Source organism: Sceloporus undulatus, chromosome 6 (assembly GCF_019175285.1).
Source record: "Sceloporus undulatus isolate JIND9_A2432 ecotype Alabama chromosome 6, SceUnd_v1.1, whole genome shotgun sequence".
Taxonomy (NCBI): Eukaryota; Metazoa; Chordata; class Lepidosauria; order Squamata; family Phrynosomatidae; genus Sceloporus; species Sceloporus undulatus.
In genome coordinates, this window is record NC_056527.1 from 112,523,761 (window position 1) to 112,593,237 (window position 69,477).

Genomic DNA, 69,477 nt, shown 5'->3' on the forward strand with positions numbered 1-69,477 from the left:
ATTATATATATAATTAGTTTTATATATCTCATATATAATATTAATTGTATTATAATACAACATTAATATTGTGTCATATTAATATTGTAATAGTTTAATTCTGTTTTAATGATCACTTTTGTATGTTTTTAATTATACTGTGCTTTTAAATTGTAATTTGATGTCCCAAATAATAATATTATAATATATTATTATATCTAATTTATTATCATATATATATATATAATATTACTATATATATATTATAATATTATTTGGGACTCAAAGCATCAATTTACAATTTAAAAGCACAGTACAATATATATAGACATATTATTATATCTAATTTATTATTATATCATATATTATATATATGATATATGATATTATTATATGATAATATTATATAATATATAATATATATATTATTTGGGACTCGGAGTGTCAATTTACAATTTAAAAGCACAGTATACAGTAATTAAAAACGCATACAAAAAGTGACCTTTAAAATAGAATTAAACTAATACAGTATTAACCCAATATCAATACTGTATTCTATGACTGTATTACGTAATTAATATAATACAATATTATATTAATATATTGCATCATATAATTGTGATATACAATTGTATTACGTAATTAATATAATACAATATTAATACTGTATTACTGTAACGCTGTAATACGTTATTAAACTATTACACTATTAAAAGTGATGACTTATGGGCTCACCCTAAGTCAGAAAAGAAGGCACAACAACAACAACAACAACAAAAGAGTTGGAATAAGGACTTAAATTGCTTTTTAAAGATCCAGTTAGGCTAAAACAAACAATATACCATATTAACCTCTGCTATATATGAACAAGACAGCCTGGCATAGTGGTTTTAGTGTTGGATTAAGAATACTGGTTGCATCTGCACTGCACAATTATTACAGTTTGATACCACTTTAACTGCCATGGCTCCATGCGATGAAATAGTGTACTAGGATTTGTAATCTCATGACCTGTTTAGCCTTCTAGTCTCAAAACTCTGGTGCCACAACAGACTACAAATCCCAGGATTCCATACAATGGAGCCATGGCAGTTAAAGCGGTGTCAAACTGTATTTATTCTGCAGTGAGGCAGCAGCCTCAGACACTGGAGACCAGGGTTTGAATCCATGTTTGGACATGGAAACCCACTGCCTGCGCTTGGGGTAGTCACACTGTCTCAGCCGCAACGACAAATCCCCTTTGAGTGAATCGTGCCAAGATAACCTCACAACTTTAGGGCTGCCATAGTTCGGAAACAAAAGCACACAACGCCACACACCAACTCTCAAGGCAAGATCCTGTGAAATCCTGGGATAGGCAGTTTAGTGGGGATCATTTAGAATACACAGCCAGAGAGATATAGTGCATCACCAAACTGCAAATCCTAGGACTCCATAGGATATTGCCATGGCAGTTAAAGGAGAATCATAGTGCTATACAGTATTATTCTGTGGTGTGAAGGGGCTGTTTGTGAGAAGAGATGGGAACCGAAGTAGTTCAAAAACTGAGTTGAGTTTGATTCTCCCCCCCCCAAAAAAAATAATATGATTGTTGTGTGCCTTCAAGTCATTTATGATTTATAGTGACCATAATGCAACCCTATCACAGGGTTTTCTTAGCAAGATTTATTCAGAGGAGGTTGCCTTCCTCTGAGGCTGAGAGAGTGTGACTTTTCTAAGTTCAACTGGCAGGATCCATGGCCAAGCGGGGATTCGAACCCTGCTCTAGATATAACCAATGTTCAAAGTGCTACACCATGTTGCCTTTACAGAGGTACAGTAGTATAATTATCTGTTCTTATTTCAGATGGGAAGCACTGAGTTTGCTATTGCCTCAAGTGACCAGCCCTTCAAACCTCCTCAGGAACGTATCTCTCTGGTGGGCTGAAATCAGAGATCTGAGATGGCACCCATGTACTTTCTTAAATGGGGCAGCAAGTTGTAACTTGTCCTCAATTACATGCACTTATGTGCTATTTTCTCGGTGGTAATTGGAACAAAAATAATCTTAACAACTCCCTTGCTGCGCCATTTACCAGTCCGTCCTGAGGATGAGTGTACACCTAACACCGGGAAGTGTGTTGCTTATTTGGTTAATGAGGCCAAATGGCACCGAGGGCAGGAATTGGTATAATAGCAAGTACCAAATGGGAATAAGTCTATAAACAGGGACAGTCAAGATGGAGCTGGCAAAGTTTCATGACCTGAAGTTTATCTTCAAAGAAGAAGGGCATTAAGAATTGGTGCTCAGTTTTCTGGCTGTGATAACTGTGACTTAAAGTTATGAGCAAAGGGTGAAGCTTTCCGTTTGCTCTGTTGACAGCAAAAAGTTGCAGCCATTTCATTTTGGATCAAAACTTTGCCCATGAAAATGTTAACAACTGAGCGGAAATGCATATCCCTCGTAATGAAATCTGGCATGTCTGTGCATGTCCTTATTTATCTTAAGTGAGGACTTACATTAATCTGTTAACATTTTTTGCTAGGACTTTTCTACATGTGTTCTGTAGAAATGAAGGAACATTACACATGGGCTCCAAGAATTCATAGCATCATATATGTGTCCTAGTTTTCCTCCTCCACTCACATGAGATCTAGAGACATGTTGGAAATAAAGCAAAATATATTGAATTCTACACAAGAATTCAGAGTAAGTTTATGATTTTAAAGAGGTGCAAAATATTTACGTAGTTATATCACTGAGAAATTTACCTGGAGAATTTGGATGCTTCCATGCATCCTACTGGGATGAGAAAATTAAGGTGTCATGTAGCATCTCTTTAGTCTGCTGCATAAAAACAATAATTGTTGAGTGCCCTAACTTTGTTAGATCATCTGTAAGGGTTTCATTTTTGAAAAATTATCTACTCTTCCCACCCAACACACACATATATGCCTCAAGCACAACTCAGAAAATATATGTACAGGATGTGTCTCCTTTATCCAGAATGCTTGGAACAGAAATGTTTTGGATTTTGTAGTTTTTCAGATGTTGGAGTACCTGTATTTCCAAGTCTAAACACAGAATTCATTTGTGCTTAATATACACCTTATACACATAATCTGAAGGTAATTTTATACAATAGCTTTAATAATTCTGTGCATGCAACAAGGTTTGTGTACATTGGACCATCTGAAAGCAAAGGTGTCACTATCTCAGCCATCCATGAAAAACCTTTTGGTTTTTGGAATATACTGTATTGCATTTTGGAATTCCAGACGAGGGAAACTCAACCAGTACTTCTTAGTGAGTAAGAAAGTTTGAGGGACTAGAGTAGGAGAAGTAATTTTGTACTCTTAGCTGCAAATGCAGAAACCAGAATCATCCTTGCAAATTGGACCATTTGTTGTCCTGTCCCTAGGGCCTCTTTGCAATTTGGCATTTCCTTTTGTGGTACATTACTATCATTTCATCTATCTCTACTTCTCTCACCTCCATTTTCCACTTGGTGGAAATACTCCAGGGAACTAGAGAGCTCTCTCTGTGTAAGCCTATTAAAAAGAGTGTCGGGGCATTCTGCATTGGTTTGTCCTCTAGATTTTTGCCAAGGGAGCTGTTCCTTCTGATTTCTCTCCTTTCCTTTATCTTTCTGGATCCACCAGTTGAGAAGCATTGCTTACTAAACCTTTGAGAGCCATTTCTTATAGCTTACATTTTGCATTTCCTTTGTCATCAGCCAAGAAGTGGAAAGGTAGATCTTCCATTCTTTCTTTGAGCCTGAGTGTCTTTGTGGCATGATCTGGGTTTAGATCTCCTTCTCTGAAACTATAAAACAATATAACCCAGACCAAGGTTAACCCAGAAAGCTCTTGAAAAGAAACTTCCTGGGCTAGATCTTGATATTCAGAGCAAACCTCTTTGTGGATCTATGAAGCCTTTCTTCCTCGGAGTCTTGTTTTTCATCCCGGTGCACATCATCAGTGGGCATCAATGCCAGCTGCCCACCCTCCAGATGAAAGCTTTTGAGAGAGAAGGAGACATCCTCATTGGAGGGATCTTCCCACTACACTCGCATATATTAAGCAATCCCACAAAAGTCACCTTCACTAAGTCCCCAAGTCCTGTTTACTGTCACCAGTTGCCTCACCAGAAGCAGCCCCTCCAGACCAGTCTGTCCTATTCTTCTAGGACTTACAATGGAAGTCTTCCCAGCTACCCATCAAGGTAAATATAGGTTATTTTTTAAAATAAATATATATTTATTGAACATTTATGTATGAATTACATACAAACATAAAGACATGAACAGAACAGAACATAATATACAACAGCCTCAAACATACACCTAAGCATATTTTTAAAAAAACATAGACATATTTACATAAGTAAACTAATATTCTCTCTTTATCCTCATTTCTTTCCCCCTTGTACCATTGTCGCTTCTCTATTTAAGGTAAATATAGGTCATGACTTATAAAGTCCTATATAGTTTGGGTCTAAATTATCTGAAAGACCCTATCTTCTTATACAAGCCTGCTTGAGTTTTGTAATCTTCAGAGAAAGGTTTTCTCTTGGTTCAACACCTTCACATTGGGTGAGAATGTGTGAAGGCTTTCTTGGTGGCTACTTCAAGGTTTTGGAACTCACTCCCATAGAAGGCCAGGCTCTTCTCCTTTCTGTGCTTCTGTCAACAGGCAAAGACCTTTCCGTTTAGACAAAATTTTAGGTATTAACTGGTTTAAAATTAGGTATTAACTAGCTGAAGAAGGGTCTTTTAATGGCTGAGAGTGCTGTACTATTACATGTTTTAAAACACATCCTATTATCCCTTGTTATGTTGCAATTGTCATGTAACCTAGTTATGCTTTAGTTGTTGCAAAATGAATTAATTATAAGTAACTTATTTTGTAATGAATTGCTTGGAAGCTCAGTTTCTCACCCACATAGGACTTATCACACTAGATGAACCCCTGGCAGAAATGGGATTTAAAAGTAGAAAAAAGCCGCAAATGTGGGATGTTTTTCAGACACGTTTGTGCCAAAGAGCAATAATGCGAAAATAAAGCTAATGGAAAGACAACAAAAACAACGCCTTTTTACTTTTGGAAACTTCCCAAAAGTAAAAAGGTGTTGTTTTTGTCTACTTTCCATTCGCTTTATTTTCATGTTATTGCTCTTTGGAAGAAACATCATCTGAAAAACATCCTACATTTGTGGGGGTTTTCTACTTTTAAATCCTGTTTCTGCCCGGGATTCATCTAGTGTGATAAGGTCCGGTCCATCCAGACTTTTCACTGTAACCGGTAGCTGCTTCGGTAGTTATTAGCCACTAGCCATCAAAGCCATAGAAGAAACATCTTCTCACCATTCCTGTACTCTGTGTACACTGAGAAAATACAATTAGCTCTTGACTAAATGGAACAAGCGTACTATCATGGTTGGAGTGTTAAGACTAGGACTCCAGAAGACCAGGCTTCAGATCCCTGCTTAAACATGGAAACCCACTCACGGTTCTTTACCAAGTCAAGCTGTCAGGCTGAGAGGAAGCCAATGGTAAACTTCTTCTGAACAAACCTAGGGTACAGTTCTCATAAGTTGAAATCAGCTTGAAAGCTTAATGACAAACTAAAGTCTTGAGATAAATCCATTCCATCTCATTTGATGGCCAGTATAATACCTATTAAATCCAGCCATTTATTTTACCATTCTGATCTTAATCCCTAAATTCTCTTCTGGTTTCCCCCAGTTTATCGTTTTGGTTTTACAAGTACATTCAAACAATGGTCTTTGCCATTGAAGAGATTAATCAGGCATCAAGCCTTTTGCCCAACATCACTCTTGGCTTCCGGATCTTTGATTCCTGCCAAATGGTTTCACGAGCCCTTTTGGGTACCATGCAGTTTCTTACAGGCCATCAAAAAGTCGTCCCCAACTTTCATTGCCATCATATTTCTCCAGAAGCCGGTCTTATTGCAGAGGCAGGAATAACCGAGTCCAGAGCAATTGCCAGTTTGCTGGGTCTCTACAGATACCCCCAGGTAGGAGCTGTGTTGTCTTGTATATAAATAATACCACTATACTACTATATTCTGTGCTGGTCAGACCTCATATGGAGGATTGTGTCTAGACCTGGGTGCCTCACTGTAAGAAGGATATAAAGAAGTTGGAACAGGTACAGAGAAGGGCAACAAGGATGGTAAGAGGTATGGAGAACAAAACATACAAGGAAAGGTTGAAGGAGCTGGGTTTGTTTTGCTTTGGTGAAGCAAAAACATGATTGAACTCTTTATATACCTCCAGGACTGTCACACAGAGAAGGAGACAGGACTGTTCTCAGCTGCTCCAGAGGGTAGGACCAGATCTAATGGTTTGAAGGTACAGGAGGATAGATTTCAATTGAACATTAAAAGGAACTTCTTGACAGTAAGAGCCATTCGGCAATGGAAACAATTGTCTAGAGCAGGGGTAGGCAACCTTTTTGAGTAGGGGGCCGGATTGCTGTCCCTCAGACAACTGGGGGGGGCGAAGCCAAAAAATAAATAATTAAATAAATCAAATAAATAAATAAACCGGGACAAATGTAGGACAAAATTTTCAAATGGTGGACACTTTTTTTAAAAAAGTGGAGGATACGTGAAAAAAATTGCTGATTTTTTAAAAAATGTTAATATAAATGCATGTTTCTGAGGCTTCTATAGACAATTGCCCCCCTTGCCCCTGTGCGCGAGAGGCCAAAGGCCCCGGCGGCAATTGGCGGCAGGACCGGGCTGGGGCCGGTCCCAAGGCCTTGCCGGGCCGCATCCAGCCCGCGGGCCGCAGGTTGCCTACCCCTGGTCTAGAGAGATAATGGGATCTCCTTCTTTAGATGTATTCAAAAAGAGGCTGGATAGTTATCTGCTAGAGATGCTTAAACTGGAGGTTCTGCACTGAGTAACGGGTTGGACTCAATGGCCCATAAGACCCCTTTTCAACTCTTTTATTCATATTTCTTCATATTCATAATGCTATGACATTTGTAAAAACAGAATCATCGCATCCCTACCATGAAACTGCATGTTTGACTCAGTGGTGGTGATGTATCTGTGTGAATGGAGACTATGCTATGATTGTTGTTTTGTCTCGGCATCCTTCAGGCAGCCTGAAACCTGTAAGGATCTTACAGAGGCTAATCCAATTAAGCCTGCAAAACACCACTGGGACTTTAACACAGATAGCTGCAGTTGCAGACTTTCTGGCTTTCTCAGCTTTTACTTACTCTCTCTTTCTCATTCTCTCTCCTGACATCCTTGATCAGGTTTGGGCTTGAAGAATAAAAGTCCTGAAGAACTCAAAGCTTGCTCACTATTTTGTGACGTTTGGTTCTGCCATAAGAGTATTCGACCACCCCATCTGTGTTTTCTGAAGATTTTAAAACCCTTTCAATGTTTGTCAGGCTGCTGCAATTGCAGCTAAGAAGCAATAGGAGGCAATGAAGTTCCATTAAATCAGGGGTAGGCAACCTTTTTGACCCGGGGGCCGGGTTGCTGTCCCTCAGACAACTGGGGGGCTGAAGCCAAAAAATAAATAATAAAATATTTTTTTAAAAAAATTATATAAATAAATAAACCGGGACAAATGTAGGACAACATTTTCAAATGGAAGACACTTTTTTAAAAAAAAATGATAGACACACGAAAAAATTTGCTAATTTTTAAAAAAATGTTAATATAAATGCATGTTTCTGAGGCTTCTATAGACAATTGCTCTCCCTTGCCCCTGCTTGCCCCCCCTTGCCTGCCTCCTCCTGATAGGCCAAAGGCCCCTTGCCCTCGTGCAAAAGGCCAAAGGCCCCGGCGGCAATCAGCAGCAGGACCAGGCTGGGGCCAGTCCCAAGGCCTCGCTGGGCCGCATCCGGCCTGCAGGCCGTAGGTTGCCTACCCCTGCATTAAATAGTGTGGTGTAGTTGTTGTATAGTACCCCACATGAAAACCAACCGATGTCCGTGGACAAATCACAACAATGCCAAACCTCCATTAATAAGTTTTGCCCCCCCACCAAAAAAAACCCATGGGGTAGTGTCACCATAGGTCAAAGTCTTATATCTCCCAACTGTGCAAGTTTGGCCAGGACAGTACCAAATGATACCCTGTTGTCCCACATTTTCGGCTGCTTTTGAAATGTCCCAGTTTCTCTCTCCTTCTTCCACTTTCCTCTTCCGTCCTCAGCTTACTTCAGCTGCTGGAAACTGAGTTCATGGTGCAAATGTAGCTTGCACTTACTTAGCAGGGAGGAAATGAATGCAGGAGGCAGAATCTTGCTCTTACTTTTTGCCATCTTGACCATACTCTGATGTTGCTTGGCCATATGCATCCCTGTTTTCATCTGTGAAAAGTTAAAAGGTATGCAACTGAATGATTTTTCCCCCTCTTTTGGTGCTCAGATCAGTTACTTTGCCACTGGCCCAGTGACCAACGAGAGGTCCCAGTTCCCCTCTTTCTTCCGCACCATCCCCAGTAACAAATTCCAGGCTCTCGGTCTTGCTCGCTTGGTGATTCATTTTGGCTGGACGTGGGTCGGCCTGCTTGCAACAGACTCTGAATACGGGGAGCAAGGCATTCAGATTGTGCAAGAGGAAATCATCAAGAAGAAGGTGTGTGTCGCCTTCTTGAGCTTGCTGCCCCTTTTGCTTGACATGCTCCGTGTCAGGAACATTGCCAACACAATAACAGCTTCCCAGGCCCGTGTCATTGTCACCTTCTGTGGGTTAGAGGTTCAGCCTTTGTTTATTCAGCTGTACCAGCAGAGAGTGGAAGGAAGAGTGTGGCTGTGTTCTGAGGCTATGAGCCAAATCAGTGTCTTTAGGAACCCAAAGGACATGTTGATGCTCAATGGTTCACTCTCCATCTCTTCTCACAAAGAACCTGTTCCAGGCCTGAGGGACTTCATACTCCAGCTCCATCCCACCACTTCTTCAGAAGACATCTTCATCCAGGAGTTCTGGAGCAAGGTTTTCAACTGCAGGTGGAACCAGAGCTCTGTAGAGGAGGTACATGGTAGCCGCTACTGCACAGGGAAGGAGAATTTGAATGACATAAACTCTTTTGTCAACATGCCTGGTTTTGGTTTGGCCTTCAACGTCCACAATGCAGTCTATGCCATTGCACATGCCCTGCATGATATGATGGCTCAAGAGGACCCAAGAAGACCCAAGGCACAAATGGGACCTCGTGGCTTCAGCCCTTGGAAGGTACGAGCTTACTTAAACATTATTATGCTGGTGAGGTGTGTGAGAACGTCCACAAGCATACCTACTCCACTAGGCAATGGCAACCCTTCCTTCCCTCTGGGTACAACAGCACCTGGGCTGTTCCTGGGAGCAACTCCATCCCATAGCCACTGATTAGGACTAGGAATCTTAGAGTGATGTCTGGGAGATAATTGTTTAAAGGCTTCCAATGAATGAGGGTCCACTATCTTCTAAAGCACTCCATTCTACTGTTGAACAGCTTTTACTGTCAGGAAGTTCTTTTTAATGTTTGGGTGGAATCTCTTTTCTTGTATAATATGAATTCCTTTGTTCATGTTCTAGTTGGAGAAGCAGCAGAAAACAAGTTTGCTCCATTTTCTACATGACCTTCCCACATGTGCCTTCCTTCCAAGTTCTACTGTTCAGTGGGGAAGGACATACTGATGAAGCTTTCCAGCTTAAGACTGCTCCCTATTCTCCAGCATGAAATAGTACCAGCTCAGGGCCCAGGCACACTCACCATCAGTGGCTTTGGGTGGGCTAGGCCAGAGAGCCACCTACCATTGTGCATCCAAGGCAAATGAATTGAACAAGGGAGTTTATCACACAAAGGAGATCAGGAGTTTATCCCAAGAATATCCCAGTAAAAAAATTCACATAATTACGCAAAACGATTTCACACGACGTCACACAAAACCCACCATTAAAGTGGTCACAAAGAACCACTGATGCACATCTTTTTTACTTTCAGGATTTCAGCGACAATGCATTTCCACTATCACTTTATTTGTGCGATCTCGTGTGATAATTATTCACACAATTACTTGCCATTTTTTATTTATTTGCGGGATGCTTTAAATGCGCTTTAATCTCTCTTTAATACCAGAATTAGCCCCAGTGTGATAAACTCCAAGGACGTTTAAGGTTGCTCCTTTTATAATGCTTTGAAAAAAACACTTACACTGGCCGTATTTGCGCCACAGTTTCTAGAAGAGCTTATTCCATCAGCCCGATTCCCTCCAAATGTGTTGAATGTAGCCAACATCACCCATCATATCTTACCCACCTAAACATTGGGTGATGAGAGGCTGGTGGTCATCCAGTTGGAAGAGATCTTTTATTCTAAAAGATCCACATTGTTGCTGGTTCAGAGGACACCAAAACATTATTTTAGTGACAACAAAACTTTTGCCATTAGGTTATCCATGGGGAAAGTGCCATGCCAAGCAGAAAATCTAATTCTCTGCCCTCAATTGTCCATGAACATTTAGTCACTGCACAGATCTGATGCCCCTTTATTCTCCCAACCCCAGGTGTTTCAGTACCTGAGGAAGGTCCGTTTCAAGAACAAGGTGGGTGAGGAAGTCTCTTTTGATGAACATGGAGACCCTCCTGCCCTCTTTGACATCCACAACACTCACCTCAGTTCTTCAAATGGCTTCAGGCTTGTGCAAGTAGGACAGCTCAGTCCCTCTCAAACCAAAAAGCTGGCTATTAGTGACAGCATCATCATGTGGACTGGAGGAAGGACGGAGGTAAGGAGGACAGACTTTTATTCTCAAAGGGTTTTTCTGCACTAGAGCTGTCAAATGGATTTAATCCTGATTCATCTACCGTGAGAGTTCTTGTGTGAAGAAGCTTAAATGGAGCAAAAGGCATGTTGTGTATTATGGGTGCTATGTATGTTTTTGGACTTCATCCCTAAGGGACCATGACTGCCTGGATCTTTGGTATAATTATTCTGCAGAGTATAATATCTACTCCTTATTAAAACAGAGATCAGGAACTGCAGTAAGTCCAGGGTACTGTTGCCAATTCAGGATCATCACAGGCCTTGATATTTCTGGCCCCAAACCTGAAACCTAGCATGCATCTACATCTTAGAAATAATGCAGTTTGATACCACTTTAACTGCCATGGCTACATCCTACAGAATCCTGGGATTTGTAGTTTTGTGAGGTACCAGCACTCTTTGGCAAAGTAGGATCAAGACCTTTTAAAACAACAAATCCTATGATTTCATAGGAATCTTACAGCATTTCAATTGTTGTCAAACTGCATTATTTCTACAATGTAGATGCACCTCATGGGATAGTCCCTGGTGATATTGGTAAACATTACACATTAAATAACAATCACAGTTGTTCACAGCTTGTCATTCGAACACACACATAAACCCAGACAGAGAGATAAAACGTATTTTCTTGTTTGGAAATTAAGACAGAACTCTTAGCTACAGGGGCTGTTCCAAAATCAAGGTTAAATTGAGGGAGATATCCCCTCTCACCTATTTAGATAGACATGATAAGGAACCTTTAATCTGGCCTATTGGTGTCTAGCCAGAAGGCACACATGGAATGGTGAGCCAGTGCAGTAACTGAGAGGGAAAGAGAAAACTATCTAATAGTAAATACAGATTCCCTCTGGAGAGTCCTTTGCAAGTTACAGCAAGAAATCAATTAATCCTTGCAAATTGTATCAAGCTCCTGTTTTAATAACTGAAGATCTGCAGCCATCCCTTTCCCATTGCCCAGAAATAAGCCTCCAAAGCTGGAGAATTTGGACCCTCGTCTCCATCTGGAGATGACCTATGAAAACTAGAGATTCAGGGGCAGGCCCTGATATCTGGCCATCCTAGAACAGAAACACCATATATATTTACATTTATTAAAAACATCAAAATTGTAGCAAGAAATACCTCTGACTCTTCTGCTTCTACCTTAGATCCCCATCTCTGTATGTACACCGAGTTGCCCCATGGGCTACCACAAGTCCCATTGCTCAGATAGACCTACTTGCTGTTTTGACTGTGTGCCATGTGCACGTGGGGAGATCGCAAACCAGACTGGTGAGTGGGCACTGCAGCATGTGGTGTTCTGGACTTCTGTAAATACATTATTGAATTATTAAATATGTTCAGCTATATTCTACATTGCCTGCTTAGTTATGATGAATATGCAACTAAGTAATGTCTTCTGGCCTGACCACCTTAACAGCAAGCAACTGCATCAAACAATGGAGGTCTATTCAGCTGGCAATCATGGTGCAGGAGAAGGATGTTTCCAGTCTCCTGGCACCAGCAAGCAAGGCTATAACAAGGAATTGTAATAATGGTTCTGCTTCTGGTTGTTGCTACCTTACTTACTGAAAGGGGGCTGGAAATGTCATCCTCCCATGCCCTGCTTCCAGCTGGACAGACTGCCATTGCCCAGTGCAGCTTCTGACTTATACATAAGGCTTGAGGAGGCTTTTATGATTGTAGCCATAGTGCCACCATTGGAACCATCACAAGCAAATATAGTGTATACAGGAGTAATTTTCTCTTGTCTATGCTTAGTCTCCTGCCAGTTCATTTTATGTGGTGAGCCCCCAAACTAAATACCCTCAAGGCACCTGATCCCATCCGATCTTGGAAGCTAAGCATGGTCAGCCCTGGTTAGTACTTGGATGGGAGACTGCCCAGAAATACCAGGTGCTATGGCTGTATTTGCACTGCAGAAATAATCTGATTTGACACCACTTTAAGTTCCGTGGTGCTATGGAATTCTGGGATTTGTAGTTTGTTGTGGCACCAGAGCTTTCTGATAGCGAGGGCTAAATGTCCCACAAAACCACAGTTCCCAGAAATCTATAGCATTGAGCCATGGCAGTTAAAGCAGTGTCAAAGTAAATTATTTCTGCAGTCTGGATGCAGCCATTATTTCAGTGGCAGCAACTGACATAATCACATCTGAGTTTTTTTGTGGGTTTTTCGGGCAATGTGGCCATGTTCTAGAAGATTTTCTTCCTGATGTTTCGCCAGCATCTGTGGCTGGCATCTTCAGAGAATGCTTGCCTGGAAAATTGGGTGTATATATACTGTGTGAGCCTGGGAATGCAGGAGTGATTTGCATGTGTATTACTCTGTGCTGACGACAGGCCTCAGGCTGGGAGGCTAATGCAAAAGAGGATTAGTGTCTGCTAATTGGTGATCATTATCTGCTGGGAAAGCCCATGATTCTGAATGGTTTTCCATTTGCATTTGCTGAGTCCTCATTTTGCTATTCCTCAGAAGTGGTAGCCAAATTTTGTTCACTTTAAGGGTTTCCAGTTGAAATTATTCAGATGTTTGTGGATTTCAATGGCTTCCCTGTGCATCCTGACATGGTAGTGGTTGGCATGGTCCAGAATTTCGGTGTTTTCAAACAGTATTTTATGCCCAGGATGGTTTGTGGCATGTTCTGCTACTGGTGATTTTTCTGGCTGGCCCAGTCTGCAGTGTCTCTCATGTTCCTTGATTCTTGTTTGCACACTGCGTTTGGTGGTCCCTATGTAGACTTGTCTGCAGCTGCATGGTATGCGGTAAACTCCTGCAGCTGTGAGAGGGTCTCTCTGGTCCTTGGCTGAGCAAAGCATTTGCTGGATTCTCTTTGTCGGTTTGCTGGCGAAACGTCAGGAAGAAAATCTTCTGGAACATGGCCACATAGCCCGAAAAACCCACAAAAAACCATGGATGCCAGCCAAGAATGCCTTCCACTTCACATCACATCTGAGTATTCCTTACCTAAGGAAACCCTATGAAAGTCATGGGGTCTCCATACATTGACAGATGACTTGAAGATACATGCATATATACACACACAGTGAGCCCCAGATTCCAGTATTCTAGGAGAGGATGAAAAAAACCCAGTTATTCATTTACTCTGCAACATGATGGTAAGCTTGAGCTGGCTCTACTTAAACTTGGGAATCTTGATAAACATATTTGAATTATCATTTGGGTTGTGTACCAATTACATGACAGCCAACGTGGTGTGGCGGTTTGTGTGCTGGACTACAATTCTGGAGACCAGGATTCGATTCTCTGCTCAGCCATGAAAGCACCTTGGACAAGTCACATACTCTCAGCCTCAGGGGAGGATAATAGCAAACCTCATCTGAACAAATCTTGCCAATAAAACCCCATGATAGGTTCACTTAAGGATTATTATAAATCAAAAATGACTTGGAGGCACACAACAACACATCTTACATGACATATTCCCATGGCATTTCAAACAGGTTGCATGACAGAATCCTACAAGCACTGATTCCAGGTAGACCCCTGCGTTTGTTGAGGAGCAAAGAAGTGGTGGTGGTGGTGAGATAATAGGTTGGCAATGAGACAGCTCACTGAATCTGTCTCTCTTTCTAGATTCTGCCATCTGCTCAAGCTGCCCAGAAGGTCAATGGCCGGATAAAGGGCAGACAAAGTGTCTGCCCAAAAAGGAATTATTTCTGCCTTTCCATGAGCCTCTGGGGGTCATCTTGGCCAGTACTTCTGTCTGTGGCTCTCTTCTGCCTGTCGTGATCCTCACCCTCTTCATTGCACATCGAGAAACCCCACTGGTTCGGGCCAACAGCTGTGAGCTGAGCTACCTGCTTCTGTTTGGGTTGGCACTTAGTTCACTTTGCTGCCTGCTGTTCCTTGGACAACCCACCCACAGAGCCTGCTTGTTGCGCCAAGTGGCCTTTGGCATGACTTTTGCCCTCTGTCTCTCTTGCATCCTGGCCAAGACCCTACTGGTGGTGGCAGCGTTCAGGGCAATTCGGCCTGGTGGCCTCTCAAGGGTTTGGCTCAATTCCCGGATGTCCTATGCTGTTATTCTGCTGGGTTGCCTTATCCAGTTGCTGTTATGCACAACATGGTTTGTGGTCTCCCCTCCCTCCCTCAAGAGAGACCCACACACTCTATCCAATGCCATCACCCTGTCATGCGATGAAGGTTCACCCACTGCTTTCTGGGGCATGCTGGCTTACCTGGGCTTGCTGGCTGGGCTCAGCTTAACAGGAGCTTTCTTGGCACGAAATCTCCCTGAGGCCTTCAATGAAGCATCTCTGATCTGTTTCAGTTTATTGGGTTGCTTCGGGGTTTGGCTGGCATTTGTTCCTGCTTACCTTACATCCCGAGGACGTTATGCAGCGGCTACAGAAGCTTTTGCTATCCTTGCCTCCAGTTTAGCCTTGCTTAGTGGGATGTTTCTCCCTAAGTGTTATATCTTATTGTTTTGCCCCCAGCTGAACAACAGAAGGTTCCTTATGAGATCAGAGAAACACTTGACATTTAAGTCGTTGTAAAGCAGAAATACATTGGGCCATTTGTATCTGCTGGGGTTTGGTTCCAGGACCCCCCTGGATGTTTCTTTTTAAAAGAGTGATATATATTTATTAAAACAATTTCAGAAAGCAAACAGGTACATTTTGAAACTTTCTTTCCAAGGAGGAACCCCTCTGTACCTACATCTCATGGCAGCTTTCCATGTAATTTTCAGGACAATCACTTACTCTGTCCACAGAAACATTCCAAAAATTAATCCAGTTACTCAGAAGAGGCACACAGTATAGTCTTCTCAAGATCATACCAGTTTAGACTACAAACAAGATTTACATTTTGAAGGTTGCTTCATGTTAAAAATAATCCACAATCTGAAAATGTTTTCTTTATTGTTCTGCCATCAAAAGCTCACTGCTCTATAGAGCTGACTATTAGCAGAAAGAAACCTGTCAGATAGTGATCTGCTCCGGAATAATTTCCACTACTGGAATCATCATCGTCAAGCAAAGCCACAACTCCGCTTTATAGATACAGAAGGATTATTCCATCAATGCTAGATATATTCTCAATCCAGTAGGTATTTACAGACATATTTATGTGGAGAGCTTTGTTTGGACGCCGTCCAGGATGTTTTACCTGGGGAGGAAAAAAAGACTTTTAAAAATAAGAACAAAGAAACCTGGCAGGCAAAGTGTCTCTCTGTCTTTTTTATCAATTCACATTCTCTATTTCTTATTATTGCTTGTGGATATTTGGCCAGCCATAATATTTGTCTGGCTCGGAGATTGTGGGAGCTATACCCCCCCCCCAAAAAAAAAGAATAATTGTTCTACATCTAGACAGCTAAAATGTTGTGATCATGGCTTCTTTATTTTGATCTGACAGATTATGGAATTTGGTTTTTGTTGAAAAATTCTTCTCAACTAAACATTCTCTTTACATCCCCTACTGGCAAAAGGACTTAAGAAGGTTTTTATGCATGACTCTATGCATACTGTCTTTCTGGAACTTTCCCTATTTGCTCAATCACCTTTTGTAATGGATGGTGATCAATGTATCTGTGTATCTAAGCAACCACACCAGGTGACCAGACAAGCTTTCAGGTACATCTGCAACCATTTAAAACCCTTTTGCTTTTGTTGGAGGCAGAAAACCTCAAAGAGTTAAGCCTCCTACCCCCCCCCCTCGCCTCTAAATTTCAAGATACAGTGGGCCCGATACCCTTCATTGTTACTCCAGTCTCATTAAACACAATTGTGTAGCAAAATGAACAAATTATGCTCAAAAATTTACAGCATAGACTCCAATCACATATGGAAAGAGAGTTGCCAGAAGTCCAACTAGGCACTAGGGACCACATTACAAACATATGATGGATAATGGAGCAAGCCAAAGAATTCCAGGGCGAAAAAATGAGCATTTGATTTATAGTTTATAGCAAGGCCTTGACTGCATAGATCATGAAAAGCTATGGAATGCTCTTGAAGAAATGGGAGTCCCACTACAATATTTTATAGTCCTGATGAGGTATCTGTACTTAGGACAAGAGGGTACTGTAAGAAAAGAATATGGAGAAACAGAATGGTTCCCAACTGGCAAAAGGGTCAGGCAAGCCTATATTTAATCGCCCTATCTGTTCAACTTGTATGCAGAAAATATACATAGCACAGGTTTAGACATGGAAGAGGAGGAATGAAGACAGGAGGAAGAAACATCAACAACCTAAGATATGCAGAATCACAGACTTGCAACAATCACTAAAGAAATTAAGAAGAAAATGCAGTCTAACTTTAAACATAAAGAAAACAAAAATAATGATCTCCAGGCCCAGTCCTCCACCTAATGTTTCCCTATGCTATCCCATCTTCTGTAAATGCTTTCTTTTACATGAAACAAACAAACAAACAAAAAAACTAGTGACAGGAATACAACATCAGGTATTCTTTTTCACAGCTATACACAGAGGTTGTTTGAACAAGTGAGGCTTAAATTGTTCTGTATTTACTAAGTAGATTTGCAGTATAAATGAGGACACACATGAACCCGTTGAAAAGCCCACTCCATGCTCTCTTACTGTTCTGACTTGACAGGGACAGTCTCTTGTCATTCCACATTAAAATATCCTAGTTTCTCTCTCTTTCCCCCACTTTCCCCCTTCATCCTGGTTTACTTAAATTGCTGCAAACTGAGTTCAAAATGCAAAAACAGTTTGCAGTTAATTAACTTAGTAGGGGGAAAAGGAGAGGAGGGATGGAGTCTTGCCTTTTCCATTAGGCGCAGACAAAAGCAAACTGCTGCAGCCTCTGTCTCGCGTGTTCTTCCTCATTCATACGTTTTGCCATTTTGCCCACACTGATGTTGCACAGCCTCATCTGTCCCAGTTTTCATCTATGAGGTGTTGAAGGGTATACCACCCTTTGAAGGTACACCTTTCTGTCTCTGCCCCAATTTTCCATTGTTTCCCAAAACTGAACTGCACTGGAAGCTGAATGGTCACAAGAAGCTGAATATGTTCAAATAAAAAGAGAGAAAAGAGTTTGTTCCCGCTCCCTCCAATCTGACCTCCATCACCTGCTCTGACTGTCAAACGGTCATATTGCTGGGCTGCCACCTGGTTTGGCAATTTATCAGGGTAATCCATAGCAGAATTATCAATCCATTTCCAGGGTGCTGCTGTGTCCTAAAAATTCAGAAATTAAAAATAAAATAACAAAAACAAGTTAGTTTTTGAAAACCAGAAGAGGCCCTTGATTGAACAATTAAGGTAAAAATCCTGTACCCTTGGGCTGGTTAATGTATGGCTCACCAAATGTTATTGCGCTGTAACTGCCATCATTCCCAATTTTTGCTTATGCCGCTAAGATATGCCACATGATGCCCACCCATCATTTTGGAAGTAAGCCCCATTGATTGCGCAGCCATATGGCTGAGTGGATACATAAAGGATAGCACTAGAGAGCTAACACAGGGCTTTCCGGACTATCCAGAGGGAGCAAACATGCTGGGAAAGGCTAGTCACATACAGAGCTTGGTAAGGTTACTTTTTATGCACTACAGCTCCCAAAATCCCTCAGACACCATGGCCAATGGCAAGTGAAAAGCCCCACAATGGCTGTGCCAGCTGGAAGATTCTAAGAATTCTAGTCCAATAGAAGTAAAATTTCCTGGTTGTGGTACAACAGGAGTTTCCTAGGTTGGAAACTCTAATGCAAATAATCACAGCTGCAGTGATGGTAGTACGAACCAGTTTAGGAAGCTTATTGTTGTTGTTATGTGCCTTTGTTTCCAACTTATGGCAACCCTAAGGTGAACCATGGAAGTGACCATGTTCTCCTGGAGTTTGTTATACAGTGGAAAGGAGAAGCCAGGCATAGTCAGACACGCATTCTAAACTTTAGGAAAGCTGATTTTAGTAAACTTAAAGAAATACTGAGTGTGATCCCATGGTCAACAATACTAAAAGAGAAGCGAGTTCAGGACGGATGGGAGTTTCTCAAAAGTGAGATACTGAAGGCACAATTTCAAACAGTTCCAGTGAGAAAGAAAAATGGGAGGTGTCTCAAGAAACCAGGATGGATGACTAAGGAACTTTCAACTGAGCTAAGTTTTAAACGGAATATGTACAATAAATGGAAAAAGGGGGAAATCACAAAAAAGGAATTCAAAGAAATAGCAGGCATGTGTAGGGGTAAAGTCAGAAAAGCTAAAGCACAGAATGAACTCAGGCTTGCTAGAGAGGCTAAAAATAAAAGGGTCTTTTTTGGATATGTCCGCAGCAAAAGGAAGAAGGAAATTGTAGGGCCACTACGTGGAGAAGATGGCAAAATGCTAACAGAAGACAGAGAAAAGGCAGAATTACTCAACACTTTCTTTGCCTCAGTCTTCTCAGAAAAGGAAAAGGGTGCTCAACCTGAGGATAATGGAGCAGAGGACAGATTAGGGGAATTTCAGTACAAAATAAGTAAAGAGATAGTAGAGGAATACCTTGTTAATCTAAATGAATTTAAGTCTCCAGGACCAGATGAACTACATCCAAAGGTATTAAAAGAACTGGCAAATGTAATATCAGAGCCATTGGCAATAATCTTTGAAAACTCCTGGAGAACAGGAGAGATCCCAGCAGACTGGAGGAGGGCAAACGTTGTCCCCATCTTCAAAAAGGAGAAGAAAGAGGATCCCAACAATTATCGTCCAGTTAGTCTGACATCAATACCAGGAAAGATTCTAGAGCAGATCATTAAATAGAGAGTCTGTGAACATCTAGAAGGCAATTCCATAATCACAAAAAGTCAACATGGGTTTCAGAGAAACAAGTCATGCCAGACAAATCTAATCTCTTTCTTTGATAAAATTACCAGCTTGGTAGATGAAGGGAATGCTGTGGATATAGTATATCTTGATTTCAGTAAGGCCTTTGACAAAGTTTCCCATGATATTCTTACAAATAAGTTAGTAAAATGTGAAACTGGAGCATGTCCAAAGGAGGGTGCCTAAAATGGTGAAGGGTCTGGAAACCATGCCCTATGAGGAACAACTTAGGGAACTGGAGGAGTTTAGCCTGGAGAAAAGAAGGTTAAGAGGTGATATGATAGCCCTGTTTAAATATTTGAAGGGATGTCATATCGAGGAGAGAGCAAGCTTGTTTTCTGCTGCTCCAGAGAACAAGACCGAGAACAATGGATGCAAGCTACAGGAAAAGAGATTCCACCTCAACATTAGGAAGAATTTCCTGACAGTAAGGGCTGTTCAACAGTGGAACACACTCCCTCAGAATGTGGTGGAGTCTCCTTCTTTGGAGATCTTTAAGCAGAGGCTGGATGGCCATCTGTCAGGGATACTTTGACTGAGATTTCCTGCATGACAGGGGGTTGGACTGGATGGCCCTTGTGGTCTCTTCCAACTCTACGATTCTATGATTCTACGACTTATATATGGCAATTCCAAGGCAAACCCATTACAAGGTTTTCTTGGCAAGATCTGTTCAAGAAGAGGAGTTGCCTGTGCCATCCTCTGAGGCTGAGAGAGAGTGACTTGCTTAAGGTCACCCAGTGGGCTTCCATGGATTTAAACCCCGGTCTCCAGAGTCATAGGCCAACACTCAAATCACTACACTATGCAGGCTTATACATCTCAAAACCCTTTCTGAAAGAGCTGGTGATCTAAACGATCCAGGCTGTTCATTTGATCTGGGACACTGTTGAATACCAGAAGTGATGTGATACATGAACTCTTTCATTGTATAATGAAAAGAACCATAGCTCCACATCCTCACCCCATACTTACATCAGTTTTTTCTGCTCCAAGCCAGTAATCTGTTCTTTTCCACATCAGATAAAAGATGAAGCTGTCTTCGTTTTCACTGTGAACAGAGGCTAGATGAGCATTGAGGTCTTCACAGTTCTGCTGCAGGTAGATAAGGAGAGGAAATGTGGGCCCCTTTGCAACACCGTACACAGCAATGAGCCAAGATTTTTACCAGAAATTGGAGGATTCAGAACAATGTAGAAAGATCCCCCAAAACAGATCTAATCTATCCTAGCAAGGTGTCAAAATGTTCACAGGCAAATCACATGAAGTCTCAAGACTTTCCAGTTCTTTTGTTTTGGATTGTACCTGGATATTCATGAATGCACAGTGGTTTGAGTGTTGGACTGTGACTCTGGAGACTAGCGTTTGATTCCCTGTTTGGCCGTGAAACCCATGGGTAACCTTGGGCAAGTCACATGCTCTCAGTCTCAGGGGAAGGCTGAACAAATCTTGCTAAGAAAACTCCATAATAGGGTCACCTTAGGGGCACCATAAATGAGAAGTGACTTGAATGCACACAACAACAACAAATTGACCTAGAAACCTCTGCATGTATTCTACCATTGCATTTCATAGCTTCCCACACAAAGATGGCTGAACCTGGGGAAACATCCCAGGGAAATAAGTATCTTGATCAAAACTGCTGAGATGAGGAGTAGCTTTAACCTTGCTCTCTACTCTATGATCCTGCTCACAATTGGTGGTACAGAGTTAATATTACTATGTCAGTGATTCTGCTCAGCATTACTGTTCAATATCTTCATAAGGTGATATAGATATGTGCACCAAAAGTGTGTGCCAAAAGTCATGCCCCATAGGCAATTTATTAAGTAAATTATATAAATTTGAATTGGAGGCCGCTTTCTTCTAAACACTTTTTTTATCAGATGACACATAACCTCTGAACACTCCTAAATAAAGTTTTCTCTGATGTTCGCCTCCTTTGGGTCATGTAAATTGTCTATGGGCTATGACTTTTGGTTTGTTGTTGTATGCCTTCAAGTCATTTCCAACTTATGGTCACCTTAAGGCAAACCTATTATGGGGTTTTCTTGGTCAGAGAATGTGTAACTCACCCAAGGTCAGCCAATGGGTTTCCATGGCTGAGTGGGGAATCAAACCCTGATCTCCAGAGTCCAACACTCAAACCATTATATCAATGATTCCCAAACTTTGGTCCTCCAAGTTTTTGGACTTCAACTCCCAGAAGCCCCAGCCAGCTTAACCAACTGTTGGGAATTCTGGGAGCTGAAGTCCAAAATATCTGGAGGACTAACGTTTGGGAATCATACACACTACACCAGGGGTAGGCAACCTTTTTGAGCCGGGGGCCGGGTTGCTGTCCCTCAGACAACTGGGGGGGCCGAAGCCAAAAAATAAATAATTAAATAATTTTTTAAAAATTTAAATAAATAAATAAACCGGGACAAATGTAGGACAACATCTTCAAATGGTGGACACTTTTTTAAAAAAAGTGGAGGACATGCAAAAATATTTGCTGATTTTTAACAAAATGTTGATATAAATGCATGTTTCGGAGGTGTCTATAGACAATTTCCCCCCTTGCCCCTGTGCACGAGAGGCCAAAGGCCCCGGCGGCAGGACCGGGCTGGGGCCGGTCCCAAGGCCTCGCCGGGCCGCATCCGGCCCGCGGGCCGCAGGTTGCCTACCCCTGCACTACACCAAGCTGGTACACTTTTGGTACATCCTGTATATTAGGCATTTGCTCATCCCCTAGAATATGAAGATTTGAACAAACAAAATAATATGCCCCAATGTACCTTAGCCTGTTGCCAGGATTTTGATACATGCACAGGAAAGTAACAAGCATCTTTGTACTGGTACCAATTTTCATCACAGCATCCTTGAGAGCAAGGGCATAAGAGTACTAAGAACAAAGGAAACAGATCTCCATGAGAGGAAAGCAGCAGCAACACAACTTTATGAAAAGCACCCTGACTTTAGTGGAATTACATGAGCTTTGCATGCATGTTCAGTCCCTGGCATTTCTGTTTAAAGTAGCTAAAGATGAAGAGTCTTTGAGATTCTGCAGAGATACTCATCATCTGCCTAGGCCAAGGGGAGGGAACTTGTTTCCGTATGTCAACAATGGACAATGGACAAAAAGCAGGCCTAGCCAGAACAAATAATCTGCTCCCCTTTCTCTTTCCTTCTCGTGTCACTCTCATTCACTTACTCCAATTTCTCTCTGTGCATTGAGATAAAAAAGAAACCCTTTCTGATGGCGGCTGGTGGCTTCCATGGCAATGGGATGGTGAATCTGCTCCAGATTTTAACTTGAAGGATTATCAAAGGTGCTGAACCCATTCTCAACCTCTGGTCCTGTGTGTTTGAGATAAGATGTGTCCATATCTGAAGAGAAATTTAAGCTTTCCCCTGCCTGGTACCCTTGAAATGTACTCGCCTGCAACCCCTATCATCCCCAGCCATTGGGATGGAGGGAGATGTGGTTTCAGCACATCAAGGGGATATGACATTGAGGAAGACAGCTACAGAAATTCTAGAGAACCCAATTTAGCATACTTTACCAAAGGGAAATTCAGATGTCAGCAACTGGAAGTGGGAAAGCGCCACTTCTAGTTTGCCTGTAGAGTGTTTTTGCGCTAAACCAAGGCACTTGAGAAGGTATCCTGTTTTAAAGAAGTGTCTTTAAAACACAATTCTCCATTAAAGCAGGGAAGACTCTTCCAGGTTGCCTTGTTTTACCATGAAAGATGTGCTGCTCTCAATGTCACCGCCTTCCCAGCATGTTCCGTAAGAAAGCCTTCAGGAAGGCTAAACTGACTCCATCCTTGCTGTCCTTTTGCTATTGGGTGACTTCTCCATTCTAGCAGGTTTTGGGGAACTGGTTGTTCTACATGTAAAGAGCTTGTGTTTTTTTTTTAAACGGATTCTTATTCTATGTTTTTAAGTTAATGCTAGTGTTCTATGGACAGTTTAATCCTATCTTAATCTTAGTTTTTGTATGTTTTTAGCTACATGTGATTATACTTGTATTCCTTTTTATCTCTTGTATCTTCAATTCCAGCCTTGGGGGAAATGCTGGATATTTTTATAACAAACCTCATGTGACAGCCACAAAACTAATCTTGAAGGCTACATGTGTTCATCTCTATTGTAATACAAAGCAACACGCATATACTTAAGAACTGTGCAGGTTCACCTTCACTTCTGCTGCGGTCATCATCATCATCATCCCTCCGAACCCTTTGCATAGAGTTTTCAGTATCTAAAAAGAAAATATCTGTTTTACAACTCTCTCTTTCCTACCAAAGTCTAGGAAACCTGTTTCAGTTCTAAATAAGGCTGCCAGGTCAGGGTTAATGCAGACTGTAAAATTTCAGCCCCCAAACACCAGACCCAGGGATTAGTCCTTGTGATGTCACAGGGGTCAGGCCCTAATGATTTTACAAGGGGCAGCACCTCCTGTTGACATAAAGAAGGATATCTTAAGTGTCAACCAAAGTTGTGCAGAGTATTCCATTCAATTGTGAAACAAATGAGGAAAATGCATAGACACATGCTTTTCAAGCCAGTGCTCTTGCCTTGAGATTCTTCCCCCTTGCCCTGATAATTGGCAAATATAATTAATTTTGAATGTGCATCTGCATGTATAACATTCATAAATGCACATATAGAAACATTACATAGATATGTGTCCTCTTTCATCCTCTTTTGGGAAGAAGCAGTTTCTCTTTTCTAGTAACACATATGTGGCCTCCAGTGGCCCCTAACAGAGCTGGAGGCCCAACTAAAGAACTTCTGCCCATTGCCCCTATAAGATATTCAGCTAATACTTCTTGCCCATTCCCCACTTTCTTTCTTTTTCAGTTATATTTATTATTTCATACACTAAGCCAAATACATACAACATATAAAGTCAAGATTAACAAATCTAAAAACACAAATGCATTCTAATATATACACAAATGACTTCCTCTCCCCATCCTTCTGGTTTTATTCATATTCTTACACTTTCTTTCTTTCTTTCTTTCCTTCCTTCCTTTTATCTTATTTTTATATTCTCTATTTCTTTTCACATTGTTCCAATTTTCCAATAATTTCCTTTTGTATGCCATATACATTTTCACAAGTTTACACTATTTATCAAGAAATTAATTCCCTGCAGTTCTTCCCCAGTTATCTTTCCAAAATTGTATCATTTCTGTCCAGTTGTCCACTAGATTGGACATTTTGCCATTTTTAATCATAACTGTTTGTTTATCCAAACTGAATATGTCAAAAAACCAACAACATTCCCCATTTTCTGACAAGCCTTACCTACTGTGAAGCTGCTCGCAATCACAATAGCAATGGTCACGAGTCCAGCAAGACAAATTGCCATCTCTGAAAAGAAAGATTTAAGGACAAGGGGTGAAAGGGAAAAAGTATACAGGTCTTTCAACTGACAGGTTCTGCAGTTAAGACAATTTCCTTATGTATATATGTATATTTCACCCCTGCCCTTAGTTTTGGCACTTTACATTTTTAGTACGGTGGCCCTCGATATCTACTAGGGTTTGATTCCAAAATCCGTGGATGCTCAAATCCCATTATATACAATGGCAGAGTAAATGGTGTCCCTTATATAAAATGGCAAAATCAAGGATTGCTTTTTGAAATTCATATATTCTTTGAATATTTTCAATCTGTGGATGTTTGAATCTGTTGATAAAGAATCTGTGGATACGGAGGGCAGACTGTAGTGGCAGCAGAAGTACTACAACTTAACATTTATTATTTATTTGTTTTGTTTATTTTAACTTGTATTTTCTTAAAGGATTTCTAGTGAGTGAGCATGTTTACCTATCCATCCTTATTATCTGCACAACAACCTTGCCAGGGGCACAAGAAAGGCTGTAAAACCTCTCTGCAGCCTTTATAGCAGAGGAAGAATTTGAACCTCAATCTTTCTACCCCTATTCTTACCTTTTCTACTTGCTACATTGCACTAGTCTGGAAGACTCTTCTCATTCTGAATTTTGGCCCTGTAAGCAACGTAGTTTGAACATTACACAAACCTTGCCAGAATAAATAACAAACCTGAGCCATCTTGAGCTTAAGCTTTTCTGGGGATTGATTTCATCTGTTTGAATATCACATAACACTTTAAACACACCCAAAAAACAGGGACACCCTTATTCCCATTCCAAGAATCAGTGCCAGAACACACACACACACACCCCCCTATGCATTTGGGCACATGTGTGTATTCTGTATCCATTACATTTACAATTTGTACACTCAACTGATTGATTTCTTATTTATATCATGCATTTTTCCCAGTTTGGATCTCAGGGCAGCTATATAACAGTTTAAACAAACATACCATTAGTTAAAAATTTACAGCTGCAAAAGTTAAAAAGGAATGAAAAAGTGATAAAGTTCAATTAAAAGTTTTTTTGTGGGTTTTTCAGGCTCTGTGGCCATGTTCTGGAAGAGTTTATTCCTGACGTTTCACCAGCATCTGTGGCTGGCATCTTCAGAGATGTTAGCGAAACATCAGGAATAAACTGATCCAGAACATGGCCACACAGCCCCAAAAACCGACAAAAAAACTATGGATGCCGGCCGTGAAAGCTTTCATAATTTAAAAGTATTTCGTTGTGCATAGAATTTAAAGGATACTTAGAAAAACTTAGTTCTTCCTCACATTAGGGTTTTAGTGGTTTCAGATTTATCTCATGAGTTGCAATGTGTGAAATAGCCATAATGGTTAGTGTTAATGCACAAGAAAAGCCACTGCTAATCCCCTGATATTTACCTTTGGGACTGAACCGCTTTTTCTTTAAAATCCCTTCTCTAAAGCTACTTTTCCATAATCCTTTCATCTCCAACCCTTATTATAACTAAGCCTCATTACACATAACTAAAATAAACAGATATTCTATACAAACACCCACTCCTAGCTACTTCCATTTCCTCCATTTCTCCTGCTCCCTGTCTCTCTTGTGTTGAACCATCGATTGTAAGCCTCTTGGGGCAAGGCTCTACACCCCTTTGTCCTGCCAATATTACTACCACCACTATCAATACTAAAAGCAAATTAATGCTTAGGCCAAGACTGTAGCATAAACAAGGCCAGTGAGAAGCAAGAGGGAAGTATCAGCATGCTTTAGGGAACTGCAAAGTTTGAAGAAATACCAAAAGAAAAATCTTTAGGGAGGGGATTAAAAGAGCAAAACACTAGGCAAACAAAATGGCCCAAGATTATTCAGACGTGGGTTGTTGTTGTTTTTAGTGTGACGATGCAAATAATCTAACTCATGTTTTGTTGTTCACACTATTTTATAGTGAAACTGCATCTATGCACATCTCTGTGAACTCTGTTGCCCACACATGTCAGCACTGCAAATAAAGATGGAGTCAATGATGAATAGTCAAATCATGTTCAAGGGATCCAGAGTTTTATCCTGGTTTACCCCAAGTCTATTCGCATCCGTTATGCACACAGCGGACAATGTAAATCTTTTAGGGGGGAACCAAGATTGATTATCCTGGGTTAAGTGGGGTGAACAAAATGCATGTGAACATCAAAGATTCAACCCACATTCTACCAGAATTATTTTCTTCTTTTTTTAATAAAATAAATTTATTATAGAAGTTCAATCAAGACAATATACATGAATTAAATAAGAATAAACTTGGCAACAAACAACAAAACAAACTCTAGAAGCTGTGTTTCAAAGGCCAAAATAAAAGTTAGGAAAAATTAAAGGTCTTCTATTACTGTCGCAGAGTAAGAAACCTCATGTATAAATGTCCTTCCAAAACCCAAGTGATGAGCTGGTAGGTTTGGACATTTGGTGTTGTTGTTAACACAGGTGTTTATCACACAGGAGGGAAGTGCCTGAATCCCGTTGATTTAATCCGTGAATATCCAGCAAGACCAGAATTGTTTTCAGACATCGCACGACTTTGGCATTAACATTAATATGCAAAAAGCAGCAAAATCGTGCTGCTTTTTAGCTTTGGGAAAATCCAGAAGTTAAAAAGAGGCACAATCTTGCCACTTTTTGCACAGGTTAATGCCAAAGTGCCTCAACGTGTCTGAAAACAATCCCATTCTTGCAGGATATTCACGGGATTTTAATCCCGTTTATGTATGGAATTTGGGCACTCTGCCTCCCGAGTGATAAACTCCTATGTCCAGGAAAGGGAACCAGGTCTCTTAGAAAGATTTACAAAATGCTAGTTTTTTAGATCTTTTGATCTTGCAATCAGCTTTTCCATTAACAGTACATCCCATACACGACGATGCTACCAGTTTTCTATGGAGAAATTACCAGTTTTCCCATTTTTAGCAATTTCAATCCTGGTTGTTGCCATCAAAAAAACAAAACTGATTAATGTTTCATGTTTCAGTTTTCTGTTTACATTCAAAAAGGATGAAAGCAATAAAAAACTTGTACAGGCGAGATGTCCTGTTTTGTAATTTCTGAGATTACTGAAATAACCTCCAACCAGAATTGCCTGACTATGGCATATTCCATCCATATTCTACCGGGATTATTTTCACCATCTGAATTGGATTGTCTCTGGAAAAAAATGGTTGGAACATGTTTTTGATTTCTGCCTCTTGTGTGGTCCTGAGGAAGAGCTGAACAGCAGCAATATGTATAGTGTGTGCCGTTTTAAATGGGACGCTACTGTTTCTTTCATATATCCAGACCACCCTGTCGTTTTAATATAAATGTCAATTTTGTCCTGCTTTCAAGAATAAATGTCCTGCTATCTTGCAAAAATGATTTGAAGATCCCTGTTTGAAATTGTGGTTGTCAAAAAAAGAAAAAAAGTGTCCTGGGTTGTGAGATGTTTTATGATAAAATGTTGAAAGAGCAAAATTTGCTGTGTAAAATCACTTCATCGGAGAAATATTCATGGTATGCTTATGGTGAAATGCCATCCCCCTCTAAAATTTTGCATGAGTTTTGTCACTGAAGAATAATTGTTAGCTCAATATGTTCATGTAATAAAACCTTTGTTAGAGTCTTATGTTTTCATGAATATGGAATATTACATAGCCCTGTTCCATTTTTGTCTTCCCAATGTCCCATTTTTGTCTCAACAAAGTATATAGTCCACCTCCACTACCCCAATATTTTGCATTGATTTTTAAGGACAGGGAAAGGTTCCCAGGTGACATACCAAACCTTAGAGGAGTCCATGCTACCACCCCAAGGAACAAATAAATGGTTTACCTTGCAGTGTTGCCAAGAAGCCTCAAAGATATTCCCCAGAATGTTTTACCAAAATCCAAAAGAATTCTCCAATATTTACCAGAATATTCAGCCAAAATCCCCAGATAGAAATTAATTAAATTCCCCAGATTCTGGGAAATACCTTGGAAATTGGCAAGGCTGTTACCTTGATTTACTCAGATGCTGCTTCCTTCCAACATTTAACTGGACGTCTCTTCCAAAAACAGGCTCTGGCTGGGAGAGATGTATTTATGCAATGGAGGACAAGCAGCTGTATTTGCTATAGATTAAAGACAGAGAGATCAACAATGCTGTATATTAAAATCTCAATAAAGGGGGGAAACCTTCTCAGATGGCTTTTGTTGTGTCTCCAACCAATGGCAGATGATAATGGCAGTCATCTATTGAATGATCTACACTGAACATGAAGCCCTTTCTGTCAATAAATTCACATTCAATCTGTTCCCGGTTTCTGGTTTAGCCTGTGTGTGAAAGGAGAGAGATGGTTTTATTTTTATTGATTTGATTATTTGTATGTACAGTGCTGTGTACATTTACAGTGCTATAGAAATAAACAATAACAACAACAACAATAATAATAAATAATAATTAATCCCAGTCAGAAAGTAGTGGAAGAAGGCACAACATGAAAACCAAAGTCTTCTTTCAGGTCCCTAGTTCATTTATTTATTTCTAAAATTAATACTTGATATAGTAGTATCTCAAACGTTTGCTATACTTCTTGATATATACTGTAAAGCTTGATATAGTAGTATCTCAAACCACGCACAGTGTTAAACGTTTCAAATTATTATTATTAGTAGCAGTAGTAGTAGTGTTTCTTACCTGCCTCTCCCCATGGAACAACAACAATTAACAAATATACAGCATCAGTTAAAATACACCTGTTAAAATATACATCAATTTAAAAGGGCAAATAAGACATGCTCATATTAAAAGAATCCACCTTGAAAGTTTATATTGATAATATTATCATATTATCAGAAACAGCGTAAAGCAACATTAAGCAAGTAGCAGTTTATTATGTATTAAATTTTAAATTTGTTTTTAAGACATTTAATATTGTTTGATTTCTTTTTATATATACTGAGAGGGATTTTATTCTGTCGAGAGAATGAAAGAGAGAGAGTGAAAATTAGATCTAGGGCTCCAAAAAGAGAATTTTAATGCCCTGGTTGTTTTTATTGCATAAAAACATCCCCACACACTTATAAAATTCCTAGTTTATTTACTTTGACTTAAAACTGTTTTAAAACAACTGTAACAGAGAAAACACAGCAGACGTGATCAGGCTTATGTAAACAGGCATGTTTCCAGGAGGCGTTTAATATGGAATAACCTCCAGTTTTACGGGTCATTGATGGCATATTTATGCATTAATAAATACACTTTTTGCGAGTGATTGATTTATTTCTCTTTTTTTCTTCTTTCTTCTTTTTTTCCGCTCACGTCTTTTACTTTTCATTTTTTTAATTTTATTTTATATGTCTCTATTCTGCTATTGGATTGTATTACATTGTACAACGTACTCTTTTTTATGTACATGTTCTATCTATGTATAAATCTTTGGATTCCCAGGAAATAAAATAAAATATAATATTTGGGGGGGAAAATAAAATCTGAAAAATAAAAAATAAAAAAATCTGAAAAATAATGAGATAATTCGTGTAATCACGGTATATTATTTTTATCTTATGATTTTTTAGATTGTATGCTCTTGGAAGGTTATGTTTTGATTTTATGATGTCTGTAAAGCGCTATGTAGATTTATAGCACAATATAATAATAATAATAATAATAATAATAATAATAATATAAAAATAAATGAAATAAATAAATAAACAGACTTTTCTAAGAAGGAATATAGGGAGGCCACGTTAAATTGTTGTATTTGTCTGTCTAACTTTGGTCTAATCTGCACTGCAGCAAGCTAAGCAGGGGCCAGCATTGGTTAGTACTTGTATGGGAGATGGCCAGCGGATACCAAGGGCTTTAAGCTATATTTCAGAGGAAGAGACTAGAAAACTTTATGAAATGAATGGGGTCGCCATAAGTCGACATGATGAGGCTTCAGGGCACACACACCAGGCCTGTTTCTGGCTACACAATCCTGCTGGGACCCAAGTGTAGGCCTCAGGCTCTTGTCACAATCACACAACAGCTCAGCCACTGAACAAAACGTTGCCGTGTGAAGGCATAAGATGGTGGTGAGAGAGCGACTGCTATCTCCTTCATGGCTTTTTTCTGCCTGGTTCTTTTTATCTCCCCCCCCCCCTTTTCTCTGCAACTGTCTATGCTCTTCTTGTTTTTGTTTTCTGAGTTCCCAGAATCTCCTCAGGGTGCAGCCGCACCACAGAATTAAGCCACTTTGATGCCACTTTTAACGGCCATGACCCTGGGATTTATGGGTTTTGGTGAGGAGGCATGAGAGCTCTTGGATATAAAAGGCTGATTGCCTCAACAAACTACAAATCCTGACACTCTGTAGCAGTTAAAGTGGTGCCAAACTGGTTTAATTCCACAGTGTGGATGCTACACCCTCAGTCTCCTTTTTAAAAAATGCTTCATTTTCAGCCTAAGATGGAAGGAAAGCTGTGCTCTGTCAGGAATATGTCAGGCAGCCCCCCTGCATATAGTTTAGGTGGTGTGTGTGTGTGTGTGTGTGTGTCACACACACACACACACACTCATCCCGCCATATTTGCGGATTTGATTATTCATGGATTTGACTAATATGTTCTCTCTAGGAATATCTAGGTCCTCCAGTGCAACTCTATTGTCAATGTTTGGCAGACATTGACCATAGAGTTGCAGTGGAGGACTTACAGATTCCTAGAGAGGTGTCCTCTCAGGTAAAAACATGGGTTGTTGTTTTTTTTTGTTTTTTTTTTTTTTTTTTTTTTGTTTTTTGTTTTTTTGTTATTTGCGGTTTCTCCACATTCACAGGGGTCACAATTCAAAAGGGATGTTGAGAGGTTGGAGTGTGTCCAGACTGAGGAGGGCAACCAAAATGGTCAAAGGTCTGGAAACCATCCCTTATGTGGAAGGACTCAGAGAGCTGGGGGTGTTTAGCCTGGAGAAGAGACGGTTAGGAGCTGATATGATAGCCCTGTTTAAATACTGTAAGGGGTGTCATATTGAGGAGGGAGCAAGCTTGTTTTCTGCTGCTCCAGAGAATAGGACCCAGATCCAGAACAATGGATGCAAGCTCCAGGAAAAGAGATTCCACCTCAACATTAGGAGGAATTTCCTGACAGTAAGGGCTGTTCGACAGTGGAACACACTCCTTCCTCAAAGTGTAGCGGAGTCTCCTTTCTTGGAAGTCTTTAAACAGAGGCTGGATGGCCATCTGTCGGCTATGCTTTGATTGAGAGTTCCTGCATGGCAGAATGGGGTTGGACTGGATGGCTCTTGGGGTCCCTTCCACCTCTATGATTCTATGATACATCAGTCTAATGTTGCACAGAGTATACCATTCATTTAAAAAAGCAAACCACCAACAAGCCTAAGTAACGAGGAAAATATATGCACTCACATGTTACAAGGCAGTGCTTTTTCCTTGAGATTTCTTGCCCTTGGCCTCAGAACTGCAGAAGGCTCTGAGATCTGAAAATCCTACCTGATGCTTGGGAGGTGATATTTGGTTAGACTGAGAGCTGTATGTTTTGCTCATATGACATTTTTCCTGCTGGATTGGGATATAAATTCATGGGTTCTGGAATGAAGAACAGTAAATGAAGTATGGCGACTTTGTTTTTTTAAACAGGTTTATTGAGTCAACGTACGTGTGACTGATGTTGTCTGGTACAAGGCTACGTAACTGAACACAGCTGAAGGAACTAAATACTGCCAAAGAAATAGGACAGTGACTTGAAGCTTCCCACATCCTTCACCCTTATGGCAAGCTACCAGATACTTAAATGGTGTTTCTATCTGGCCTGCCTTGTCCACTTTGTCATTCTTTTCAGGTAATGGAAATATAATCTTTCAAAACCTCAGAAGTTAGAAAAGTAAAACAGATTAACTTTATTGAGTGTACATTGTAGGGATGTTACATAGTACATTGAAAAGAAATCCGATTTCCCCCCAAGAAAAGAACCCAAAAGAATCATTGGTCCTTTAAGGCAATCTGTTAACTCCCTAGTCAGGGGAACAGTCCCTGGAAATCAGCTGAGTGGAATTTCAGTATCTCAGTGACATTTCTGTCTTGAAACTATAGGGAGTCTTACTGCATCTGAGGAAGTAGACCAACAAGTCTGCGAAAGCTTATGGTACAACTTCTTTTGCACAGTTAGTCTCAAAGGTGCTTCAAGGTCCCTTTGCTCTAAACATGGTCACAGCTACCCATTTATTCCCGTATTTTACATTAGGCTTTCTCCCTGTGCAAACACTGAAATAATCCAAAATGATTGAATTTGGCTTACTAGTGAATCTCTGAAGTATCAGGCTATAGAGAGAAGAAGGATTCCCTAAAGATACTTGGCTGTTGTCACAGTGGGCTTTTGTCTGAATATGGAAGGCCACTTGGAAAAAAAGCATTACTGGTTGAAAGACTAATTTGAGAAGACAAATGAAGATGGTCCTCACTTTCATGTTGGAGAAAGGAATGGATCCACAAGGCAGGAACTTTTTGTCTTCTCTGTTTTCTGAAGAAGAAATACCTGGTCTATTCCCACAGACAACTTGCTCTTAAGATGCTCCTTAAGAAACAGTTTAAGAGTGCATATTTATTGATGTCCAATACTTCTGCCCTGACTTTCAACAACATGTTTTATAACAGTTGTAAAAACATGAATATACAGTCAAATTATAGCAATAACATGTAAAACCAGAGAACAAGGGAAATAAGAGTAAGAACTCAAATTGCCAATGATTGTATTTCATAATAGAAGAAATTGCATGCAATTTCACAAGTTGAATCTGGGAAGCAACGTCCCCTTGGAGAAATGTTATTATGGCTTTTTGGTTGTGTATATGTCTGTGAGAGAGCATGTATATACATGTGCGCTGTGTTTCACTCTCTCCTTTTTCTTAGACATGTCCGCTTTCACTGGAAAACAGGCTATTGGCATTGGAAAAATGAATTATCAAGGCAGGACAAAATAAGACTAAAGCATTTGCTGCTCACACGGAGATATCCTTGGGAACCCAATGCCATAGAAGTGGCTCGATACAGGTAATAGCACTATTCTCTCATCTGTTCAAAAGCATACATAGATGAACTGGAACCAAAAATATACTGTTTATACCCCATTACAAGACCTTAATGTGTTCATATAAGTACAGTCGCACAGCAAAAGCTGTTTTTTCTACTTTAATAAATAAGTTTAGAAACAGTAATAGACAGCAGTATTAAAATTGAACGAAAATTCAACTCAAAGCCATACAAACCCTCCTACCAAAACAACAACAAAACAGGCAGCGAAAAACAGATGTTTCTTCCTCTCTTCAAGAAGAATGTTCAACAAAAATGAGACAATTATTATCATCGTCTGGCTTTTGGCTATTGTTATTCAAAGTGCAAATAATATTTCCTAATGGTTAGAGCTGAAATGTTGAATGGGCTGATGCAGCATGAACAGTCTCTCCTGGTTGTGCAAAGCTTTAAAGATTTGAAAAAGTGGAGAGAAGCAAAATTACAGTGGGATAGCAGTGTCTTTGCAGTGGCAAGTTTGTCTGCAAGATATTCGTATCATTCCTTGTGGTATTAACACTAATCTAGGAACTATCCCCTTGCAGGGCAGAACTAGAGCAATGCTGCAATGCTTCCTTCCAGTTAGTCCTAACCAAGGAAAACACACCTCTAGGATCAAATATTAGCTGTTTGGAGGACAATATCAAAATAGCTGTGGAAGCTGAGCTCATAAAGCTGCTGCCAGAGGTGAGTGGAAAAAATATTATTATAAATTATAAATATATACAGGTATTTCCTTTTGGGGATTTGTTTTGCGTTGTTTTTGGATGTGGTGGGGAACTAATTTGAAATGGCAAAGGAGCAAGCATTAGGGGAAGGATTTCACCTAAGTGGTAGTGCGTACATATTGTAATGCAAAAGGTCTCAGGATCAATCCTTGGCAATGCAATTTAAGCAGAGGTGAGGAATCTCATGGCATGGGGCTGAACCCAGTCCTCGTGGCATCCCAATCCAGCCCTCTTGGATTTTCCACAGGGCCATACTGTCTTCCCAGATGGTCATACTGCCTTCCTGATCCCATGACATCATCATATAATGGTTTCCAACTTTTATATATGACTTTCCTCAGGCCAACTAGAATGTTTCTTCTATGGCTTAGATACTGGCTAAGCAACAGTATACGATACTTGGGGGCCTCGTAGCCTTTGATCTTGCTCATCACTAAAATTTATCTCCTAAGAACTTCTTTAAAATTGAATTTGGCCCTTGAACGGGAATATATTTCCAATCTTGAAATAAATGATTTCAGTTAGCAGAGCTGGAAAAGCACTGTGCCTGAGATCCTAGAGGACTGCTATCAGCTGGAGTAACATACTGTCCTAAATAGACCAATGGTCTGAATAAGATAGTTTAATATGTACTTAAGAGAGCACATTCATTTGGCCAACTGAATCAATAATACACCAATAATGGTCATACTAGGTTTACATAACTTACCTTTCAGGTATCTGCCCTAACAACATCAGCATCAGATGATACTGAAACAGGGTTTGATTTTCTAACAGTAATCAAAATACGTACTCTCTTTTACTAGAATAAATCTGTCACCCTACCTGTATAAAGCTGGCTTTATAGAATCTAGGACACTGTGGCTTATAGAATCATAGAACCATAAAGTTTGAAGGGGACTCATAAGGCATCAAATCCAGTTCCCTGTTCAGTGCAGGAACTTGGTGCACTGAATTGAATCTAATGTACTACATCCAAATCCATAATAAAATAGCAACACAAAACAGATTCATACAAAGATAGGTTATCTTTGCAACGTTAGAATTATTAATTCTGGTATAATCATCACTGGATTAACTTTTTTTCTGTAAATCTTAAATATATCTTTTGTACATTTAATTTTTTTAAACAAATCTTTTCAATTCTGTTCCCACGCCTCAAAAAAATCTAGACATCACCCTTCTCACAGTCTCAGTACAAGAACTGTGCGGTGGTGGGCAATGGTGGAACCTTGCGAAACAGCAATTGTGGACATGAGATTGACCAGGCAGATCTAGTAGTCAGGTAACTCTTTCTTTGAAGGTAACAGTCTACACTTCAAGTGGACAAGGCAGGAGGATCTCAAGTGGAGGACCTGGGTATCACCACGTCCTTATTGTGTATATATCAGCAAGCCTTGTGCTTGAAAACTGAAGTTGTTTTTACTCTGTCAGACCATCATTCCATGTTGGCCAATATTGTCAATGTAGATTAACAGACACTCCAGGATTTAGAGTAGTTTTCCACCTCTCCCTGCAAGTCCAAAAGATTGAACTTGGGAACTCCTGTGTGAGAAGTTCATGTTGTAGTACTGAGTAGTGAACAAATAATTTCCCAATTAGGCTTGAAATTTGCAGTTCCCAAATTTCCCAAAGGGAATTCTCTTCTGGTAGCTTGAGGACTTGAAAGGAGTTCAGCCTTCTCTTTTGCCTCTATTGCCATGCTGCTTCTGTCTAGCGATTCAAGTCCTGTAATATCAAGGATCTTTGGAGGCAGAGGGCTCCTTATCATACTTAGGTAAGGGTGCTTAAACTTGTCTTCACTGGATGAGTCCTCTAATAGGGATATGACACCATAGGGCCCAAATTGTATTAAGGGCTGATGTCAAAACTGTGCATTCTCTATGAGGCAGAAGAACCTTGACAGAATAGTATGATCCAGTCCACCTTAAATTAAAGGGGCAAGGAAGAAGTTTTATTGATATTTTCTAATTTGGAAAACTGCAGCTTTGCAAAGGGTTGAGGCAGGCATTGTTTATGTGTGTTATGAAAAAAAAACACAAGCAAGCAAGGAAGGAAGGGGTCACAATTCAGTGCTGCAAAGTTGCCACCCTGGAAGGCAAAAAACATAGTCTCCATGTTACTGAAAACAGAAAGAGAAAATTAAAAAAGCTTTAAAACCTGAAGAGCAGATCTTGATTTTACTTACAGAGCCCAAAATACCACATACCTGACAGCTGACACTGGCTTTGATGCATTTTTTCTACTCTTGTCTTCCCAATCCAGGTTCAACCTGCCTCCCATGAACTTCTCTGAAGATGTGGGAACCAAGACAAGTTTGATTACCATTAACCCCAGCATCCTTAAAAATAAGTAAGGGGATTTCTAACTCTACATCAGGTGTATTGGCTCATTTGGATGATAAGAGTGATGTATGATTAAAATTATCAACTAAAGGCCCTGTACAATTATAATACCATGATTTCACTTTAACTTCTATGGTACCATCCTATGGAATCATGAGATTTGTAGTTCAGGGAGAGGTATTTAAAATTCTCAGCCAGAGAGTTGTAGTGCTTCACCAAACTTCAAACCCTAGGATTCCTTAGGATATGGTAGTTAAATTGGAATCTTAGTGCTATAATTGTATAGTGTGAATGGGCCCTAAGGACCACAGAAATTTGAACCAGAGGTCCATGCACCACCATCCCAAAACAGGTATGCACAGATCACCTCCACCATTTACCTCTCACTAAAACTCTCAGCCCCAGGGGAAGGCAATGGAAAACCTCCTCTGAACAAATCTTGCCAAGAAAACCCCATAATAGACCCACCTTAGGATCACCATAAGTTGGAAACCACTTGAAGGCACACAACAACAAAAACACTCTGCATTCAAATTTGAGGCGTCCCTATATACAGTATCAACCAGACCCAGCATTATCTGCTCTCACTAACACTAGTTCTTTAGGAGCTCAGAGCCATTCCCATTAGCTATTAACTGAGCCTTTGAAACTTGAGATAGCAAAGGATTGAACTTTTTGCACACAAAGCATCTGTTCAGTCACTAAGCTATTGTCTTTCTCTCAAAAAGCTGGCATACAGTTCAGGACCTTTAAACAGTTATTTCTTTGAACATGCATCCCTTGTCATTCATTTCCCTCTGCATACCAGAAACACAGGTTTCCTGTTAACAACTAGTTGGAAGAGGGGCAGAACCAATCTAGTAGAGTGAGTCTGCATGACAGAATAACTATTAGCTCAGTGAGCATCAAGCTTTCGTCTCTCCAGCCCCAGTCTCAACAGCCATAGAGCTGCTTTATTGATTTACATCATAAGCCTTTCCCCCTTCATTTACTGAATGCAAGCCTCTTTTCACTCTTCCTTCAGATTCCATCACTTGCTGGCTGAGCAGAAGCCCTTTGCAGATGCTTTGGGCCTTTACAGAGATGCCCTCATCTTCCTTCCCATCTTCACACATTCTCATAACAGTGATGTGGGCTACCGTGTTATGCATACAATAGAGAGATTTGGGCTGGCACAGAAGGCTTTCTTCCTGAACCCACAGTACCAGGCTAACCTAAAGAACTACTGGAGGAATAAAAACTTGCAGCCAAATCGTTTGTCCTCTGGCTTCATATTCCTTAGCATGGCTTTGGAGTTCTGTCAGCGCATCACCCTCTATGGCTTCTGGCCCTTCCTGCACGACCTGAACAATCAGCCCATCCCTCACCACTACTATGACAACAAGTTGCCCGATGATAATGTACATGACATGCCCATTGAATTCTCCCTTTATCTTCACATGTATGCACAGAATGTGTTGCTTTTACAATATGGAAAATGTCAATAAGGGTTGGGAAATGGAGGGGGTCACATGACCCAATGGCAAACTGAGCAATGGGTTTTCATTACAATGCCAGGCATGTGAGGAGTTTTTTTTTCCACCTGAAAAATGTGTAAATGTTTTTGGAGAGGTTTGGGGAAGGTTGGAATTTAGGGGTTCACACATGCTCTTTCCTTGAATTAGACTCACCAGCAATTATCTTGTTCCTGAGGCTGTTCATACAAATCGGGTGACTTTTTGCAAGACACATAAAGAGCATAAATGTTCTTCTAGTAGGAGACTATTTTGTCTGCATCCTGACTATGGCTGAAGCTAGCTAGCTCAGGACACTTGAGAGAATCTTCTCCAATTGCTCAACCAAAGCTGTTTTTTCCTGGGGAGGTCCAATAGGTCCTCTAGTTATATTGTTATTACCGAAACAAGCTTCCAAAAATGCTTGATAAGAGTTATCTGAATAGTACAATTGGTTTTTCTCTAGTGCTAATATCTCTTTGCTTTCTTCTTGCTTCTTATATTGTAAAATATTGTGATTATTCTAATTTCATTGTGGAAAAATAGAATACCGATTGACTCAAATAAATAGTGTGGCCCACTAAATGTTTGACCTCGGTGTCCATTTGCTCTAGGCAGCATAGCCATTGGTGGCTAGTCTTTTAGCAGCAGTGCCACTAAGAGCCCTCTCCTGTTTTCTAGCTAAATTGTAAATGGTAATGCCTAGACACCCCAAAAGGAGGGCTTTTGTAACACTCATTTCTCCTCTTTCACCTCCAAATCTTATTAGGACCCTTTCCTGCCATACTACTTGGAACTTTTTAAACTGCAGGAATGTAAGTAGTAATTCCCTAGGACAGGCCTCTCCTGTTTTTCCATTGCATTAGGAAACCTAGAGTCTTACGACAAAAGAAAATAAAGCAGAAACAGAGCCAGAGAGTAGTGGCTTTCTCTGTGCCGTTTCAGCCACCCACATGGTCAGTTTTGGATTTTGGAATATTTCAGATTTTGGAATTGCATGACATCGTTCTTTTTACACAGAAGATAGTTGTAAAAGTGTGTCCTTTTTCTAGCTGGACAACAAAAGACACATTTTTACAACTTCCCATAGGAGTGTGCAGTTCTAACTGCTAGTCCAAGGTTGACTAACTGTGGGTAGATTATTTTGAGAGCATCTTCACACAAAGACACCAACCTATCACAAGTCATGATAACCTTTTACACACTGATTTCTCTGTGGGATGCAGTGAATGTAGCATGGATGCAGTCTAATATCATTATATAAAAAAGATCCCACACCATTCTTCAGGGCTAAAGAAAGAACCTTATATGAAGCGGAACTCTTAAACCTCAAAACAAATCCCAAACCATTGAGAGCAATATGATGCATCTAATATCTGTTGTCTCAGCCCACCTCTTTCTAGAAGTCTGTTTCCAAAAGCCCATGAAAAAGTGGCCAAGCCTTTTTCTGATCTGCTTGCAAAGATGCAGTGGTTATTTTGTTCCTTGGCTTGATGCACCAAAAATTCTTTTTGTTTCTCTTTTTAAAGAAATTGGGGCATTAAGATTTTTTTGAGGTTTTGTTATAGTAGTCACTTTGTTATAGAAAGCATACCGTACTTCAAAATTGTAATCCTATTACACTTTTGAATATAGATTAAGTTTCCCTTATCTGAAATGCTCTCTTATTCTAAATCTGAAATGGGACCAGAAGTGTTTTGGATTTCAGAGTTTTTTGGATATTGGAATATTTGCATATACATAATGAAATATCTTGGAGATGGGACCCAAGTCTAATTGTGAAAATCATTTATGGTCCAAAACACACAGCAGAAATAGTCAGTTTGAGACTGCTTTAACTGTCCTGGCTCAGTACTAGGAAATCCTGGGACTTGTAGTGTATTGTGGCACCATAGCTCTCAGGCAGAGCAGGCTAAATGTCTCACAAAACTACAGTTTCCAGAATTCCCTAGCATTGAGCCAGGGCAGTTAAAGTGGTCTCAAACTGGATTATTTCTGCAGTGTGTTTTGGACCAATGTTTCATATACACTTTATACACATAGCCTGAAGGTAATTTTATGCACAATATTTTAAATAATGTGTATGAAACAAAGTGTACACTGAACTATCCAAAAGCAAAGATGTCACTATTTCAGCCACCCATGTGGACAGTTTTGGGTTTTGGATAAGGAAGACTTATTTTCAGAAGAATCATTCTAGAAAAAAAACAAGATTGTATTGTAATCTTTATGCTTTGCTCACATTACCTTTGCACTTGTCTTGATTTTTATAATTGCCACATCCTGAGCTGAAACCAGATGTCTTCATTTTTCTTACTTTGCCACTTTCAGGAGAACATTTTTTTTCTAGTGTAGGCAAGAGATTCAAGACAAATATGGAAACAAAGCCAAATGGCTAACATCAGATCAAGTTACGTAGGAAACTGACCACTATGTTGAATCTTTATTTGTTTAACATTTTTGGGAAACTTTTGTGACAATTCTCAAGTGTCGCAACCAGGAACTTCACCTTTGCCAAGATCTCTAATTCAAGGTCTCCTGCCTTACTTTCCCAGTTTGGTGCTCAAGACCATTTGCAGGGAGGAGTTAAACTGTGCATTCACACTAACATGCATACTTGAGCTGAAACACCCATCATAACAAACACAAAAGGGAAGAGAGATTTTCCAGAAGTATTGTGGGCATATAGAAGATTCAAGCCCTGATTTTAATAAAGTATGTAGCAAGTGATTTTCAAAAGGCTACAATCTGCAGCAGAAAAACAAAGGCTCATGTGGCATCTTTAGAGCTTATACTTTTTATAACTACAATACCCAGAATCCAGACACTTGGCTGGAGGATCTTTAAGACTCATAGGATATTCTTATGGTTTTGTTTTTTTTACAGCATGAACCTTTGTGGTTTTGTGGGCTATAATCTGTTCCATCCAAAACATTAACTATATATAATCTTAGGGGCCCCTTTCACAATTCACAATTATAGCACTATGATTCCACCAAGTACCATGATAATATCCTATGAAATCTTGGAATTTTCAGTTTTAGAGAAGGGCACTTAGAATTATCTGCCAAGGCACTCAAGTGCCTCACCAAACTACAAATCCCCGGATTCTATAGGATGCACCAATGGCAGTTAAAGTGGAATCATAATGCTATAACTGTGTTGTGTGAAAGGACTCTCAGCGACAGAGAGTGGTCAGAGGAGACCTCTACCTTTGCCCTGAAGTTCTGATGCCAATGTAGCAGAAAATTTCACATAAACTAAGGGATAAATGGTCAGACCTGTTCTAATTACATCAATCTTTCATGCCAGGAAAATAAACCTTTCATCCCATCTGGAATTTTGGCGTCTACTCCACGAATTCCTGTCTTGCATTTGTACCATCTAAGGATGGAGAAAGTATGGCCCACGGGACACATGCAACCTTTGAATCCCATTGTTGCTGCCCCTGAAACTCCAACCAGTGCCCTCAACAAACCAATTTTTAAAACATTGGCACAGTTTTTGAGCATTTTCACCCCAAAACAATCTCTCCAAACTTGCTAAAACACTCCTGGCCCCACCCAGTTATTTTCCCAGTACCTCCAAATATCTCAATCTTTTTAAGCCCTTCTCGTTATGGCAACCCAAAGTGATGCAAAAATATTTGCAATCTCAATTTTGGGAAGGCTCTGACAGAAATAGAGATTTGGGGGAGCACAGCTGGGAGGGAGTTAGTACATGGAGTCCATGGAGAGGGGGAAATTGGTCTCTGGCCCCTGTGCACTTGCCCAAACCTGATCTATAGATAGAGTGAACAAATTTCAGCCATAGAGCTCCTGAAAGCCATTTTTGTGCTCTTCAATATCTCCAGAATGCCCACATTATTTTCTGCCTCTTCTTGTTGTGTACCTTCAAGTCATTTCTGAATTATGGTGACCCTAAGACAAATCTATCATGGGTTATTCTTGTGCAAAGTGGGTCTAGGATCTGCAAATAGGTTGCACACGTCCCTCCTTTATTTAATGCCCAAAATACCTATTTTTCAAAACCAAAAAGTGGACTTCTAAAAACTCCAAGAAGGCTGGATGTGAATTTGTTTTATGGATGTTTTGTATGCAATCCAGAGACAACTAATTTATCAGCCGTGTGATGACATAGTGGGTAAAACTATAATAAAAAGCCGAGAAGAAGATTTATTTTCTTTTGAGATTATATTGCTAGCTGTTGTTTGTTCATAGCTGTATCAGAGCTATAGCAAACACAGCTGCCCCACTGTATAAATACACCCTTTGTCCCAGTTCAAGCTGAAGGGGCATCCGACTAAACAGTGGAAACAGCATCTACTTGAATATGGCTGTTCAAAGGATCCAAAATGGATTCAAAAAGCATGTTGATATTTCCCATACATTAAAAAAGCTCTCCTCTCCGATTCCACAAAACAGTTCCATAATGACCTTTTCTTCTAAGGAAACCACAGCATGTAAATGTCTATCTTTCTCAGGACCAAGCAATTGTTAACTAAAGTGGCTTATACATTCGCTGCAGTTAGAGACGCAGGATTCCCATGAAAGTGGAAAAACTACAAATAACATTACATTTTTTTTACCTGATTGAGTGCTTCCTTAAGAATCTATTAATGATCAACATCTGCCAGAGACTGACCATAGAATTATGCAGGAGGACCTACAGTACCTGGAAAACTGTTTTCTCTAGGAATCTCTAGGTCCTCCAGTGCAACCTCTGTCAAAGTTGGCCATAGAGTCACTCTCATCCTCTCACTTTCCCTCTTTGTCTCCAGCTTACTTCAGTTATTGCACACTGATTTCAAAGTGCAAATCAAAGTGCAGGCTTAAGGTTGAACATAAAGAAAACAAAAATAATGACCATGGAGGATCTCCACAAGTTCAATTTAGATGATAAGGAAATAGAAATAGTAAAAGAGTTCCTATACCTGTAATCAAACATAGATCAGAGTGGGGACTGCAGTCAAGAAATCAGAAGACTAAGAATGGGGAGGGCTGCTATTAAAGAACTAGAAAAGGTCCTAAAGAGCAAAGATATACAACTAAGCACGAAAGTCAGAATTGTATAAGAAATTCTATTCCCCATTACAATGTATGGATGTGAGAGCTGGACAGGAAGAAAACGGACAGGAAGAAAATAAACTCATTTATGATGTGGTGCTGGAGAAGACTGCTGAGAATACCATGGACAGCAAAAAGAACAAATAGGTGGATCCTAAAGCAGATCAAGTCTGAAATTTCCCTTTAGGCAAAAATGACTAAACTGAGGCTGTTGTACTTTGGTCCCATCATGAGAAGAAATGACCCATTAGAAAAGATAATAATGGCCCAGTATAGACGGGTGTGATAGGACGCCCTCGTCATGTGCAAGGTGGTGCTTCTACACGCCCCCCTCAAGTGACGAGGGCGTCAAAATGGCAGCGCCCTGTACAGATGGGTTCCGCCATCATTATGTGCCGGAAGCATAGCGTCTGCACGTTGCAGCGCCACTATGATGTTGCGAGTGCGCATTGGCGCACTGTGACGTCATAATGGCACTGCAAGAAGAACCCGCTTTTTGCGGGTTCTTTTTAGTCCATGGGGAAGTCCCGTGGTCTGGAGGCTGGTCTGGTCCCCACAGACCAAAGCTAGGTGCCGGGAGACCGTCCTTTTTGGATGTCTCTCCCAATGGCCTAAACTAGCCCAAGGAGCAAAAGTTGGGAAAAGTGGAAGGAATTAAGAAGAGAGGAAGACTACATGTTAGATGCATAGACTCAATTAAGGAGGTCACAGGTATGAATCCGCAGAAACTGGGAAGAGTAGTGGAGGATAGGGAGTCTTGGAGATGTCTCATCCACAGGGTCGCCATGAGTCAAGATCGACTTGAGTGTGGTTAACAACAACACTGTACCCCTTGCTAGATGAAGGGGGTGCAGATTTGGGTGAGTACGGTGGGCCCTTGGTATCTGCTGGGATTTGGTTCCAGGACACACACACGTGGATACCAAAATCCGTGGATGCTCAAACCCCATCAAATACATTGGCAAAGTAAAATGATGTCACTTATATAAAATGTCAAAATCAATTTATATACCTTTTAAAATGTTTTTAAAACATGGATGCTGAATACATGGATACAGAATCCAAGGATACGGAGGGCTGACCAATTCTATGTTTTTAATTGTATTTTTATTTTAATATCGTGAAGCTGCTCTGAATCTCAGTTCTGGGAAAAGAGCAGGATACAAACAGCAACACCCACAACAACAACAATAACAGAAAAACAATTCCATTATAATGTTCATTATATTATACCAACAAAACTCTTCTTCTTTTGCATCTCATGGAACAGATTTTCTGTTCCTTAGGAATATTCTTATCGATTCTCTAGGCCACTTTCCATGCAAAGGGAGTCCCATTTCAGCAAGCAATGTGGGTCTGTGAAACATTTCTCAGTTTCATTTGTCCACCAGAAATCTCACACAACATTCCACATTTTAAGAAGGCTTCAGTAAAGATTCCAGAATATGAGTTAGCAACTGTTCTACAGCAGGTATGTGAGCTCTATTTAATTCAAGGGCAATATAATTTGGTGGCTATGCATCTGGAAGCCACATTACTCTCCCATCCACACCCATGCATATATGGCACATAGTCAACTTGCAGCAGCAGCTAGCTTGTCCAAAGGGACAGAGAAGGTGGTGTGCCACTATTTCCCTCTTTACCCTTCACTACTACTACTACTACTACTACTAATAATAATAATAATAATAATAGGATTTATTTATATGCCGCCCAATCACTGGGAATCCGGGCGGCTTACAATAATAGACGGTTCCCTGCCCTCAGGCTTACAATCTAAAAAGACACAACACAAAAGGAGAAGGGAATGGTGAGGGGGGGAGGGGATCAGGTCCAGCATTCTTCTCTCCCTCTGAGTCCTGGACCAAGGCAGATGGACCGGAGGGAGGGCTCTTCTTCTTCAGGCTAGCTCTGATGGAGCTGGGCCTGCCTGGTCAACTCCCTCACAGGCCGGAGGATGACAGTTATGGAGGGAGGAGCCTTTTTCTTCAGGCTAGCCCTGATGGAGCTGGGCCAGCCTATTCTCTCCCTCACAGGCCGAGAATATATATATACCATTATATACCAAAAGGCATTTATTGACTGGCACACTGCACCACAGTTTTTCCCCACTGTCTGTGGGCACTGGAGAACCCAAGGAAAGCCCAACAGGCAAGATTCAGCTTCAAGGCCAGGAGTTCCTCTAGAAGCAAGGAATCACTTTATGCAAACCCATACTTCTAGAATGGCCTTCTTGCATTCCACAACTTTCTGGGCAACCACAAAACTCTGTACTGCCATCTTAAAGTTCTCACAGGTGCTGCAATTGGCCAGTTTTCCCATAGTTTAGAACAGAGGCACGCAAAGTATAGACTGTGCGCCTCATACAACCCTCCATGGCCATTTTATGACCTCCATGGAAATAAACAAGTAACTTCTGGCCCACAGATCACTAAAAACACAGCAAAAAGGTCACCCACACATCCTAAAGGGAGTTTAGGAGCAATTTTTTTCTGGGGTGGTTTGTGTACGGATGTTGATGTTCTCTTAAAAGGCTAATGTGGTCCCCTGGCATTCCATAGTTGTCCACACTTGGTTTAGAAGATCATTCCAACCCCACTCTAGCCATATATCTGTCACTGGCACTTGCCCAGTCGTAACCGCAGCACACCTTGGGAGTACATGCTGAGATAATGTGAGAACTCTGTGGGCATGGCATGTATCCCAGGTCTGGGCTTCCTGTTATCATAGTAGTGGTGAGGGATGGGCTTGTTGTCCAGGTCATGCGAAAAGGGCCAGAAGCCATAGAGGGTGATGCGCTCGCAGAACTCCAAAGCCATGCTGACCAGCATGAAGCCGGAGGAGAGGCGGTGTGCTTGTAAGCCTGTTCTCCAGAAATTACTCAGATTACGCAGGTACTGTGGGTTCAAGAAGAGAGCCTGTTGGACCAGGCCAAAGTCCTCCATGGTGTAAAGTGCACGGTAGCCAAGGGTGCTGTGGCCCACAAAGGAGAAACTGGGGAGGAGGAAGAAGGCATCTCTGTAAGGGTACAGAGCATCTGCAAAAGGCTTCCGCCGGGCCAGCAAGTACTGGAATCTGCAGGAAGAGAGAAAAGGTGCATTCAGAAAATGAAGAAACATGACTGGACTTACAATATCAATTACAATGGGCCCTCCCTATCCATGGATTCTTTATCCATAGATTCAAGCATCCTCAGCTTGAAAATACTAAAATATATATGTAGATTCTAAAAAGCAAACCTTGATTTTGCTGTTATGTATAAGGAACAGCATTTTATTATGCCACTGTATGCAATGGGACTTGAACATCCATGGATTTTGTTATCCACAGAGGTTCTGAAACCAAACCACAGGGGATACAAAGGGCCCACTGTACATTGTTATTGTTGTGGTCTGCCTATAAGTTATTTCCAATTTATGGTGACCCTAAGGCCATAATGGGGTCTTGGCAAGTTTCTTCAAAGGGGGGTTGTCATTGTCATCTACTGAGGCTGAGAGAGTGTGACTTGCCCAAGATCCCCCAGTGGGTTTGCATGGCCGAGCCAGGAATCCTGGTCTCCAGAGTCCTAGTCCAATGTTCAAACCACTACCATGCTGGCTCTCTGTAAATTACATATTCTCCAACATTTCAGAGATAAAAACAGGCATATATGTGCCCAAGCAACATCAGAGTGTGATCAAGATGGCAAAAATTATTAATGAGGGAGAACACACAAGCTAGGAGAGGCTGCAGCAGTTTGCTTTTGCCTGAGTTTGCTGGGAAGGGGTTCTGCCCATTCATCTCCTCTTCCCCTACTGAGTTTATGGATTGCATATTATTTTTGCATTTTGAAGTCAGTTTGCACAACTGAAGTAAGCTGAGGCGAGTGGGAGGAGGAGAGAGAACAGGGACATAGCTAGGATTTTAGGAAGGGGGGCAGACTAAGTGCCACCATTATAATGGGGCTTGGGTGCGGCGGCACAGCAGCACACACCATTCACTTTTCTTATGAAGCGGGGGGTCCGGACCCCAAGAACCCCCCCCCTCTTGGCTACGTCCCTGGAGAGAAACCAGAACATTTTAATAACAGCTGAAAGAGAAGACAACAGAGGATTAATTAGGAATGTCTCTGCCCAATTGGGACTGTTGAAGGGTATGCAGAATGCCAGGACTGATTGTCTTTGCCAGGGCAAGTTATTGAAGTCTTTCCTCCCTGGGCACTTCCTGAATCTCCCAGTGTTTCTAACATCTTCAACATTTTGTATGTTAAACTTCAATTTTGTTTTTATTTTTATAAATGGTGATAAGCTGTTAGTCTCACTCAAGGCCTGAAAATGGATTCATGTATCACCATTTATGATCTACTGTCTATAATGTTTTGCATTCCATACAAGTTCCTATTTTTGGAATAACTCAAAGGCCCCCTGGATGTGTCCACATTTCATCTATCCACTTACTTAGTCTCAATGATGCTGGGGTTGATGGTCAGCAAGCTTGTCTTGGTTCCCACATCTTCAGAGAAGTTCATGGGAGCGAGGTTGAACCTGGATGGGGGATGTTGATGGAGGGAGAATGGTAAAGAAGCATCAAAGTCCATGTCAACAATCAAATAAATGCTCTTTTCCAGCTCTATTTCTCCGAATTGGGCATGAATTGTGCATCTATTTTTCAGCACTGAATTATGATGCATGCATAGGGTTGCTATATCCCAGATTATGGGTGTACCATCTGGTGCTCATTCAGACCATCATCTTGCTCTGTTTCTAAGCTTTCTTTCTTTTCTTTTTAAAAATACAATTGCCCTCCATATCCATGGATTTTTTATCAATGGATTCAAGCATGCACAGATTGAAAATATTATTCAATCTGTGTATGCTTGCTGTGCATGCAATTCCAAAAAGCAAACCTTGATTTTGCTGTTTTATTTAAGGGACACCATTACTGTGCCATTGTATTTAATGGGACTTGAGCAGCCATGTATTTTGGTATCCATGGGGGGTTCTGGAACCAAACCCTAGCAGATACCAGGGGCCCACTGTAAAGTCTTTGATCCTTAAAGGAGCCAAGCTACGGAGCAAAATGTGGAGGCATCCATCTGTGAAACTGTTCTGCAACAAGCAAATTCTTCCCAGATTCTCAGGTGAATGGGAAGCAATAGAGTGAGCAGTGCAAGTGGCAGAGTACAAGAACCAATGCAGGAAGGCATGGCAAGAGTGTGAGGTGAGGTAAGGAAAGAGTCAGAGGGAAGGGAAATTAAGTGGAAAGGAGAGCGAGCATATAATGGCATTGTCTATCTGCTATGTACTCTCAAGGAAGTACTGACATTTTTCAGACCTTCAACCACTTTAATTCATAACTTCCTCCTTCCTCATTTCTTTTAATCAAAATTCTACTTCTCTGTTAAGGGTCATCTGGTGTGTGCGCATGAACACATAGTTCTGAAATCATCCCTTAATAAGACAGAGGCCCTTGCGACAGATACTCTTCAATCTTTCAGATGAAAACTGGGACCCTTGTGGACAAGCACCATCAGCGTGTAGTCAAGAAGGCTAAAGTTATTAATGAGGAAGAATGGCCAAACCAGGGAAATTATCGTACTGTCCTTTTCTGTCCTTCCCTCCCGACCAAGATGCAGGATGAAAACTTTTAAGCACGGATTATATTGCACATCTCAGAGGCATCCTGTACCCGATCATGGCATCCCATACCTGATCTGGAGTTCTCCCATACTTTGCAAAGAACAGGAAGGTCCCATTCTTTCAAAAAGTACTGGAGAAGTCCAAATTGGGTATGGGATGCCTCCGACATGGGCACAGAGGCGTGTGATAAAATCCATGCTTAAAAGTTTTCATCCTGAGCCTAGGTTGGGAGGGAAGGACAGAAAAGGGCAGTGCGATAAACTCCTAGGAAAGGCTGAAGCCACTTGCTTTTGCCCTGCTAATTGAATGCAAACTACCTTTGCACTTTAGACTCAGTTTTGTAGCAACTGCACTAAGCCACAGGCAAAGAGGAAAAGTGGGAGGAGAAAGAAGAAACTGGCACATTTTACAAACCATTGAAAAAAGTGGAAAGAGAGAGGATTAATTGAAACTGTCCCTGCCAGATCAGGACATTTGGAGGGCATGCTATGATGTTTCTGGTGAAGAAAGACCATAATGAAATGCGATTCAGACCCAGAGAGAGGCAATAATAACTTGTGTATTAAAAATAAATAGTTGCTCTAACAATCTATATAAGGGTGCTTTCTGTGATCATCCTACCCATTAAGGTGCAGCAAACTGCATTCAAAGAAAAGTTACCTGATTACAAAATCCGCCCGGTCAATCTCATGTCCACAGGAGCTGTTTAGTAGGATTCCTCCATTGCCTACCACTGCACAGTCCCTATAAGAAGTGTCCAAGAAGGGTGATCTCTAGATTTGGGGAGAGGAGGGGGAAAATTAACTATAGTTACATGATTAATATTTCTCAGATAAGAAACCAGCTATTAAAATTACTCAAATCACAAATGAAGCTGCATGTAACTGAATGTTATTCAAGGGTTAATTTAAGTGAGTCGCAGACATAACCAATCATTGTATTAATCAATGTTGTACCTCCCCAGTTCCACACATCACCCAAATCCCAAAGAAAGAAATTCCCCCACCTCCGGCAGCATGTCCAACAGCTCGGTTTCCACCCGCAGTTTTTTGTTTTTGGCCCCATCAAGGGTAATATATGATCCCAGTGGTGTGTTCTCCTTGGTCACCACTAACCAAAAGGAAGCATTGCAGCATTGCCCCAGTTGTGCCCTGCAAATGTATCAGCATCAAGTTAGAATTACAAGTATACTACATTTAACAAAATCTCTGATAAAGCAGCTCCATCCTTTTTACAAAGTCTTTTTGCACCTGCTTGCTCCCTCCTTTTTTCCTTGTTCTCGTTCTGGCTGGAAGCTTTTTAGCAGCACCAGCATTGAGACAACAGTAAAGGAGAGCTGGAGAAACACAGGCCTTTGGAGCCAGGTTCATTGGACTGTAAGTTCAAGCACTAAAATGGACATCATAAGAAAGGTGGAGGCTGGAGAAAGAAAAAGTCATATCTGGATGCAGAAAACTTCTAAGTGGTTCAAAATGTTTATCATCCCTGACTCTGTTGCTTCTGTTCCCATGGGCATATTGTTAGTTTTGAAACATGTTTGCAGAAACATATTGAATTGCTTTTCTTTCCTGATTTATGAATGGTAAACAAACACATTGTTACTACAGAGACTGGAGCATGACCCAATAGATTCAAATTACAAGAAAAGAAACACCACCTAAATATTAGAAAGAACTTTTTTGTAAGCGGGTTTGACAGTGGAATAGCCTGCCTCAAAAAGAGGTGGATTTTCCTTCTTTGAAGGTTGGGTGGTCATCTTTCAAGAGTGCTTCAGTTGTGTATTCCTGCATCGCAGGGGATGGATTGGATGATCTTTGCAGCCCCTTCCAACACAGACTCTAAGCTTCTATAGATGTTCCTGCAGTTTCCATCCAGGCATCTTTTTAAACAAGTGAGCATCAAAGCATATAGTTACCTGTATTGTGCGACTGCTGCTGCATCAGGCTCCCAGGGGCATCCTTGGGTGAGCAGCAGATGCATTAGTATTGTCCTATCCAGAGCCCGGAGCTTCCAGTTATTTATCATAAGAAACTTTTCCTTCTCACTGTCTGTCTTATGGAAATTGATCCTACCAACCAGAAAAGCAGTCAGTTTAACATTCAGCCCTATGGCATTTGCAAATATAGCTTTGTGTCTGTTGCGCCTGAGATCTTAATAGTGGTAGCTGGTGGGATGGCAAATCCACCCTGGGTTTTTGTTCAGACTTGGAAGGAACTAGCCAAGGTGCTAAACCCCCTTGGAGGAATAAGGTTTGGCACCTGGGGTACCTCCTTTTAGGTTGAGATGAAAGCCCAGCGCACCTTCACCGTTCCAGAAACATGGCCACCATCATCTGCCATTCAATCCTAGATCAAGTGTATGTTCCTATACATGGGGTCTAGAATCCCTGAAAAGAACATGCATGCCCTCCAACTGTCCTGATTTGGTAGGGGCAATCCTGATTAATCCTCTGTTGACTCATTTTTTCCAGCTACATTAACTGTTTATCTGTCATGGCTCCATCCTACAGAATCCTGGGATTTATAGTTTTGTGAGGCATCAGCACTCTTTGGCAGAGAAGGCCAAAGGCCCTGTAAAACTACAAATCCCAGGATTCCATAGGATGGAGCTATAACACTTAAAGTGATGCCAAACGGCATTATTTCAACAGTGTAAAAGCATCTTCAGTTACATGAGTGGGAGCAAAGAGAGAACTGAGACCTGGATTAAAATTCAGGGCCAGAATAGTGGGAAAGAGTCTGAATCTCCCAGCTTGATTCAAACAAGCCATCAAAGAAACAATCCCTTTTAAGTTGTTGTTGTTGTTGTTGTTGTTGTTGCTGCTGCTGTATGCCTTCAAGACGTTTCCACTTACAACAACCCTAAGGGTTTTCTTGGCAAGGTTTTTCAGAGGAGGTTTGCCATTGCCATCCTCTGGGACTTAGAGAGTGTGACTTGCCCAAGGTCACCCAATGGGTTTCCATGACAGAGTTGGGATTTGAACCCTGGTTTCCTAGTGTCATAGTTGAACGCTCAAATCAGTATACCATCCTGGCTTTTAAACTGATATTTCATAAATCATCAGCACTCACATTCCTGAGACAATTTTCTTCTGAAGTAATAGATTCAGTTCCCAGCATCTGGCTTGTTCTTCTACTTTAGCCTCTTTTCTGGAAGGTAAAAATCACCAATAAGACTGTGGTAAGAGCTCCAAATCATTACAAACTTCACTGAACCCCACTCCTTTTGTATATCCTCCTATTGATTTTGCAGAGTACAGCATACAGCTTTAATTCCAGAATCAACTGAGAGTATCTGACTGACAGGAGCAAGGATTTGAGCAAGGAAACTGCCAGTGTACGTCTCCAGATCTGCTTAGCTTTAGGCATATAAATCCACTGATGTCCCTCAACTCCATCCTCTGGACTGCAGGCCTCAGTGTCTGGGGCATAGCTGGAAATTACTAGTTACAAATAATGTGCCGCTTATAATTTGTTCCTTTTCCCATTAACGAAGCAATAACTCAGGTCAAATTAGATGAAGCTGCTAATGCATTTCTCTTCTATTTCCTGGACCTGTTTCCCTTCTGACAATGGTACTTCCTCAGAGACATAGCTTTCTAATCAGAGTTGAAATCTGAGCCCATTTACCAACCAATGATTAATCACAAAATGAAGCATGCTATACGCAAGGTACATGGTTGAGGAAAATCACATGCTCTGATGATGATGATGATGATGATATGTAAGCCTTATTGCATAACACTGAAATGAAGTGGGAGAGTAGCAGCTTTTTCTGTGCCCCTCTGCATGATGCTGTGGCACTTCCAACCTGAGGGAGATGGTTGTAAAAGTGTATCTTTTGTTGTGTAGGAAAAATCCATTCAACAAAAATATACTTTTACAATCATATTCCTCGGGAAGAGAACAGAAGTGCTAGGACAGCATGTGGAGAGGCATGGAGAAAACTCTTACTCTCACACTCCGTTTTGGGTTCTCTTCTCATCCATTAAGGCTCTATGTCTTTCACAGCCACAGGAAACACTTCTAAAAATGCAGGAATAGTTTGACCTTTCGTCACACTGCAAGTGCAACAGGCTTAGCACTAACTTTGCTCCCTTTGCACTGTAGCTGGAATCATTTTTAGCAAATCTTTCTGCTTACCAATGGGTGTCCACAGCAAACGGTGGTGAAAGAATGTCATGGGGTTCAAGAGCTAGCTTGTGCTACTTTGGCCTTGGATCTGTTGTAGGCCAGAATGATAAAATGCTTCTTTTCCAAAACATCTCTGCATTTTCTGGACTAAAATAGGCCCAAAGAGGACTACATGTAGATGATAAATTGACTACCTGGCCCTGTTAAATTGTTTTATAACAAGCTGGCCTCTTTATTTTTTCCAGGTGTGGTGAGGCAAAGGGGGGACTAGGAAAGACAAGTGAGCGGTGCAAGTGGTGGAGTTCAAGAAGCAACACTGTGAAGGTGTGAGGTGAGGAAAGGATTAGGAGAGAAGGCAGAGTAAATAGTGCATGCAAAATCTACATGCAAAAAATGAGAGAGTCTTTGCTAGAGTGTGAGGTGAAGCAAGGCAGGGAGTAGAAGGAAATGAAAGTCAATCAAGGGAGTGAGCAGTAAGGACACAAGTAAGAGTAAAAGATGAAAGGAGCAAGAGATAAGTATGAGGAAAGGCAAGATGCAATGGAGGGATATGTAGTGTCACAACGTGAGTGAAGAAGAAAAGAGATGGGAGATGTAGCAGTAGAGTGCAACGAACAAGAGAGGAGGGTATGACAGAGGCATAAGGGACAGGAATGAACTTGGCTGGAGTCTTTTCCCAGTTGACACGAGAAAAGAGAAGGTGAGGCATGAGTCTGAAGCTTCACTAGGACTCCATCAAACTCATGCATAAAGTGGTGATTCCTCCCGTAGTATTACAGACATACCTCAGTTAACAAAGCCTCTCACAAAGAAGCTTTGAAGGGGCACTTAGGGGCTATACAGCTGACCCTTTTCTCCCGGATGGAGGACGCGGCAAAGCTCCATGTACATGGATGGCGCTAGATAAAGGAATGATAATATCTACATGATTAACTGAGGTATACATGTACATACGAACCAGACTAGCATGTCACTACATATTAGCAGCTTGGAGGCAATAGTGGAAGAGGGAAGACTGTTTTTGGAAACTGTTCTGGGTTTAGAAGCACCTGATGCCAAGTTAAAGTGGTATCAGACTGCTATAACTATGCAATGTGAAAGGGGCCTGTATTATTATATATGGCTTTATTTATTTGTTTGTTTGTTTGTTTATATTATGCTTTTTCCTCAAAACTGGGACTCAAAGCAGCTTACAATTGAAAACAACAACGCTTAAAAACGTACAAAAGTGGAAAAGTGTAGTTCTTTTTGCTTGGCTTGCTGTCATCGTCAATTGACCCCTCCCTCCGCAAAGTCCACCACTCACCTCTTTGCCGTCTGTAACAGCGAAAGTGTGAAGCTGACAAGGAAAATCGCACAGATGCCCACCATGAAGTTCTGCTTCCTAAGTCGCACCTCAAAAGCCGTGGCACAGATGACCATCTTCTTCAACTTGCTTTTTCAGGGATTCCTGGCTCCTTCAAGTGTGCCCTGTGCAGTTCCAGTGAGACTGGCGTCCAAAGTATCAATCACACCTGAGCTGGTGCAAGAAATGTGTCCTGAAAGGTAGCCACACCTCAAGTCATCATTTCTCTTTCCTGTAACCATGAATTTGCCCTCAGGCAATGTCATAAATTTTCGAAATGCACAGAAGCATCCAATGGACGTTATAAACGGCTGTTGGCACAAGAAGAGGTTTTCTGAATTCGCCACCCAAGAAACCTGCTCAGCCTTTTTATGTTATGATTTAATTCTGAATTGCTAGATCTGACCCTACCATCATCCAACCCAGAATTCTGTATCCCACATTGGACAGCAAATTCCTCCATTGTACAGGGATGGGCAGCGATATCAGGCATGTGGGGACATTTTCATAGCGAAACCACATCATTCAGTACACCAGAACGACATTGCTCCACCTCCAGTTGCCATTTTCAACAAATTTCTGAAAACAGGAGGTGACCTGGCTGGGACCCTTTCATACAGTGGGTCCTCCATATCCACAGGTTCTTTATCCACAGATTCAATCACCAGCAGCTTGAAAGTATTTTAAAAATATATATAAAATATATAAAATATATAAAACCTTGACTTGTATATTCTGAATAAGGAACACCATTTTGGCATAGTGGTTTGAGTGCTGGACAACGACTCTGGAGACCAGGGTTCAATTCCCAGCTCAGCCATGAAACCTTGGACAAGTCACATGCTCTCAGCCTCAAGGAAGGCAATGGCAAACCTCCTCTGAACAAATCATGCCAAGAAAACCCATGATAAGTTTGCCTTAGGGTCACCATAAGTTGAGAGCGACTTCAAGGCACACAACAACAACACACCATTTTACTATTCCATTATATTTAATGGGACTTGAGTATCCATGGATGTTGGTATCCACAGGGATCCTGGAACCAAAGCCCAGCAGATACCAAGGGCTCACTTTATTAGGCGATAACGGTTTTGATTCTCTTTAACTTCTATGGCTACATCCTGTAGAATCTTGAGATATTTATTGATTTACTGTATTTATACCTTACCTTTCAACCAAAGAAACCTCCAGAGTGGCTTACAAATTGTTCCTTGCCCTCAGGTAACAAGAGCCCTCAAGTAACCTAGTAACAAGAGCCAGTGTGGTGTAGTGGTTTAAGGGTTGGGCTATGGATCAGGGTTCGATTTCCTGCTCAGCAGTGGAAACCTACTGGGTGATCTTGGACAAGTCACAGACTCTCAGCCTCAGAAACCCCCATCATAAGTTCTCCTTAAGGTCACCATAAATCAGAAAAGACTTGAAGGCACACAAGAAGCAGAAACAGAAGAAGACACAAAATACACAAGCAAAAGAATGGCAGTAGGGGAAGGGATTAGGTCCAGGAGATGCTGGCTGATGTTCTTACCTTTTCCTTTATGGTTTCTCCAGCATGAGCAGTTCAAATGGGAAAACTTATTTGGAGGAATTGTTTCCATTTTTCATTGAAAACAAAAGCTTATGCTGAGCTAGCTGGAAAATCTTTTAATAAAAGAACCATGTGTTTTATAAGCAGAGCCAATACACTCTAAAGTTGACATTGTAGAGTTTATTGGACCTTACTCCCAGGATATTGGACAACCCACCCACGCACCCCTTAATTGTGAAATGTTTAAATTAGGGCTTGGCTAGTTGTTTTTGATTTTTCAAAAACTACATTTGGCATGTTTTACCAAAACAACACCTAAAATGTTCCTAATGTAAAAGCATGGAGGCTTCTCTTGAGAAATTCAGTGTTCTCTGCCTAACAAAAGAGGCTGTGACTTCACAGAAGACGGGGATATCTGGGATCTCAGAAGAAGTACTTTTTGCATTGCTAATGGTATTCAAATGTTATCTCCTGGACTTTGGAAGGCTTTCTTCCCAGTATCATATGGCCAGAAGGAGGAAGGTCCCACTAGCATAGATATACTTCCAAAGCACCAATAAATCTTGATAAAATGCACGTCTGTGATTAACATTATCATTGTATTGTTATTATTTTCCCTTGTATTTTTTGGCGCTGGATCGCTTGCAGTAAGCTACAGTCACTACTCTGCCTTCTGAAGCCAAAGACAGCTGTTACAACAGTTCTGCCTTCTAGATGGGCTGCAAACAGAATCAAGGTGAACATTCTTTCTGAGCAGGAGGGCCATGCAAACATGGAGCACTGCAAAAGAGAGTTAAGGTGTACCTTTGGGTTGTTGGATTGAGAAGTTGAGGAGAGAGAGAGAGAGGAAGGTATGGTAGGGGGCTTGAGGAGCCAGAAACCTTTGCTTGTGGCTCTCCAGAGCTTGAAAACATTCCTGATTTAGACAGTGCCCCTGTTGCCATGCTGGCTAGTGGATTCTGGGAGTCGTTATCCCCCCTAAAAGGATAACATCTCCAAGCTTCAAGTTTATCCTTCTCCCCTTGATATTAAAATGCTCTCCCACGGTTTGTTGTTCAGAGTTACTAAGTGAAATAAAGGGCAAGACCCCTATCCCTTTAATCATTGTATTCATTGTTGTGTGCCTTCAAGTCGTTTCCAACTCATGGCGACCCAAGCCAAGGCAGAAGATTTTCTTGGCACAATTTGTTCATTGGAGGTTTGCCATTGCCTTCCCCTGAGGCTGAGAGCATGTGAGTTGGCCAAGGTCACCCAGTGGGCTTCATGGCCAAGATGGGAATCAAACCCTGGTCTACAGAGTCATAGTCCAACAGTCAAACCACTGTGCCACTCAGTTTATCAACACACAACTTGGAGGCCTATGCACACAGACACAAACACATGCAGTCTTTCTGGCACATATCTTTCAAATTTCAACTGCAGGGTCAACCAGCATCTGAAACAAACTCTTCTATTACATGGCCACATAGCCTGAAAAACCCACAAAAATTGTATTGATATTGTAGTATATTAATATTATATTGATATGAAGAAAACAAAAATGAGTAGATGATGATGATACAGAGTTGACCATCTTATGGGCAAGCTCAGCCTTTCAGCTGGGAATTGAACCCTGGTCTCCAGAGTTGTAGTCCAACAAACAAACCATTACACCGAGAGAGTTTCAGTATGTGTTGTATAACACTAACACTATCATTTCCTCTTCTATACGGCCTTTAAAGACATAGGAGCCCAGCCCCTTATTTCACCTGGCAACTGACTTGCAGTTGGGGCTGTTTGCTTACTCTCCTCAAGGGCACTGAAGACAATTTACTTTCAGTATTAAAATGTAACATAGGGGTTGAACCTCCCTTACCTGGAAATCTGAAATCCAAAATACTCCAAATACCAAAGCTTTTTCTCATGGGTGGCTGAGCCACTGACGCCTTTGCTTTCTGATGGTTCAGTGTACACAGGCTTTCATTTCACACACAAAGTTATTAACACTATTATGTATAAAATTACCTTTAGGCTATGTATATAAGGTGTATGTGAAGCAGAAATTAATTTTGTAGAGTTCGTCCCGTCTCCAGGATCACTCCATTATGTACCTGCAAATATTTCAAAATCCAAAAAAATAAAAAAAAAATCCAGTTCCAAAACACTTTTGGTCCCAAGCATTTGAGATGAGGGTGACTCAACCTGTATTATTGTTCCCCATCTCCACACCTTGTGGTTTCCTATTAACATAGCCTAAAGGTAATTTTGGCATCCTAGCAGATGTAGTTCATCATTGACTCTCTATCTCCTTTTTCAATCTTTGGATTCCATCCTGTTACAAATGCTGGGAAGAAGGAAACAGAGAGTGCCAACCTTCTAGACTTGGGAGTAATAAGTCACTGGACCGCAGACTGAGTCATGAACTCTGCTAAAGCTAGATTGTGCAGAAAAGGCTTTGGCCAAGATCTTGGATTTGGGAGACATAGCATCAAGAACTATGTTGTGTCAGTGACCTCATCCTATCAAAACACACTTTTTTCCATCCTCCCAACAGCCATTTACTGGCCGATGGAGCCCTGAGGAGTGGTGCTGAAGTGTCCACCTATGTTTCTAGAGCTAGACACACAGCAATGAGACATCCTTATTTCATCTTATCATCCTGTCTGAGATCTGTGGTCCAGGAACTCAGGCCGTCTTACCCAGCCAAGGGTTTTCTCTTCCTGGATTCATCCTTTTTCACTTGCTGCACCATCTCTTCTCTTGCTAGCTTTCAATCTGAATTAAAAACTCTCTCTGAAGCATTTGGAACTTAATTTCAACATTGCTGTATAACTTAGATTTGATTATATGTATTATCTATTTTTACAATGTTGTATTTTAATTGTATAATTTGCTTGATTACTGCATAGTTTTATACTTTATGGTTTTTAGATTGCACACCATTGGCAGGTTTTAATGTTGACTTGATGTTTGTAAAGTGCCATTTAAATTTATGGTGCTATATAATCAAACACTAATCATCATTATCATCATCATCATCACCCTCTACAACTCCCAGAGGTCCTTCTAAGGTCCTGGAGGATGAAATCGGTGCTATAGAACAAGGTATAGCAGATAGGCAAAGTGTGGTCAACTGGCAATGTTTAAACCCCCCATAGCACCACAAGGGTCAAAATGCCCTCTGGGGGACAAGTCTGCCATGTTTTGCCCCCACTAGGGCCATATTAGGAGGAAAGGTCTTTAAGTAAACAAGATGTGACTTCTTATTTTGCAAAAAAACCCCCAAAAAAACCCCCTCTTCTGGGTCCAAAAACATGGCATTGAAAGAACTTGGGGGTAAAAAAAATATTATTTTATTTTGAGGTAAGAGGGTGCAGTGGGGAATTTTTAACAAAAGGACTTTTATGGTTCTGCACTATTTTTAATCTTTCTTTTAAAAGCACAGTTTTAAATGGTTTAAATTCCATTGTTTTTAAAAATGGTTTTAAGCTTAATTTCATGTGTTTAATTATTTTTGGTTTTACTGTATTTTATGTCTTTTTGTAAACCACCTTAAGTCTCAATCTGGCAGAAAGAAGAGATATAAAGGGATGGATAAATGGGTACCTTTTAGCTCCCTCTGTCCTTTAGGTAACACTATAGTCATTACATGAGAGCCAACATGATGTGGTGGTTTGAGCAATGGACTATGACTCTGGAGACCAAATCCTGGCTCAGCCATGGAAACCCACTGGGTGATTTTAGGCAAGTCATACTCTCTCAGCCTCAGGGGAAGGCAATGGCAAGCCCCTTCTGAACAAACCTTGCCATGAAAACCCCATGATAGGTTCGTCTTAGGTTTACCTAAGTCGGAAATGACTCAACGGCACACAACAGCAAAAATGGTCACTACAAGATGACTAAGAACTTCATTCTGATTATTGTGCCTTATTGTGCTTCTGCATTGGAAAGACAGCCTGATGACAGGGAAGATGCCATCCAGTGTTCCTCCAGGGAACTGACATTGGAGAGAGAGCATTGGTTTTAATTTTCCAGGTGGTAAAGCCTTTTAAGCAAACATTTTCCAGGGATTTTATTGTTGTTGGGGCTTTTTAAAAATTAAGCTATTGGCCTTCTTGTGAACTGCTAAAGGAAAAAGTGGTTTAGAAATCTTCTGAAATGAAATGCTCACATCACTTACGGTGTTTCTCATCATGTGTCACTTAGGGATAAATTGAACAGTACCTATACCCTGGTATAGTGATTTGAGTGCTGGACTATCACTTTGGAGACTAGGGTTCAATTCCCAGTTCAGCCATGAAACTTAGGCGAGTCACATGCTCTTAGCCTCAGTGGAAGGCAATAGGGAACCTCTGAACAAATCTTGCCAAGAAAACGCCATGATAGGTTTGTGTTAGAGTTGCCATAAATCAATGAAATGAAACACACACAATAACAACAACAACAAACCCTGGGTCTGTAACTGGAAGCTTTTGCAGTCTGGATCTAATCCACCAACTCCCACTGAAAGCTGACAAAGCTGCACTACAGCTGGAAAACAAATAACTCCAGGAGACTCACAAAAATTACTCCAGCCACAGATGATCATATAAAAATCGTTTTTATTACTCAAAGGATAGTGACTGTCAGGGTCCATAGCCTCCTTTCAGTTTTGTGTTATCTCTGTTCCCAGTTCTGAGAACCTAGTATTTCAGTCTTGTGAGAGCTCAATCTAAGCCCAAGACATCCACCAGTGACTAGAAAGTCTTGTGTTCCCTTTTCATATAATCTGCTGCATTGCAGTTCTTCAGAATAAATTCTCAGTTCTCACACTGTCCACTTCAGGCACCTGTGTGCAAGAGAGAGCATGAAGTTCAGAACATAACCAAAGGATAGAGTAGGCAATAATTAGTAACTCTGGTCATCATGAACAAAAGAGAAACCCAAGTTGAGTCTCCTTCACCTAGAATTTTGAAATCTGAAATACTCCAGAATCCAAAATTGTCCACATGGGTGGCTGAGATAGTGACAGTTTTGCCCTCTGATGGTTCAGTGTACACAAACTTTGTTTCATGCACAAAATTATTAAAAATATTATGTATAAAATTACCTCAACGCTATGTGTATAAGGTGTATATGAAACATATAAACTGACGTCCCATCTCTAAGATATCTCATTATGTATTTCAAATATTCCAAACTCTGAAAAAAATCAAAATCTAAAACACTTCTGGTCTCAAGCATTTTGGATAAGGGAGACTCAACCTATATTATAGATGCAGCCAGTCAACAACACCTGTAGGGACATAAACTGCCACTTCTACCTAAAAAAAAAACAAGGTAAGGTCTGAACCCCATTTGTTAGTCCTCACTAAACTGGACTCTGTGCATCAGTTGTTGAATGGTGAATCATCACTTATGTAAATATCAGTGATACAACAGGTCTCATCTAGTTGAGACTACCAACAGGATTCATGGTCTGTGAGTAAGACAAACATTTCTAGACCACTGACTAAAGAAATCACAAGACCTGTTAGCACAGATTCCTTTGTTGCCTTTCTCCTGTACTACAATTCCCATCATCCTCAGTCATTGTCCCCCTCCCAGTCCGATTCTTGATGCTGCACTGTGGTTTGTAACGCCTTTCATCGCTCAATTTGATTTTTCACCTGCAGGAGGAAATGACTGGCTGTACAATGAGTCTGTCTCTTGATGTTTCATTAAAAAATCCTATCCAGACCACACTTTTTTTAATTTATAATATTTGCAAGGTTCTTGTGAGGATCCTTTTGCCTCTGCTTTGAGGGGGGGGGGGGTTCTACAAATGCTACAAACACTTCTCAAGTTAAGTTAGGGCCAGAACAGACCAGCATAAAAAGCTGGCTTCCAGCTGGCTTAGGGGCATGGTGTGCAGATGGTACATGCCCCCAAGCTGCCTGGAAGCCGCTTCAAGCTGCTCAGCCATTTACATGGGGGGCACCTTCCAGGAGCTCCAGTGGCACAGCATTTATATGCCACATGCTGCCGGAGCTCCTTAAAGCCAGATTCCTGCTGCAGCAGGGTGGAAAAGCCAGCTTTTTGTCGGCACAAAAAGGAGTGGCTGTTTGCTGCTCCTTTTCCAGCCATAAAGGCAGACTGGGGCTGTGGTATGCAGTTGCCGCAGCCCCAATCCGGCTTTGTCAGGAGTGGCTTGAAGCCGCCTCTTTGGAGCAGTCTGTTTCGCCCCTTAGTTGTTCATACCTTGCAAGCAAGAAAGTGTCAACAATCTGTTCCCCTGGAGTTGATTCTTGCTATCTGCAATCTGTCTTACCGAGTTTCCTGGTGTGTCCCCAAGCACTTGACACAGCAATAGCGGGCTCCACAGGATACACATGTGTAGTTCGATGGGAAGCCACAGACTGTGCAGAAATGGCGTTGGGGCAGGTTGGAAGGGGGTGCACACGCTGTCAGATAGTTCGGTCCTTCACTCACATTCAGGTTCTGCTGAAAGTTAGAAACAGCAAGGAGATACACTCATCTATGAGCTCAAACCATACTCAATAGCACACAGTTGGTGAATGTGTGGCTCAGGGGCTCAATGTGACCCAAATGTGTTTCTCTGTCCTCTGAAACAATCCAGGACATCCCTTCAACTCCAGACCACTCCAATGGGAAAAAAAATATTTTTTGCCCTCAAATCCCCCCCCAAAGGTACAAACTAAATGAAAAATGGAATTGTTTTCCTCCCATTATCACCCTGACACCTCCAGAAACTCCCAACTAAACAGAAGGGCCCCCATAACAAACAAAAAAAAAGACTAGAAAACAACTTAAAATAAAATTAGAAGCAATGTCACATCACTTCTTGTTTTGGCAGACCAGCATGGTGTAGCCTGCCTGGGCTGCGGGGTGTGTGTAAAAAATGAACCCTTGCCTCCAGTGTAGTTGCCCAATCTTGCCATACTGTGCTATTCTGAAATAAGAGTGAGAACTGGGTTGGCCTGCAGATGTGGTTGGACTGCAATTCCCAGCTCTCCTCACTGTTGGCTATGCTGGTAACGGCTGCTGGGACTTGCAACAGCTATCGTGACTTGCAGCAACTTTGACAGGAGCCATGATTCCCACTCCATACTCACAGGAAAATGAGGTGGTCATATAAAAAGTCACTCTTCTTGATGGAAACTTGTGTTTCCAAAAGCACAACCTCTGTGCTGTCAATATGATTTTGTGCAGGCAAGAACAAACCATATTCTCTCTCTCTCTCTCTCTCTCTCTCTCTCTCTCTCTAGCACACTTTTAAGGCTCAGGTAAAATGCTTCTTAAAAACAAATCTGTACTCTTTAGATAATGCCTCTCAATGCAGGGCATAGTGGAAAAAGGAAACTGAGCAGAGGGAAGAGCAGCATGGCCTACTTCATGAAAAGGGAAACCCAAGGAGCACCTGTTCTTCCAGCAAAGCTTGAAAGTTCTTCCGGAAACGCAGCTTGAAATGGTCCCCTCGGGTTTTCTTCTTCTTTTTACCTGGAACAATAGCATGGGGAGAAGAGGAAGGAAGGAAGGAAGGAAGGAAGGAAGGTAGATAACTGTTTTAAACTAAACTTCCTTAATCTGATTTTAGCACACATGACAGTTGACTCATCAAATTCCAACAAGAATGGTACTCTCATACCCTCCAACTGTTTTGATTTCTCAGGGACAACCCCAGTTAATTCTCTGCCTTCCCATTTTCTTAGCTGCTTTATAACTGTCCCAGTTTCTCTCTCCTTTTCCCACTTTCCTCCTTTGTCCTCATCTTACATCAGTTGCTGCAAGCTGAGTTCAAAATGCAAAAGTAGTTTGCGCTCAGTTAACTCAGCAGCATGGAGAGGAGAGAAGGGCATGGGATCATTTCTCTGATTTTATATTTTATTTATATTCAAAGGGGGTCTCAGTTACATACAATAATGTTTGAGTACTGTATAAGAAAAGCAAGAAAATAAAAACACAAAAGGAGAAAAGATAACCACATTAGTTATGTTTCTATAAAAGTTGACCAAATGTCCAAATGTAAGTCCATTTGTAAATCAATCTTTTAAACCTTGAAAGAGTTGTTAACATATCTATTTACTGGATCACAGGTGGAAAAAACATATCTTTCCAGTAATGAAGTATCAAACTTTTAGTAGTCAAAAGGGCACGAAATACTTCTTCCTTTGGCCATTCCAAGATTTCCAAGAAACAGGTACATCCTTCAAAAGAACATGCACACTCCTTGAATATCTAGAAACTTTGCAAATCAGTTTTACTCATATGATTATTTTATCTCAAAATGTAATTACTATGGGGCAACTCCAAAACATATGTGTTAAGGAAGCATTAGCAGTATTACATCTCCAACAATTTTCTGTTTTAGAAAGCTCTTTCTTGAATAGACACTGTGGCAACCAATATACCTGAAAGAACAATTTCTGTTATATGGGAGATCTATAGCCATACTAGTTATATATGTTAAAATTGATGACCATTGATTAATCAAAACTAGATATTCTTGTTCTCTATTCCATTCTTGTTGTAAACCTCTAATGTCATATTTATTTGTAGATAACAGAAATTTGTATATATATAAATTATTAGTTTGGATCCTTGCTTTAAAAGCTTTTAAAAAGTTAAACCTCAAGCCTTTCCAACATTAATTTTATTTTTAAAAAATGCTACATTTTTACTTTACATTTTCCCTTTCATATCTGCTTGGCTACTGTCCATTCCCTCCATCCTCCAAATATTGTCAGATAAGAAAATAGTCAGGGTAAGTATTTGACCAAAAAACATATGATTATACAGTGGTCCATCACCTAAATTTCTATTTATAAACAGAAAAATCAGGAATCGGTGTTTCACTTAAGTAGTACCACTCCTTGCTACTGTATGTAACAAACCAAACCTACCAGCGGCAGATTTCCAGTCCTGAGCAAACTAACAACACTGAAGTGAACAAACCTTGGTAAAATACTTGTATTTGCACTGCATTTATCAAACCTTTTGAATGACAACTGCAAGAATCCCTCAACCAGCATTCACATACACATTCATATAAAGCCTTATCCTGAATAGTTAACCCGGCCACCCATTGAAAGGATCACCTCACGAATACCCTGCAGTCCCATCTGTTTGTTTATTCCTTGATTATTTTAATTGATTATTTAATTATTGCAATATTAACTTGGTTAATTGATGTTTTAAGGGGAGGGCGGGTATAACTGGGATGTGGGGCAATGTTGTATTCTCTTAATTGTAAGCCGCCTCGGTTGTCTTTTGACAGAGCGGAGGGTAAAAATAAAGCTTTTATTTGTTTGTTTGTTTGTTTGTTTATTATGACAGCCCCACTAAAGGGGGGGACAACCCGCCTCACCTGTTTCAGCATCATCGTCGAATTGAGGCAGGCGCTTCACAAGTTGGGGCATATTGGCGTGAGGGTCATCTTGGAAATTGTCATTCTCTAGCGCCTCCAACTGGCGGTTGAGGCGGCGTTGGCGGGTCGCCCGGTCCAAGATCCGCTTCTGGCCGGGGTCCTGGGACCGCACTGAAAAAGAAAAACAGATGAAGAAAGATAAATAATAAACAAATAAATAAACAAACTTTATTCTTGTACCCTGCCTTTCTGCTGCAGCAATCAATGCAGCTTACATGACTAGAATATATTGGGGTAACACATACTCGGATGATGCCAAGTGGTCTACAGTCGGCCATCCTGGCACACGGGAGATACTGCTTGGGCCTTTAGCAATGGGCCCATAGTGACTCCCCAGGTGGAAAAGATGTACACATAAAAGGGATGCGCATCATGGGATATCTATGGGATGGATGTTCATCACAGTTGGCAATGGAGGCCGTTGCAGAGTGTTCTGCGAACTGCGATGGGCCTGAAAGGTTGACCTTGCCCATAAAATGGTCAGCGCTATATAAATAAAGCTTAATAATAATAATAATAATAATAAAGACTCTGGTGAATGTTTATTCACCCTGCAGTTGAAATTTCAAAGATGTGAGCTGGAAAGACTGCATGCGCATATGCGTCTGTGTGTGCATAGGCCTTCCATTTGCCTGTTTATCAGTCATAAGTTCATATAGCATAAAATTCATATATATATATATATATATATATATGACTTTTATGCTATAGGGATTTTAGTATCTGTGTACTAAAATTCTGGATTGCACTTGCCATAGGGGAACCCTACTTGCTCATAGGGAATCGTTGCAGAATATTTGCCCATAGGGAATAATAAAATACCTGACCATAGGGAATCATTTATGGATTCCTTTTTGGTGTTGCAAAACCCAGCCTCTATATTCTCTATTATCAGCAATGATGCTCTATGGGCAAGTATGGTTTCCCTCCAAAAACGAAAAGCCAAAGCCACTCATTGCAATAGAAAGGCATGCTTCCTAGCCCTGCTCCAAAAATGGAGGACATTTTGCAATTCCTGCTGGACAAAAGGAGGCTGAAGTGGAGGACCTGTCCTGGAAAGGAGGAGGAAGAAGGGGAGGAGGCTGGCCATGCCGACCCCTCCAAGTACCTGAGCATTTCTTCTCCACCATTTTCCCAATTAGGAAGAGAGAGGCACAGCTGTTCTTCCCAGGCAGCCTTCGCCCATTGGGTGCCGGAAGTGTGTGTTGCGCGTGCAGACCCCGCTTTGCCCCTATCTCTTGGGAGTGTGAGGCTACTCGCCACCCGCCGCCATTTTACGCAAGCGAAAGCACTTCCGCCTTGAAGACGTCATGAAGACGTCAGAGCGGAGGATGAGAGATTGCTCTCCCGGGTCCTAAACACCGCCGGTTAAGAACACCCCTTCATCTGCTTCTAGGGCGAAAAGACAGAATTAAAGGATTGGTTTCCCCCCCAACTGGGTCCTTTAAGAGATTTTGGACTTCAGCTCCCAGGACCCCAGGCTATTGAGCAACGTGGCTGAGGCTTCTGGGAGTTGAAGTCCAGAATCTCTTATTAAAGGGCCCAGTTTTCACAAGTCTCCTGAGCTGAGAGCCTTTGCAACCCTGCAGTGTGTCTTCAACTTCCTCGGATTCATTTGGTGGAGCAGAAAGCCAGGGACAGCCCTCTGCCCTCAGTGTCTGAGAAAATGTCAATTTGAATTCAACACCCCCTTTTTTTATTTTCAAATCATACATTTGAAACATGAATTTTACATTTAATTTTCGTCCTTCCTATTGCAATAGAAATACTGCGCAGAGGTTGCAGATTAATAATAATAATAATAATGATTTATTTATAGATCATAGCGGTGTACAGTAAAAGTTGCAATACAAAATTAGCCCCTACCCACTCCCTCACTCCCTCCAGGCTGGATGATGACAGTTGCTGTAATAATTGTGTTTATTTAATAATAATAATAATAACAATAACAATGCAGCCTGTGCAAACTGCGTTCTTGCTGCAGTGCAGATTCAACCTCAAAAGAAACCATCCAGCTCTTCTACAACTTTCCCGAACTTTCCAGACTCCTGATTGGCCCGCAGAGGGAAGAAGCCCTTTCTGATTGGACGAGGGCGAGAGAGCCCTTTCCCACGGCCTTCCATTGAGAAAAAGGCAAAGAGAAGAACAAAAGGCAGCGGACTGTCATTCTTGCAACATTTGTAGCTGTTTCTCTCCTTTCTTCCGCAGCGCTGGATGTTCGGCTGAAGAGGGAGGAAAGCTGGATGGATGCAGGGCTCTGTCTCGTCTTCCCAAAGGCAGCAGCAGAGGGACTGGCTCTCTGCTCTCCTCCCCCAAATTCCAAGGGAGGAGCTTGAGGGCCCTCCAGCCCCGAGGAAGGATCGCGAGAGCTTAAAAGGAGTAGGACCCTCCTTGCCTTGCCTTTCCCTCCGCAGCCAAACCATCATGGATCGCAGGAGGGCTGTCTCCGCTTTCATGGCCATCCTCGCTCTCTGGATGATGGGAGATGCAGTGGCTGCAGAAAAGGAGCCCGGCTCTGTGGATCCAGGTACGGTCGCGCCTCAAGGGAAAGAAGGATGCATCCACACTGGAGGGATAATCCGGTTTGGCACCGCTTTAGCTCTTTTTCTGGCTCAAGGCTATGGAATTCTGGGAGATGGAGTTTGTTCTGGGGATTCGGACCCTGGGCTCCAGAATTGGTAGCTCAAGGCTCAAACCACTGCGCCATTCTGACTCTGACAGATAGAGACATTATGTTATATAGTATATATTATATTATATGGTACATTATATGTATTATATTGTATATTATATTATATATTACATATTATACTATATGATGTATTATTTATGTCATATTATATATAATATATGATATATTATATATATTATATTGTATATTATACTGTATTATATATATTATATATTTTATATTATATATATACACATGTAGATACAGTAGTATATATGTATATTATATGTATTATATATTTTATGTTATATATTATATATTATATACATATATATATATATGTTATATATGTACATTATATATATTTTATATTACATATATTATATATGACATATCTATTTTCATATATATATATACACACACACACATACAGTATATACAGTGTTATGTTGTTGTGTGCCTTCACGTTGTTTCCAGTTTATGGAAACACTAAGGCAAACCTATTATAGGGTTTCCTTGGTAAGTTTCTTCAGAGGGTTTTGCCATGGCTGTCCTCTGAGGCTGAGAGAGTGTGACTTGCCCAAGGGCACCCAATGGGTTTCCATGGATTCAATCCCTGGTTTCCAGAGTCATAGTCTAATGCTCAAACCCTGAGACAACACTGGTTCTCTCTACTAGGATAGCATCCCTCAAAAAACCCACAATTACAGGGTTGTGGGGGTCAGGAATGGCAAGAATTGGGGTGTATCCACACAGTAGAATTAATGAAGTTTGACATCGCTTTAGCTGCCATGCCTCCATCCTACAGCATCCTGGGATGTGTAGTTTGGTGGGGCACCATCCCTCTTTAGTAGAGAAGACTCAAGCTACAGATAAGGTAAAGTAGTATCAAACTGCATTATTTCTACAGTGTAGATTCACCCTGAGAGGGTCCTTCTTATGGTGTTTGCCCTGTAAAATGACACATCCCAGGATTCCATAGGATGAAGCTGCAACACTTACAGTGGTGTCAAACTGCATTATTTCTATAGTATGGATGCATTCTGGAACTGCCTCCTGAGAGATGTTAGACTGACCCCTGCCTTGCTATCCTTATGCAAGCAGGTTAAGACAATATTATTATTATTATTATTATTATTATTATTATTATTATTATTATTATTATT

The 69,477-nt window shown here is 40.9% G+C and overlaps 6 protein-coding genes across 34 annotated transcripts in view; 3 read left to right on the forward strand and 3 right to left on the reverse strand.

Moving 5' to 3' along the window:
- Positions 1–5,495: 5,495 nt before the first annotated feature.
- On the forward strand, positions 5,496–15,375 carry LOC121933872 (extracellular calcium-sensing receptor-like). Its single transcript, XM_042473862.1, has 6 exons — positions 5,496–5,997; positions 6,260–6,325; positions 8,298–9,185; positions 10,499–10,720; positions 11,910–12,033; positions 14,359–15,375. The coding sequence occupies exons 1-6, from the start codon at positions 5,740–5,742 to the stop codon at positions 15,279–15,281; spliced, it is 2,481 nt and encodes an 826-aa protein (XP_042329796.1). The 5' UTR covers positions 5,496–5,739; the 3' UTR covers positions 15,282–15,375.
- A 255-nt stretch (positions 15,376–15,630) lies between these two features.
- LOC121933392 (snaclec agkisacutacin subunit B-like) lies at positions 15,631–31,385 on the reverse strand. 15 transcript variants are annotated; one of them, XM_042473062.1, is made up of 10 exons: positions 30,894–31,384; positions 29,132–29,269; positions 28,954–29,017; positions 25,516–25,574; positions 24,868–24,933; positions 23,750–23,815; positions 22,347–22,453; positions 20,542–20,661; positions 17,821–17,938; positions 15,631–15,894 (listed from the first exon to the last, which is right to left on the reverse strand). In XM_042473062.1, exons 5-10 carry the CDS (start codon positions 24,929–24,931, stop codon positions 15,824–15,826), a joined length of 546 nt encoding a protein of 181 aa, XP_042328996.1. In that variant the 5' UTR covers positions 24,932–24,933; positions 25,516–25,574; positions 28,954–29,017; positions 29,132–29,269; positions 30,894–31,384; the 3' UTR covers positions 15,631–15,823. The 15 variants fall into 15 exon arrangements, with proteins under 15 accessions (XP_042328996.1, XP_042328993.1, XP_042328990.1 ...); XM_042473059.1 differs by having other exon boundaries at positions 28,954–29,021; XM_042473056.1 differs by lacking the exons at positions 25,516–25,574; positions 30,894–31,384 and adding exons at positions 29,634–29,692; positions 30,041–30,384 and having other exon boundaries at positions 28,954–29,021.
- LOC121933389 (alpha-2,8-sialyltransferase 8F-like) lies at positions 25,356–39,263 on the forward strand. Of its 7 annotated transcripts, none has more exons than XM_042473046.1 (7): positions 25,356–25,374; positions 32,575–32,776; positions 33,844–33,984; positions 34,548–34,689; positions 35,903–36,015; positions 36,996–37,082; positions 38,100–39,263. In XM_042473046.1, exons 2-7 carry the CDS (start codon positions 32,706–32,708, stop codon positions 38,560–38,562), a joined length of 1,017 nt encoding a protein of 338 aa, XP_042328980.1. In that variant the 5' UTR covers positions 25,356–25,374; positions 32,575–32,705; the 3' UTR covers positions 38,563–39,263. The 7 variants fall into 7 exon arrangements, with proteins under 7 accessions (XP_042328980.1, XP_042328981.1, XP_042328973.1 ...); XM_042473047.1 differs by lacking the exon at positions 25,356–25,374 and adding an exon at positions 30,740–30,758; XM_042473039.1 differs by lacking the exon at positions 25,356–25,374 and adding an exon at positions 30,774–31,015.
- A 6,305-nt stretch (positions 39,264–45,568) lies between these two features.
- On the reverse strand, positions 45,569–56,638 carry LOC121933386 (alpha-2,8-sialyltransferase 8F-like). 6 transcript variants are annotated; one of them, XM_042473035.1, is made up of 8 exons: positions 56,256–56,632; positions 54,692–54,899; positions 52,324–52,401; positions 51,168–51,320; positions 50,259–50,403; positions 49,913–50,025; positions 48,071–48,157; positions 45,569–46,709 (listed from the first exon to the last, which is right to left on the reverse strand). In XM_042473035.1, exons 2-8 carry the CDS (start codon positions 54,805–54,807, stop codon positions 46,250–46,252), a joined length of 1,152 nt encoding a protein of 383 aa, XP_042328969.1. In that variant the 5' UTR covers positions 54,808–54,899; positions 56,256–56,632; the 3' UTR covers positions 45,569–46,249. The 6 variants fall into 6 exon arrangements, with proteins under 6 accessions (XP_042328969.1, XP_042328968.1, XP_042328966.1 ...); XM_042473034.1 differs by having other exon boundaries at positions 54,692–55,041; XM_042473032.1 differs by having other exon boundaries at positions 54,692–54,923; positions 56,256–56,631.
- A 4,177-nt stretch (positions 56,639–60,815) lies between these two features.
- ZNHIT1 (zinc finger HIT-type containing 1) lies at positions 60,816–67,406 on the reverse strand. Of its 2 annotated transcripts, none has more exons than XM_042473071.1 (5): positions 66,749–67,406; positions 65,581–65,751; positions 63,634–63,713; positions 62,524–62,693; positions 60,816–61,062 (listed from the first exon to the last, which is right to left on the reverse strand). In XM_042473071.1, exons 1-5 carry the CDS (start codon positions 66,768–66,770, stop codon positions 61,041–61,043), a joined length of 465 nt encoding a protein of 154 aa, XP_042329005.1. In that variant the 5' UTR covers positions 66,771–67,406; the 3' UTR covers positions 60,816–61,040. The 2 variants fall into 2 exon arrangements, with proteins under 2 accessions (XP_042329005.1, XP_042329004.1); XM_042473070.1 differs by having other exon boundaries at positions 62,524–62,696; positions 66,749–67,404.
- A 395-nt stretch (positions 67,407–67,801) lies between these two features.
- The window catches only part of PLOD3 (procollagen-lysine,2-oxoglutarate 5-dioxygenase 3), a 28,739-nt gene continuing 27,063 nt past the window's right edge, over positions 67,802–69,477 (forward strand). The window contains exon 1 of one of the 3 annotated variants that reach the window (XM_042473027.1): positions 67,802–68,167. In XM_042473027.1, the coding sequence (XP_042328961.1) occupies positions 67,888–68,167 (280 nt within the window). In that variant the 5' untranslated portion in view covers positions 67,802–67,887. The remainder of the gene's footprint in view (positions 68,168–69,477) is intronic. The other 2 variants (XM_042473026.1, XM_042473025.1) reach the window with 2 other exon arrangements.

Bases quoted from the DNA above. Each gene is read 5' to 3' on its own strand.
- LOC121933872 (XM_042473862.1), top strand. From the start codon at position 5,740: ATGGTCTTTGCCATTGAAGAGATTAATCAGGCATCAAGCCTTTTGCCC. The intron at 9,186-10,498 runs GTACGAGCTTAC...TCCCAACCCCAG, and splicing joins GTGGCTTCAGCCCTTGGAAG to GTGTTTCAGTACCTGAGGAA. The intron at 10,721-11,909 runs GTAAGGAGGACA...CTTCTACCTTAG, and splicing joins GGACTGGAGGAAGGACGGAG to ATCCCCATCTCTGTATGTAC.
- LOC121933392 (XM_042473051.1), bottom strand. From the start codon at position 26,417: ATGAAAGGATTATGGAAAAGTAGCTTTAGAGAAGGGATTTTAAAGAAA. The intron at 17,939-20,541 runs GTAAGTATGGGG...CTGAATTTTTAG, and splicing joins TTGGAGCAGAAAAAACTGAT to GACACAGCAGCACCCTGGAA. The intron at 15,895-17,820 runs GTCAGATTGGAG...TTTCCTCCCCAG, and splicing joins AGTCAGAGCAGGTGATGGAG to GTAAAACATCCTGGACGGCG.
- LOC121933389 (XM_042473046.1), top strand. From the start codon at position 32,706: ATGGCAAGCTACCAGATACTTAAATGGTGTTTCTATCTGGCCTGCCTT. The intron at 33,985-34,547 runs GTAATAGCACTA...ATCCCCTTGCAG, and splicing joins ATAGAAGTGGCTCGATACAG to GGCAGAACTAGAGCAATGCT. The intron at 36,016-36,995 runs GTAACTCTTTCT...TTCCCAATCCAG, and splicing joins CAGGCAGATCTAGTAGTCAG to GTTCAACCTGCCTCCCATGA.
- LOC121933386 (XM_042473035.1), bottom strand. From the start codon at position 54,807: ATGGTCATCTGTGCCACGGCTTTTGAGGTGCGACTTAGGAAGCAGAAC. The intron at 52,402-54,691 runs GTGAGTGGTGGA...TTTACCTTCCAG, and splicing joins CTGTTACAGACGGCAAAGAG to AAAAGAGGCTAAAGTAGAAG. The intron at 46,710-48,070 runs GTAAGTGGATAG...CTCTTCCTGCAG, and splicing joins CCCAGCATCATTGAGACTAA to ATTCCAGTACTTGCTGGCCC.
- ZNHIT1 (XM_042473070.1), bottom strand. From the start codon at position 66,770: ATGGTGGAGAAGAAATGCTCAG. The intron at 63,714-65,580 runs GTGAGGCGGGTT...CTATTGTTCCAG, and splicing joins CGACGATGATGCTGAAACAG to GTAAAAAGAAGAAGAAAACC. The intron at 62,697-63,633 runs GTGCTCCTTGGG...TCTAACTTTCAG, and splicing joins AAGCTTTGCTGGAAGAACAG to CAGAACCTGAATGTGAGTGA.